General features: G+C 36.8%; 2 long non-coding RNA genes across 5 annotated transcripts; one reads left to right on the forward strand and one right to left on the reverse strand.

Moving 5' to 3' along the window:
* Nucleotides 1-4,965: 4,965 nt before the first annotated feature.
* On the reverse strand, nucleotides 4,966-11,401 carry LOC143679554 (uncharacterized). Its single transcript, XR_013173836.1, has 3 exons — nucleotides 11,246-11,401; nucleotides 6,793-6,875; nucleotides 4,966-5,543 (listed from the first exon to the last, which is right to left on the reverse strand). It is a non-coding gene; the product is annotated as an uncharacterized LOC143679554 (long non-coding RNA).
* A 109-nt stretch (nucleotides 11,402-11,510) lies between these two features.
* On the forward strand, nucleotides 11,511-37,074 carry LOC143679553 (uncharacterized). Of its 4 annotated transcripts, none has more exons than XR_013173834.1 (3): nucleotides 11,511-11,942; nucleotides 33,943-34,151; nucleotides 36,935-37,074. It is a non-coding gene; the product is annotated as an uncharacterized LOC143679553 (long non-coding RNA). The 4 variants fall into 4 exon arrangements; XR_013173832.1 differs by lacking the exon at nucleotides 11,511-11,942 and adding an exon at nucleotides 16,246-16,341; XR_013173833.1 differs by lacking the exon at nucleotides 11,511-11,942 and adding an exon at nucleotides 16,254-16,337.
* The last annotated feature ends 35,015 nt before the right edge of the window (nucleotides 37,075-72,089 follow it).

The following is a 72,089-nucleotide window of genomic DNA, read 5'->3' on the forward strand; positions in this document are numbered from 1 at the left end:
AAAATTCCACCTTGCATCTCTATCTTCTTTATTTTTCTCCATAGCAATTATCACCATCTCTCTATCTTATCTATCTATCTATCTATCTATCTATCTATCTATCTATCATTAGCATCTTAGGACCTCTATTTTTATGCTTCTTTCTCCTCTACCTAGAATGCCCTTATTCAATCTTTCTAACAAGCAAATGTTCTGCCTATCTTATGTCTCATCAAATGTTGACTTTTTAAAACATTTTTTGTAGTTTTATTAAACCTCTAGTGAAAAACCTGCAGTCACTGATCAAGTCACTGAAGAATCTTTACTCCTTCTTGCAAGTCTTCATCTCTATTTACGTAATCTAAGAAATAGTAAATCATGAGGAAGCCAGTTGTCTTGCCAATACCAAAATGTGTTCTGAATCCAAGTACACAGGTGGAGTAGTCAGTTGATCATGAACTTCCTGGTCTGGGTAGCTATCGAGCCATTTTTGCTGGTAGTCATCTTCAGCCCCGGAGGAAAAAACACATATTGCCTTTTGATAACACTCTAAATGAGTCTTATGTAGATTTTGGTTTTCCTTCATTTTGCTTCCAATAAATTTCACACATACCACCATAAAGACAAAAATCCTATTGTATTAGAGATTTCATAGAGGTTTGCTTCCCCAATACCTCTAAGGTCATTGAATGTAGGAGCTATGTGTCTTTGCGTCCTGGCTGCCAGTACAGCATGGACACACAGTGGCACTCAATAAATGTTTATTGAATACATGAATGAGTCTTGTTTTCTATATTATCTTGTAGTATGCATTTTGATGAAACTTTATATTACTTTAGAGCCATGGTTCTCAAACTGTGTTTTGAGGGGCACTGGGGGGAATATGCAGCCATACCCCACATCTGCTGCACATCTTGTAACTACCAGCTCAAGGTGTTCCATAGTTTCGACATTAGATCATGTTACATTTAATTTGATTACATCCTATCTTTGTTAAAATGGAATTTGGGCTAGTGCTGTGTCAAAAAGTAAGTATTACATGAACATAAATGTAGACAGGAAATGAGCGTGTTAGTGTTCAATGTGATGCCAAGATTTGAGAATGCGTGAAATGCCCAATAGATACACATAAGTCATTAGTAAGTAATTGTGATCGTGAAAGAACAAAATAAATATTATTTTTCATTTCAACATATGTGTTTTTTCAAATAACTACCAAGTTGTTAGGATATATAATGCTTACATCCTACTTATATTTGAACCTAACTGATTAATAAATATTAAGTATAGAAATTTTTAAGAAATAAATACTTTTGGCTTAGAAATACTGTGAAATATTACTGAGACTCTAAGTGTGCCACGAATGGAGAAAGTTTGGGAATCTCTTCCCAAGATGGAGAATTGCTGGTCAGCGTCCTTATTTGTAAACAATAGATCTTATTCCTTCTGATTTAAGCAAAATAATTGAATTTATTAGGAGCACATTGTACAGTTTACAGAGTCCCTGGAATGGTGGAAGACTGAGAGTATTCCTAAAAGTACACACTCCAGAGCTAAATAAGAGAGCAGTTGCACTGCTGCTTTTCTTTGCTGGAAACTCGGCTTTGCGTCTGCTGAGAAGCAGCGAAAGAGACACAGACAGAGATCTACCTTCCTGCTTCTCTCATCATGGGCAGTTGCATGTGATTGGCAGAGACTAACTCACATGCCCTGGCTTACCTGCAATGGATGGAGAAAAGGGAATTTCCTGCAATTTCAGCTTCTAGAGATGCATGTTCATATTAGAAATAAAGCAGGAAGGGAGTTTCAAATTATCCCATATGAAGGGAGAAAGGAGTTGGAGAACTTAAGATTCAAAACTATTTTGTTAGCTATCCTAAAATATTTAATGTGAAAAGGGGGTTGGGCCTATTTCCTGTGGCCACAATGGATACAAACAAAAGTAGAGAGAGAGACTCCAGTTCAGTGCAATGAAGAAATTTCTAGTGGTTGAAGCTGTTTGAAGGTCCCTTAAATGGCCATTTGTACTCTGTGTGCTCCTTTCGTTGATATTTAGCAAGCTCAAGTTGGATGATGATTTAGGGGATATGGTAGAGCAGAATTTCCAGTAGGTGGTAGTTGACTTAAAGTTATTTTGATCATGAAGATCAAAGAGCATAAACATTTTGAACACATAAACAATCATACAAAATAGCATGAATATTTATAATTAAATGACAGGAGAAGTTTTTAAAAAACCATTGCCAGCCAGCATTTACTGACAGGTTATCATTTGTTGACACACAAAGCATAATTTTTAATGAAGCATTCTTTTGCACTATGAAGTATCCTCTCATTAAAAGATTAGAAGTGGAAAGAGAAAACAAATCACCTACTAGTTGCACTGTCTGATACATGAAAGGTTAACTTCTTGGATTCATTCCTTCCAGGTTTTATTTGTGATTTTATTTCAGAGTTGTGGTTCTATTTTGCATCTTCTCTTTTTTATGTATCCTGCTTTAATTTATCACTACATCACCCTAGAGGAAGAATTACTGCATAAATTGGTATACATATATTTACGATAAATTTTTTTATTTTCTTTATAAAATAAATACCAGTGTATTTTAGAAACTGGGACCATTTTAAAATATATTAGCATCTTGAAATAAACTCAAAATGCCAAAACAGACATTTTAAGGATTTTCTACATACTACAAAAATACAGGGGGGGCCGCGGTGGCTCAGCGGGCAAAGTGCTTGCCTGCTATGCCGGAGGACCTCGGTTCGATTCCCGGCCCCAGCCCATGTAACAAAAACAAAGAAACAAAATACAATAAAAACAAGAAAATGTTTAAAGATGTTTCCCTTTCTTCCTTCCTTCCTTCCTTCTCTCTGTCTTTCCTTTAAAAAAAAAAAAAAAAAAATACACTACAATTATGTGTAAGATAAAAGAGGAAAAGAATTTGTTTTTTAATGCTATGACTGACATAAAGAGAACAATGAACAATGAAGTATAGTTGAAACAGCTGTAGATGATAAAAATGATGGAATTCTTAGAAGATGAAAAGACAAATTTTGAAAACCCAAAACTGTACTCCATTCCAGAGAGGATGAACCAGCTGGCTGCTGACATTCTTGATCATAGCTGGCGGTTAAAGAGAATGTTTTTTTTTAAATGTCCAGTGAATACAGGTATCATGCATGCAAGGACTCATTCCAATGTGTGCTGAACAAATTAACAAAACAAATAAGCATTGACTTCTAGTGAACTTGGAATAAAAATGTATTTTAAGGTAACAAATGACTATAGCATGCATCAGTGTAAATCAGATCCTCTGGGAGCAATTCAGTTGGAGTTAATTGAAAATTATGGAGAGATGTATAAAGATAGTTGAGTTAGGACTGCTAATAGGAAGGTTGTTTCCCTGTTATATGCTTAGAGACAACAGGAGATCTTGAGTTTAGTCAATGATAAATCATTCCTGATGAAAATCCACCACCTGCTATTAAAAGAGTGTGTGGTTTGTTGTAGTGATTGGAACAGAGGAGAATGAGTCTGAAAGCTGCTTTCTGTTGCTGTGGTCATCCTAATGTAAAAGCATTTAGCTTCTGGGCAAGTGTTTTAAGTTTTCTGCACTCTGACTTGGAAAATTTCAGTTTCAGGTCATGTCCAAACAACCATCCCAGTATGTTTGGCACCATTAAGTTTCACACCTCTCTTGTCAAAACCAGTCTCTACACAATGCGCTTACATGCTATGATAGGGAGAGTTCTGTATGCATGTGTAGGATAGCACTTCTGCCTTCTGTAAGGCCATGTTTAGTGATGATCTAGGTAGATAATTACTTAACAGACAGATGGCTATAGTTTGCTGGCTTCTCTGCTAGTGACTGTTTTGGTAGCTGCCTGAGCATCAGCGAAGTCCAGAGATACTAAGTATGCCTTGCCTTTAAAAAACATTTAAATTTTCTTTCAATGTAGATGTATTGTTCTGTCTATTCATCAACCACAAATCAGAATATGGTTCTGCCAACCCCATCATTGTTTCAGCCATTGTCAAAAACAACACTTGGCTAATTCAATGGCATAAAGATTGTCATCGCACTAGAAGACATTCTAAATTATTGCAATGACTGTACTGAAGTCATCCAGATTTGTCTGGTTTTTCCTTTTAGTGGAATAGACTCAACTAAACTAGTTCTTTAACATTGAGTAGACATATCTTTGCACAGGGCCAGTGGAAATATTACAAGGCTTCAAAACCTGAAGGCCCAAGTTTGAATTGATATTCAGATGCCTTCTGATTATGTGATCTTAAAGTATCTCTGAATTGCTTGTGCCTCACTTTTCTGTTTGGAAAAAAAATATTTCCTATGGTTGCTTTTATTAGGAATTGCAAAATCCTTAAAACTCTTGGCAAAATTTTTCTCTCAATTTTAAATCCTCAGTCTTGTTTAGTTGATGCAATTTTAATCTTCCTTTCATTAGACAATGTTTGTCCCTCATTCTGTGTTATTATTTTCAGCTTATTGAAAAATGTTTTTATGCTACATAGTCTTTTCCTAGTGCTTTTACTTTTAGTATTAGGTGAATTATAAATAACAAATAAACTAATATTTGTTTTATCTTCCAAATCAGATGTCTCAAAAAATATGCAACAATGCATGTGACACTGTTTTGGAACTGTAAAACACTAGGTAAAAACTAGCTGTGTATAGTGTGTGTATATATATATGCATCCATACACTTATAAAACACATACGTACATTTATATGCATGTGTGTGCATACAAATTTAGAAAAAGATAAGGAGATTGAGGTAGGGATCGCAAGAGAGAAAGAAAGAGGGAGAGATAGCCTATGAATGCACAGAAAGAGACTACAAAAAGAGCATCGTCATCTTTATTTTTGTTTTGATCTTGAGCACACATCCTCTCTGTCTAATTTATACATCTGAACAAACAAGAGGTGGCCATAAGAAAAAAGGCCGATTGGACTGTGTCAGAGGGAGCTGGGCATCATGCCCAAGGGTGCATGGGAAGGTCTCCTTACTTGGCAGATCACCAGGGTATCTCTTACCTCTGTATTCCACTAGTTCTTTAGTTTCATTAGATAACGTGATTAAATAAAGCTGTCCAGCGCCTCTGAAGTGCAGCACATCTACTTTAATTTTGAAAGTAGTTTTACTTATTACAAGTTAAATCTGTAAATTTAATTAAAGTGTAGGTTTTATTTGTGAGATGTACACTAACTGAACTTTTTGGGGGTGCTAGTGTCTTGCCCATTCGATTACTTTCATTGCCTGTAGTTTGGTATCTTGCTCTCAGGTGTTTTTTGGAAGATGTATCTCTTCCTATCTTTGGCCTTCATAGAGGAATTCTTTAAAAAGTGAGTAGACAGAAAAGCCCTTTGATGCAGCTCCAAAACGGTGGGAAGGAACCAGCCATCCCACAATACCCACACCAGGACACACACAAAGATGATGAATTCAGTTCCTCTTTCTCCCGCACTCACTTCATCCAAATGCAATTATGCTGAGCAGAGGTGCTTTAAAATAAAGCTCTTACCCAAAGTGGCACCAACCTGTTTTCCAAAACACAAAGGCAAAAAAAAAATAAAAACAAGAATAATAAATGAAGCTCTTGTTTATGACCTATTTCATAACTTTCATGCCATGTGAACTCGTACTGCACATAAAATTTCTAATCTAAATTTGAACACATTAACTTAAAGAAAAAATAAGGTATGTGCTCAAAAATTTATTTGTCCTCCTTTCTACATTGCATCTAATGCATATATTCTTCTTGCTTTATTGAATATTTACTGTTACAAGGGACTTTATTTTCTAAATATTATAAGACTAGACTCAGGAACCGGAAACAGCACATCCTCTCCCTAAGGAGTGTTTCTTTACAAGCAGGGAAGCAATAAAAATTCAAGCAGGAGGGTTTACAGGGAGAAAACACTAAAGTTACAAATTAATCATAAATAATATGATCAGTTCACAATGGTATCATTTATTTAAGCAATTTTGTGTCAGGACGTTTATACATTATAAAAACTCGTGTTTAAATAAAAACAACAACCCTTCCCATTCTTCTTTCACTGTGTTTGTTTTCCTAAAACTAATTTCTATACAGAGTTTATTCAATAGTTAATCTGATACCACAAATAATAAGAACTTTTCATTACAAATAGATTCAGAACTATGTCCATATAAAGCTTTAATTGACTAACGTCTTTGATTATATAATGGATGTGTCATTTTAAAAGAAATTTACTAGTTACTGAAAGGTAATATTAATGTAAAGAAAAAATGTTACAACTTTCAACATGATACAAAAAATAAAGAAAACAATGACAGCATTCACATCATTTTTTCATTTTTAATGCTATAACTATGAGACTCCACAGATCAGTTGTATCTTTTCCCCTTACAGTTTTCCTAGCAGTTTGTTGATCATTTGTCCACTTTCATACATTTTTTTTCTTTATTTTTAGACTGAAGTTTACCTTTCCTTTGGATTGCTTTTGTTTTTCTCATTTAGGCACCGTAAAATTGTTGAGAGCTTATCATTTTTATGTCCAAAGACCAATAATTGGCATTAACTCATTCATTAATTGAATAAATTCTTATTGAGCATCTTCCATGTGTGAGATTAAGAGTGTTAGACAAGTAAGTACTCCAAGCACTCTGGGTCACTTTGGGCTGTGCTTCTCTTTGACCAATCTTGGTCAAGTACTGAAAACACTATTTGCATCATTATTGGATCAAAGTGTTGTCTTAGAGCTGCCATTTTTTCCCCCTCAGAGTAATGCTTCTCTAAATTACCACTATTCCACTGAAGCCTTCAGGTGGAGTGCTTCCTGCAGAAGTTATGCACAGGACATAGTCCCTGGAATCAGACTTAGCCTCTGAAAAATATGAAAGATAACTGAGCTATAGGAGAGACAAATAAGACCAACACCCAAGGTCGGAAGCTATAAAACAACCCCCCACATTCAAGTCGAAGGCTTAATCAAAGGCATAAGAAATATAGTGAAGCTCAAGACTGAAGAACATGTGAGAAGAATAAAGCCTGATTCAAACTTAGTGAAAGAAGTGGCCCAGTGTCTATATCCAAAAGTGCTGGAAATCTGTCAGAGTTATCAAGAACAGTGAAGGGCCTGAGTTTTTACACAACTTAAAATCTATCATTAGACTGGTACAGTTTCATTGAAGTACCTCTACCAGAGATACAAGATTCCTGTACCAGAGACAAAAGACTTTATTTTCCACAGCACAGTAAGCAGCATGAGCATTTGCATATTTGCATTGGTTTCCTTTGTCCCAAGTCCCACAATGGCAAAACAGATGGACACATGAAGTAGGTTCCATTACAGAAAAGGAACCCCCATTTTTTATACCAGACAATAAGCCTACCTTTACTTTGCTCAGAGAGAGACATTACCTCTATCTTCTAAAGCCATTAGCAAACCTACCTTTTGCTCTAGATTGAGACACTAATACTATCTTCCAGTACAGTTTACCATGCAAGTATGCTTTAAGAGATACTCCAGGACAAAGAATTATCAGTGGCTTTGCTTGTAAGTTACACAGAAACATAAGAGACCAAAGGAGAATTGTCCCCCAGTAGGGACATTCATCATTCACTTTTTTTTTTTTTTTGTACGGGCAGGCACTGGGAATCAAACCTGGGTCTCCAATACGGCAGGCAAGAGCTCTGCCTGCTGAGCCACCGTGGCCTGCCCTCTTCATTCACTTTTTATCTTTTATGTAACATAAACTACATTTAAAAAATATTTAGTGAATATATGTGTGTACTGGTTTGAAACCGATATCTACCCCAGAAAACCCATGTTCTTCTCATCTGTTCTTATGGGTGTGGACCTATCATTGGGTGGGACCCTTTGATTAGGTTGTTTCCATGGAAATGTGATCCACCCAATTCAAGGTGTGTCTTAATCCTTTGTGGAGAGTTCATAACTCAGAGATGTTTGGAGATGGAGAAAGAAAGCACCCAGGGAGAAGAAGCTAAAAGAGAAAGAAAACACCCCAGAAGAAGCCAGAAGGACCCACAGGATCTGAGAGAGCCATTTGAACCAACCCAAGAGAGAAGGACCAGCAGACGTTATCATGTATCTTCCTAAGTGACAGAAGAACCCAGGACACCATTGGCTTTTCTTCAGTGAAGGTATCCTTTAGTTGATTCCTTGGTTGGGACATTTTTATGGCCTTAAAACTGTATAGTTGTAACCTAATACATCTCCTTTGAAAAAGCAGCCTGTTTCTGGTATATTGCATTTCAGCAGCTTTAGCAAACCAAAACAATGTGTCATTCCTCTTCCTTACAAATAAATTCTCCTGGTAATATTTCTACCATGAAAAAAGAGAAGGCAGTGAATGCTACCTCAGTAAAGAGGAAGATATGGCATATTGGAAGAGTACCAGTGGGGAAGGTAGAAGGAAGAAGCCAATCTCTTCTAGTTACCTATGTGTTGATGGAAGATGAAAGGAGTAAATATGGAAGAAAAGTAGGTTATAAGAAATATGTCTTCATGTCCCTGAAATCCTAGTGTTGGGAAGATAAGACAAAGAAAGTTGAAAGCAAAATGCCATTTTCTCTGCTTGCTAAGAGTTGTTGTAGCTTGTTGTAGCAGAAAATGTTGAGATGGAGTTTGGGATGCAAGGTATTATTTGGGGTAAACAACTGTGGAAAGGAGGGGGAAAAGCAGAATTGGACACAGTGAGGAGTCAAAATTAAGCCAACTTCTTGGTGAACTGAATATATATGGTATGCCAGAGGTTTCCCATATTCAGAAAAAATAGGCAGGCTTTTATTCCTCTGTCATGATTAGTCAGAATTCAGTTGCTTTCAGAAATGTGGGCTCTCGGATGTGGCAGCTCTGAAGCTTAAATAAACCTTGAAGGTGCTGAGAGCTCATGGTTGTCTGCTGACCACATTCCCACCAGTTGGGGCAGCAAGTGGTTCCTTGAAAGGGGATCTAGGAGGTGCACCTCTGTCTTTACACCAGTCCATCCAGTGTGTTGCTTGGGTCTACTCCATATGTTCAGTAAGCAGCTACTCCAGGATTCTGGTGAGTATCTTTTTTAGGGGGAAGGGTGGAAGCCTAGAAGAGGAAGTTTGGAAGGAATAACTTTAGCTCCGGCCACTGAGGCTAGTCTCAGGATTACAGCTCATAATTATTATTCCTATTGTACACTATCCAGTCTAGATTCTCCTTTGCTGGTTTCAGTATCCTATTTGTTGGCAGATAAGGAATGTCCCTTATCTCAGATCCTCATTCCTGAAAGCTTTAAATTTCTGGTCAGAATCCCTTCTCTAGCAAGGATGGTGTCACTTTTTCATTTGCTGCCAAAATTGGTCAAGAGAATAGGTGGAACTACACATATTCTTCCTTGCTCAATGTCAACAGCAGCTCTACCCATCTGAATGATCAGATGCGATTAGTCCTACCAAGATGGGAGTTCTTTTCCTGCCTGCAGGTGCCTGAGCAAAAGGAGTCCAAGGTTCCCTGGCAGCAAACATAGGTTCTAGTTCAATGGAACCCTTATTTCATTCTCTAACAAAAGAAAGTATCCTCTAGAGACTAGAACTTTAACTTTGCCCAGCCCAAGGTTAGGGTGATAGGAATTCCAGACCCTCTCAGTTGATCGTCCAGAATGATGGCAATTGGGACCACACCGTTTTTGTCCTTTGGTTCTCAGATGCACCTGTTCCTTCTATTAGAGGCATGGCATCATAAAAAAAAGTCCTTGATCAAATTTGTACAGTGCATCCTGGAAGATGGTGTTCTGTTATTTTGCGGAATTGCCTCCAAACTTGGACTTAACCATACCACAAACAAATTGTTCTATTTGCTTCTATTGGGCTGGCAGTTTCTTGGTGGAGCATTGTACAATATGGTCAGTGGATCCCATGGTCACAGTCCATTATTATACTGTCTTTCTTCTAATATGTGACTCCTAGTCTGATGTGATATTATATGGAATCCTGTGCTAGTAGATTCAACACTAGATCTGTTGGCTGAGACCCTGAGAGTTACATCCCTTAGTCCATGTTAATCTGGAGTGCAATTTACATTGCTGTAACTGTGGCTAATGTTTGGAGTTTGTGGTAGTCTACTGATACCCTCTAAAATCTGTCTGGTGTTTGGAGGAGCCACCATGGTGATTTCAAAGGTGTCTTAGTTTGCCATTAGATACACCACAAAATGGACTGGGCTTAAGCAACAAACTTTTATTAACTCATGGTTTCAGAAGCTAGAAGTCTAAAATCATATCACCAAGGCTTGCTTTCTCCACAGAAAGTGCAGAATTCTGTCGCTGGCTGCTGACATTCTCAGGTTTCCCTGACTTTCATATCTACCCTTGCCATAGGGTAATGTCCTTTTTTTTCCCTTCTGTGGCTTCTCAGTTCTCTTTATAAGTCCTCCTGTAGTCCAGATGAAGACCCACCCTCATTCAGTTGGACCACACCTTAACTAAAAACAGCAACTTCAAGAGTCTTGTTTACATTGAGTTCATGCTCCCCAGAATAAGAAATAAGAACTTATCAGTGTTGAAATACATATTTCAATCTACCACAAATGGAGCTATGATGTATCCTTAGAATGTCATTAGCTTCACTCATCCCCTCCCCCAAAGATCCAGCGTGTATTTTTTTTTTTTCCAAATGCTAAGTATATCAATACCAATTATACCTTCATGGACAGGGGAAGTGAATCCTGGGTTGGTCAGCCATAAGACACAATGAGAAGATTATGCTGCTAGGCACCCATATACTAATTTGTGGGGCTTCATTGTGGTTGTCAGAGAGAGAGAGAGAGAACTAGCACCCCCAAGAATGAAAAGGAAGGACTGGAAGTTTTTATACTCCTGAGGATGTTGAGAAAATTGAATTGACCTGAATAGCTTGTGCAGAGGTGTGATAAGCGTGCAACCTCAGGCTAGCAGATTTCCCAGCTTAGAGACCCCATGCAGATCACTGCTAGAACTCAAGAATCATAGAGTTAGCAAGTCGAGATGAGGGGAATTGACTAGTTTTAGCTTTCAGTAGAACACCCAGAAACTCAGGCCATGGTGGCTCAGCAGGCAGAGTTCTCACCTGCCATGCTGGAGACCTGGTTTCAATTCCCAGTGCCTGCCCATGTGAAAAAAAAAAAAAGGTATTACTGTAGAAACTAGTGGACACCAGAGATAGCACAAGGGGTAGTGAGCCTCCCTCTTACCAGACACAAATTACATAAGCCACCCAACTCACTCATTCTCATCATCGTCTGGGAATTTAACATGGGGGAAGAAGAGGAAGTCTGAAAGACTGAGCAATTACTCAGAAATGAAAAAAATTCAATTCTTCAGTAAATATTTACTGAACACCAAAGATGTACTAGGCACTGTTCTAAGTGCACTGAGTTACCAAAAAAGACTGTTCGAATTATGAAGTCATAATGGTTAGAACAGATTTCTTACAGAGAAAATAAAGAAGTGTTTGTTGATGTACGTAAATTTCAGTGTGGGGTGTTTGACTCTACATAGCTTTCATTCTATTGACTCTTGGTTCCTTCACTTACAAATATGAACTGTCTGTTTATCATGTCCACTGCATACTCAGTGTACAGTGGTGACCAAAACAGACATGGACCCCCACCTTCAGTCTAAAGGGGATGGGGTGGGAATCAGAAACTAACTAAATAAGTACAGAATTAGAAATGGCGAGAAGGTTGTATGAATAAAGGAAACAGTTCTCATGCTGAAAATAATGTTGGGAGTTGTGCCAGGCAGGGGGGTGCATCTCCAAAAAGGCCTGATGAGGAAGTAATACTGAGGCTGAGACTTCAAGGTGAGAAGGAGCCAGTTCTGTGAAGAGCCATGAGCACACATCATTCTAGGAAGAAGTTCCTAAAGGAGACAGGCATGACTTTTCGGAAAACTCTCACATGTTCGTATAGAAGATAAAGGTACAGACATTATTAGCATATCACAGCATAACTTTCCAGATCTCACACACATATGCACATACTTTATTTAATATTATACGGTGAATATCGTTTTGTGTTGTTCTTCAACCTCATGTTTAATGGCTACCTAGAAATACTTTTATGAGTACACTATAATCAATACAACGAAATCCCTGTTTTTGGATATTTAAATTGCCTCTAATTTTTGCTATTACTCGTTAAAGGACCCACCTTCTTTTTATCCTTCGCATAACTTTCCACACACGAATTTGCTGATTCAAAAGGAATCCAAATTTGCTTTGAAACATAGACTAAAACTGTAAGATTCTCCTAACTTGAACCTTGACACGTTTCATCGTGTTGTGGGCAATTTATATTGAGGTGAATATTTTAAAAGTAAATTCATGCACATAGCAAACAATTCCAGTAGTGCAAAAATTCAGATACTGTCTCATTCTTACCATCGTCGTGCTCCTAAGGCCCAGAGGCCATCGAAGTTACCTGTTTTAATGTATTTCTCCAGAAATTTATTATGTGTATACAGACATACCTGTGTGCAGGTGCATGTATTTTTTACACAAATGGAATCATATTTTAGATACTGATCCCTACTTTGGCAATTTCACATAATTACAAGTATTGATGATCTTCCTGTATCACCACATGTGTGGTTCTATCAAATTTTTAATGGTGATAGCTGTACCGTGATTTCTTTAGCCAATCTCTTACTACTGAGTATTTAAGATGCTCCTATTTTTGCCTTAAATATCTTTACTTAGTTACAATTTACATACAGATACTTACTCAGATCTTAGGTATTACAGATCACTGAGTTTTATAGATCTATATACCCATGTAATCCACACACCTATCAAGACACAGAGCATCTCCACTAGACCAGAAAGTTTCTACTCATTCTCCAACAATCACCCTACCCCGCAAAAGGCTCGCAGTCTGATATCTTTGAACACAGAAAGGTCTCGCCTCTTCTAGGTCTTCAAATAAATGTAAGCATGCAATATTCACTCTTTTGCATCTGGCATCTTTTATTCAACATCGTGGCTTTTTTCATAGATCCAACTATATTGTTGCTTATAGTAGTAGTTTACTTTCTTTAATGTTAACTAGCGTTCATGATAGAACACTAGTTATGAGTATACCATAGTTATGAGTATACCATATATGAGTATACCATAATTAGTTGTTTGTTCTCCCATTGGTGGGTATTTGTATTGTTTTCAGGTTAGGCTATTAGGCATAAAGCTTTTACAAACATTTTTGTAAAAGCATTTGTGGCTATATGTTTTATTTATTTTGGGAGTGGAATTCTTGGGTCATGTAATAGGTGCATGTTTAACTCTCTAAGTATCTACTAAACCATTTCCTTCAGTGGTTCTACATTTTTTGCTCTTACAAGCAATTCATGAAAATATCAATGAATCAACATCCTCACAAATATTTGGTGCTAAGAATCTTTTCAATTTTAGCTATTCTAATGATGTGAGGTGGCATCTCATTATTTTCCTAATAACTAATGAGGACACAGTACTCCAGGAAGAAGGAACGATATTTGTAGAGGCCTTAATGCAGAAAGGAGGTGTTATTTTGGAAAATTCTTACATGTTCTTACAGGAAATATTGATATAATGTAAGTAGCTTTGCAGGGTATAATCTTTCCAGAACTCTCTCTCTCTTATTGCCTGCATCTTTCACATGCACACACACACCCATACACACATCTTATTTAACTTAATATGGTGAATATCTTTTCACATTATTAAATATTCTTCTTTTACATAATTTTTAATGGCTATGTAAGGATACATCTATAGATTTACTATAATTGGTACAGCCAACTCTTCTCCTATATATCTTTTATATCTCCTGGTGGGTCAGCTTGATCCTTCCAAGGTTTGTTCGAAAATGTGTTATAGGCAAAACTAGGAAGCAGATCTACTAGCAAGACACAGTCTATCTTGGGTCTTAATTGAATGTCCTGGATATTCTCTGAGGTATTTTCTTTCTGAATGGCTAGAATTTCTGTCTTTCAGCATATTGTGATGCCTGGCATCTTGGATGCCTCGCAGCTTCCAGTCCCTGATGTATTCCAGGCCTCACAGAGTTCACCTACACATCCATAGCTTAGTATTTGGCCAAAGGCTGATGAGGACCCGCATTTTTTCTGAAGCTCTTTCACTGCAGTTTCCTGCTCTCCATTGCCCTGTCCTCCACATTCCAGCCATCTCAACATCTCTAACCTTGTTTTGTTGGGCTCTACTCTGCCTCACGGTGCAGGAGGCACCTCTAGGCTGAAAGCTAGGGCAACCGCAGGGTTATGATGCGTGTTTCCCTTCTGTTAGGAGAGAACCGTCCTAAACTTCTTGGTGTCCACTATCTAAAATGGCTGCTGCTTACATTTGTACAGTATTATAGTTATGCCAGATTATTCTGGACCCGGTTACTTCAACATGTCTTGTCCTTTTATCTGAAAAGTTGTTTTGCTATTAAAAACAGATTTTCAATGAACATATTTCTAGCTCTCTATATACATATATCCACAATCATTTCATTTGGAGTTAGTAAAAGTAATAGTACTGAATCAAGGGTACAGTTTTTAAAAATTTGTTCCCTAATTGTGATGCTCCTTTTAGCACACTCTGGCTTGTGTCAACAATATTTGACTTATTAATTAGTTTTGCAATAAAAAACACATTTAAACTGAACACTTTTTCATAGAGTTAAAGTAGAACTAAAATGAAATACAAATCTTTCTCCTGATCTGTATCACCATCTCTGCAAGAAACTAATATTAACAGTTTCTATTGTATTTCTCTAGAATTTTCTGGGTCACCAAATCCTAATATATGTGTATTTTTTTCTTTCCTTCTTTTTTACAATACAAGTGGGAATATATTTCTTGTACTTTTCTACAAATTTTTAAAAATTGAAGTATATCTTGAATAAATCTTTGTATTAGCACATTATACCTCATTTTTAAAAATGGCTGAAAATTCCACTTTCTAGATCCACCATAACCTAGCTATATCATAGTTCTAGATGTACTGTAGTTTATTTAATCAGTTTCCTGTTGACCGACATTTACAGTGTTCCCAGTTTTTCCCTAGCATTCCAAACAATGCTACCAGGAAAAATCCTTGTGCCGGCCTTTGTATACATGAAAAGACCGCTAAGGTACATTTTTCAAAGTGAAATAGTTAGGTCAAAGTACTTATGCATTTTGTCTTATTACGTTGCCGCAATATGATACAAAGAGATTCTATCAATTTACACTTCCCCCAACACTAGATGATACCAACTGTTTGCTCCCATCCTCTGCACACTGCAAATTCCAAGTTTTCAGTCTTTCCCTATCTGCTAGATTTTTAAAAATCTCATTTAAAACTGTGATTATTTCATTATGAATGAGGTTAAGATTATTTCCCTTCTTTAGATTGATATTTCTTTGAGTGCCCATTGTGTAGCAAACTAGAGGCATTTAGCAGGGCCAGGGAGCTCTTGCTAATTATCTTGAATCATATTGAATTAATCTAAGCGAGAAACTTATGAACTATGTGATTTATCCCAAAAAAATATTTCTGAAATTATATATTTTCCTGGCATTAAGGAGAGTTTTATTTTACTGAATTTTATCTTCAAAATTCTTACTGCACGTGGTTTCTTCTAATAGTATTACAATTTTATAAATGTTTCCACTTACTATTATTTTAAAAATGGGTCTAAGCCCTTTTTTAACGAATCTGGTAGGAAGAAAAGCAAAATCCTTATCTTATTTTTAAACATCTGGCCTTGATTTGACCACTGTCTCTATCATCAGTGTATGGCACTAATTTGATTTCCTTTCAATGCCTCTGAAATGTTGGGGAAGATGCTGGCAGTGTAAGGGTCAATAAAATGCCTGAATTATCAGATAAGGATATGAAGTCTTGTTCCTCATCATTATGAGCAAATGAGGGCACCTTAAGAGTAAATTTCATTTGTGTGGTTATTTAAGAGCTGAGTTTATGATCTTGTGAAATTTGAGTAAAATTAAGCAACCGGGACTTACCCACTACAGCTCTAGCTCCAGGTTTTTCCTGAAAATTGCATTATCAGGACCCTGGAATAGGTTGAAAATGTCACAGCAACTTGCATGAGAGACAATTTCAGCTGGAGTCTACAACTTCTCAACAAAATCTTGTGCTTTGGCAACCTTGTCATGTGCCAATATAATCACCCTCCATGTGCTGTCATAAGAAGAAACAAACACTATAAATGGTGCCCACATACACCGCCCACAGAGTCACCAAGTACTGCAAAATTACAGCGTGTGTAATGCTAGCATGATTTCTTGGCTTGCTTGAAGAAGGATTGAGGCAGAGAAGACAGAGCTGAACTGTAGGTGTGGCCACTTGCTAAATCTTTAAGACCTTGTCTCATTAATTTTGGGTAATCTAGTCATCAGACATCACCACCTCCTATGAATATACTTTTTTTGGTGAATTCTTAAATAGCCTTTTAGCCTCCATTGCAGCTTGATAATTGTGACCTAATAACAGTTACCATGGAAAGAATTCCTAGATTATAAATAATGACAATGTGAGTTTCCTAGTTACCGAGTATATTTATAAAATGAATTCCAAAGGTACATGACATTTAATTCTAGTCTATTTTTAGAAACTGAAAGATAATAAAGAAAAATACCTTTTTTTTCCAGAAGAGAAGGAATTGGACTATTTCCCAAGTCTGGTTGCTGAACAGTAAATATATGGATATTAGGGAAAATGCAAGATTTTAGTAATATACTGTTCTTGGGTTTTAAAGAAAACATTTACAATAACATCAACTTCAATGTTAAATCAAGTTGCCATGACTATCGATCAGAATTAGATTTATAAGAATGATCTTGAGAAAAAAAAAGGTGTAGTAACCTTTAATTATCCTTTTTGGATACATCAAACAGGAGATGGTTATGCCTTCTCTTTCATGAAATATTTTAATTTAAAAAAGCATTATTATTCATATAGAGCTCATAAAAGCAAAGCTTTAGCCTAATCAGAAGAGTTACGAGCCAAAAAAGGGGAGAGGATTCCTAAGGAATATGCGTAAAGCAGGAAAGTCACTAAATGGGCTTGAAATCACATTTTCATGCACTGAAGAAATGGAAGTTCAAAAGGAGACAAAGGTATTAAAACAATGGGAATGTAGCAATTTCTATATCTAATCTAATATTTTGTCTTTTCTGCACTCTAGTCCACAAGATGCTTCAAAGAAACTGATGCATAATGCTTCCTCAACCTTATTGCGATGTCTCATAATTGAGAAATTTTCTTCTTTCTGAATCATCTCTTATCTTTTGTCTCATACACTAAAACGTGACATTCAGGAAAGTAATAAATGAGACATCCAGCATTAATTTTTCCTTTCCCAATATATGTTAACGGATTGTATATTATATATTTGTAAGCTCTTTGGGTTTAATTTCAGCAGATATTTATTGAATGCTGTATTCGTTCTCTATGGCTCCTGTAACAAATCACCACCAACTTCTTGGGTTGAAACAATTCAACTTTATTAATTTATGGTTCAGAAGTCTGAACACGGGCTTTACTGGGCTAATACCAAGGTATCAGCCGGGGTGCATTCCTTACTGGAGGGTCTTGAGGAAAATCCATTTCCTTGTCATTTCTGGTTTTTGGAGGCTGCTCACATTCTTTAACCAGTGGTCGCATCCGTCTATGACTGACTTGAGTATTCATGTCACATCATTTTGACCTCTTCTGTAGCAACATCTCTTTTTTTCTCTTCCGCCTCACTTTCTCATTTTTAACTACGTTTGTGGTTACACTGGGTCCATGAGGATGGATCCAGGACAATATTCCTATCTCAAAATCCTCAATCACATCTGCAAAGTCTCCTTTTGCCATATTCACAGTTCTAAGGAATAAGACATCAACATCTTTGGCGGAGAGCATTATTCTATTCTGTTCACTGCAAGCACTTATTTTTTCAGCAAATCTTTCTCGAATACCTTCTAGGTTCTCAATACAGTGTTGAACAGAGGAATAGATGGATAATAGATTCCAATACCTAAATAACTAATCACTTTTTAAAAATCTCCATAATCAAAGTATAATTAATCAAATTATTTGAGGTCTCAAACTTTGTACGGTTTTATTTTTCAAAATTAAAATCCTGCAAATTTCTTCCCCTCTACATTTCAATATTGTTGCTTTCACTTGTTCTTACCTCTTTCCTTTTCTGCTTAAAGAGATTCCCACCCCATCCCACCCCTCATGATATCTTGACTCTCTTTCCTTTTCTAGTGCTTGTTCCACGACTTACTTGTATATCTTGTCTTTTCTAATCTCCTCTTCGCCAATGCTCATTTCTCTCAGTCTCATGCAGTGAGTGTGGATGTTGACACTTTGCCAAGTTTCAGTGGTGAATGTCAGTTGATGGTAGTTAAGCTCTTTGGATAAGGCTAAAAATGGGAAACCAAGAATTTGTGTTTGGGGTCTAATGTTTTTCCTTAATTTTTTTCTATGTGTTACCCATTTTACTCCTTTTCTCCCAAATCCATAGGAAATCAAAGTGTTGTAAAGTTAAAAGGTATTATTGACTGAATCTAATAATCACATTAATTACTATTGATCAAGGGCAAGCAGCTTGTTATCCAAATTACACTCAATATTAGTTTCATAGATTAATATGAATTTTATAACGGTGCTAGCTAGAAATAAGTTCTACTTACAGAAGTCCTTTCCTTCTTTCTGGAATCTTTGAATTTTGTGTAGGCCTCAGATGCTTAAGATAGAATTGGGACAGATCAAAAAGCTAAACTTTAGTGAAGAAAGAATCATCACTAAGTTCTGAAGATCTAAGGGAAATCAAGCCAATAATCAGACTTCTATAGATGTTTGGGTCACTAGACATAGGAGTGATCCTTACATATCAGGGTAGAGGCACCCTCAGTTCAGTAAAGGACCACAAAATCACATGAATTCCCACTAGGATTACCCCACTACACAGACTATAATGCAGAGGTTTTTACCTACAGCATAGATAGTTGAAAGAAATCACTGGAAATTTGGAGCATAAAATTTTGGATGCTAGGTAACAATAAGTAACTATGTGAACATGAACAAATGTCCTAATTTTGGTGCCAGTTTTACTAGGATCTTGAGCTACTACAGGTGCTCCCTAAAACTTTTTTTCATTAAAAAAATACATGACTATGCCTGCAATTCTCAAGCATTTTTGTCTCACCCCTATAGTGCACTATAGTTACGAATAATAACTCAAAAACAAAAACATTTACAGTTAAGAGTGGCATTGTTTGACATTTGTGAAACTCTCTTAAATATCTGGTTTAATAGAAGGTGGCTGGATTCTCATATCTGCTTGAGCATTCAATCTGTCATGCAATTCAATCTGTGGTTTGAAAACCTCCACCTGTACCCCTGTAAGAGAAGGAGAAGTAAAAAAAAAAAAGAGAGAGAGAAGGAGAAGTGAAAAGGCAAATAATGTCTTAGTATTGTTTTGAAAGTGTATCTGGGCTCTCAGATTCCCTAAAAGGGTCTTGCAGTTCCCCCAGCATTTCCCCATTAGGATTGACCAGTGCCTCTTCAAATAGTGAAAAAGTTATTTTAAGAACCTGTTGAAGAGGGAAATATTAAAATCGAACCCAACAGTCTAGACTTTTGAGTTATGTTTTTGATATGAAAGTCATGGCTGAATTCTCTAGTAAGTCCTTTGAGATCATACAGGACCCAGACTCTTGCCCTATTTTTTGCATTGCCTTCTTTGGCTTTTCTCATTCTTGGTTTTGCTCTGCAAGCTAGTAATATCCCTCATGGTTACCAGGTACCTGTCATGTTTCCAAGCATCACAGGCAGGAGAAGAATTGCCCTTTATTTCACTGAGTTTTTTTTTTTTTAAGGTAAAAAAATATTTGCCACCCCCCCACCACACACACACACACAAAATCTGTCCTTTTATATGTATATATGGGCTACAAGTACACCACATGCTCATGCCCAACTCAATTCTAAAAGGAGCTGGCCTCCAGGATTGGCTCAGGGTAAGCAAGACCCACCCCCAGGACTCCAAATGGACCCAGGCTGCTCTATGGCTACGTGCAAGTGAGCCCACTTTCTTAGGAAGAAGAAGGAGGCCATGGTCATGAGGAAGTCGACCAACAGTTTGTGCCACAAGGGATGTCAAGAAGTGTGTGGTCTGATATAGTCAAAAGAACTTACAACTGGAATAGTATTCTAAGGCCCTTTGGAATAATGTGAACCATCCTTTCATCACAACAACCTTTCTCTCCAGTCTGATTGGAATTTAAAACCCAACAGAATCTAATACTATTTAAAATTCCAGATACAATTCATTAGAAGAATCAGAAAAGTTGCAGGATCTTCTTTTAACAACTACCCAATGTATTACTTTCAACATCTACCCAGTGTATTACTTTTAGCTAGAAGCGAGAACTTAAAATAAAAAGGCCTCAGTTTGGGGCTAATTCATATATTTTTGTTTTCTGTTTATTTGTGTTTGAATTTATGCTGACTTTTCTAAATGTGTTTTAACACACTGTCATTCTTTATCATTTGTAATTCAAGTTTAAAATGCATACCCTTGCTTTTAGGTATTTGACGTAAACAAGGCAATTTCAGTCTGAAAAAGCAATGGCAAATAGTCTCTGAGGTTTATTAGAGCTTTATTGTGGGCATAATTTTTCTTTTGGATCTACACTGCAATTATCTATTCAGAGGAAGCACTTAGTCTCCACTTAAGACATAGGAAGACTTTCTATTACCATCAACTGGAAGATTGTGAGCAAAGCAATAGGAGACAATATAAGCATAATACAGATGCCTGGAGGCAAGACACGCAAAATTGCAAAACCCTCAAATAATTCCATGAGAAAATACTAGTTTTTTCTAAATGTGCTAGCACAAGAAATCATTTTTCAGCATTTAAAATATGTGTGGCAGAATACAAGTTCCTATTGCCAAGAAAAAAGAAGAAAAAAAAAAGAAAGTCAGTCAGTTTAGGCTAAATAGAGGAACTTACAAATCAAGGTACCTCCATGAATGTTTGCCTACAATGAATCATAATGGACCCCAAGGTTTTGTTTCCGACCTTTTCCTTTTGAAGTCGAGAAAACATAGAATATCTACTTTCTCAAATTATAGGCTGCTGTGATTAGCTGTCAAGAATAGAATCTGGGGCTATATATAGCAAGGACCAGGAAGTTCTTATATTCATGCTGAGATAATGGCTTTTTTTTTTTTCGTGAAAAGCAGGGGATCTGTCATAAATAAATGTTTTGTATGGGCATTGTTTATAATTATCAGGAAAGAGTAGTACAGGTTCTGCCTCACTTGATCCTGGAAAAATCCTCCCTAAAATCTTAAATTCTTTGAAATTACATTTTAATAACCTGTTATTTATTTATTTTTTGGTGAAAACAAAAAGCATCACCATCATCTGTGAAGCTCTGGCAAATCTTATTTTGGTCCCTGACTCTTGTATACCTGTTTCTCTGCATGTTTCACATGCAGGCCATGAAAAGGAGGTCCTGCCCAAGGAAACAGTGCATAGTTGCCATGAAAATGTGTCACTCAGATGTCCTGCTGCAGGGAGCATAATTGATGCCCCAGCTGTGGTCTTTCGGCATCCATCACGACAGTCGCTCTGAAGCCACGCTTCCCTCAGGATGTCCACAGCCACGACTGAACGTGATAGTTTCTTGCCATAAAGATGTGATTCCTCCACTGAGCAAATCTGTGGCCTGGCTGACCTGCTCTTGGAACTGCATTGTAGTCCAAGACTCTTCCTATCAATCCTTCTTCCTTTCCTTTTTCCTTTCACAGGTGTCACACCAATGTCATGGTGTGAAAACTTTCCCCATATTATCCTGCTCCCTCACCCAATAAATCTCTTGAGTAGCTTATCTTATATTGGAAGTTAGTTCTAGGTCAACCAGAACTAACTCACTTTTCTCATTAAAGTCCATTAAAAGCCATTAAAAGCCATCAGAATTGAACACAGTGCGAAGTCTCTGTTGAATGACACAGAGTAGAATATGTTGAAAACATGAATTATAACATTTTCAAGAAGGAAAATTTTGTCATAGTCTAATAAATATACAATATCTAGCAAAGTACTTATAGTACTTAACTATTGAAAACTTCTCAATATATATGTGCTTGTTTGGAAGGAAACTGGGTCAGAGTAGTATATGGATGCAACCTGAAAATGGATGGCTACTGAAACACAGTCCATAATCAGTTTTTGTAAATTAAAATAGCTCCTATGCAATTTTGATGGTAACTGAACAAATGCAGGGACCTGAGTCCCTGAGTAAGGAATGGTGACCAAACCCCTTCAGGATGAAGGTCCAAGCCACATCACAGGTAAGTTACATAAAACTACAGGGATGTTAACTGATATCCAAGGGACTCTAGAATGGGTAGAAAAGGGAAAAGATGGTATGCATCCGCTGAGGCCTCACAAAGAACCCTAGTGATGTGGTCTATACTTTGCCATCTAACCTTACTCTTGATAGATTCCTGAGAAAAAGAGACCAATAAAAAAATGGTGGAGTGAGAAACTTCAGTGCTCCATACTCCCCACAGAAACTTGGAAGGACTAGCAAAAACTGGCAGAAATGTCTTTCTTGAAGGTCCAGAAAACAGAGTGTGCAGTAATAGGGTGAACAATTAATCAAGAAAAAGGTAATTTAAAAGCATTAGGATCTTGTAAAACTCCAGTTGGCCCCTCTGAAATCCCCTCACCTGCTCACCATGAAGCTGGCCCATGTTCTCAGTCTGGGTCCCTGGTCCTAGGTCTGGAGGAAACAGAGTAATCTTCATGCACATACTGAGAGCATGAATGTATGTCCCAGTCTGTCTGGTCCTTGCCTAAAGTACGGAACTGGGACATTTGCCTTAAGCTTGCCATCCCAGATTTTGCCCTGTATGTAGATGGTAGCTGAGAGAGCTTCCTACAGACACTGTGAGAGACTGGTCAATTCATGGCTGCCCAGGGCAAGGGATTGCTTGCTGTGGGACATCCAGTGCAGTGCCAGGGACCATGAAGAAATTGTTTCAAGGAGAATAAGGGACATTTTGATGTGTATAAATGAGGGAATTCCTAAGGCTACTGTGCATGCTCAAGACAAGATCAGGCAGGCCCCGCAGGCATTGGTCTCCAGTTATGCTCTAACTTCACTGAGTGGATAAACCCTGAAGGAGAGTACTCAGACCCATCAATTTGCAAAGTATAGGAAAGAAGTTTTCTTTTCTTCCTCCTTTGTATGTATGTGTGTGTTAGCTCCTGGCATTCAAGGAAAGTTCTGTCATAACATTATCTGGATTCAAGCTTAAGGAAAAAATGCCTCAGAGTCTAAATTCCAGAAATAGCACATTAAAATAACAAAGTGATCAGGTTTCAAAAAAGATTACAAAACATACAGAAAAGAGGAAGTGATGGCCCAGGCAAAGGAAAATATCAAAGTATTGGAAATCATCAATGAGGAGGACCAGAACTGGAAAATACCATACAAAGACTTTTTTAAAAGATGGACCTACATATGCTTAAAAAGCTAAGGAAAACATGGATAAAAAAGCTAAAGGAAATTAAAAAAATGATAGATGAACACAAAGAAAATATCAATATAGAGATAGATATTTTGAAAAACAACCAAAGAGAGCTGAAGACAACAGTAACAGAAGTTAAAATTTCCTTAGAATGCTTCAACAGCAGAGCTAGGTAAAGAAAGAATCATTTACCTTGAAGATAGACAATTGAAACCATACAGTCTGAGGCACAAAAAGAAAGAATGAAGAACAGTAAACAGAGACTGAGGAACTAGTGGGACACCATCAAATATAGCAATATATGCATTGTGAGAGTCCCAGAAGGAGAAGAAAGAGAGGAAGAGACAGGAAGAATACTCAAAAAAACAATGAATGAAAGCTTTCCAAATGTAATGACAGACATTAATTTACACATCCAAGATGCTCAACAATCTTCAAACAGGATAAACTCAAGTATACCCACTCCATGACATATTATAATCAAAGGTAAAATGAAAGCCAGAAGAGAGAAGCAATGTGTCCCATACAAGAGAGGCTAAATAAGATTAAGTTCTGATTTATCCTCAGAAGCCAGGGAGGCAAGAAGGCAGTGGGTTGACATATTTTAAATGATGAAAGCAAAAAAAACAAATGAACAAACAAGAAAAAAAAAACTTACCAAACAAGAATTCTGTATCTGATTGTGATGGTTACATTCAGGTGTCAACTTGGCTAGATTATGGTGCCCAGGGTTTTGGTCAAGCTAGCACTAGATTGATAATTACTGTGAGGTGTTTTTTTTGTGTGTCTGTGGATTGAAGCCATTAGTCAGTAGATTGCATCTATGAACAATTATGTCTACAGTCAACAAAGGAGATTGCCTTCAGCAATGATAGAAGTCTCATTCAATCAGTTGAAGGTCATACGTGGAGAAATGATGATATCAGCAATCACAATTTCTCTCTCACCTATTGTGCTGGTTTGAAGGGAAGTATGCCCCCTAAGAAAAGCCATGTTTTAATATGGATCCCATTTCTTAAAGGTAGAATAGTCTCTATTCAATGCTGTGTATTTGGGACTGTGATGGGATCATCTCCCTGGTTGATGAGATTTAGTTAAGAACGGTTGTTAAACTGGATTAGGGGATGACATGTCTCCACCCATCTGAGTGGGTCTTGATTAGTTTCTGAAGTCCTATAAAAGAGGAAACATTTTGGAGAATGAGAGACTCAGAGAGACTCAGAGAGAGCAGAGAATGCTGCAGCACCACGAAGCAGAGAGTCCACCAGCCAGCGACCTTTGGAGATGAAGAAGGAAAACGCCTCCCGGGGAGCTTCATGAAACAGGAAGCCAGGAGACAAAGCTAGCAGATGATACCGTATTCGCCATGTGCCTGTCCAGCTGAGAGAGGAGCCCTGACTGCGTTCACCATGTGCCTTTCCAGATGAGAGAGAAACCCTGAACTTCATCGGCTTTCTTGAACCAAGGTATCTTTCCCCGGATGCCTTTGATTGGACATTTCTATAGACTTGTTTTAATTGGGACATTTTCTCGGCCTTAGATCTGTAAACTAGCAACTCATTAAATTCCCCTTGTTAAAAGCCATTCCGTTTCTGGTATATTGCATTCCAGCAGCTAGCAAACTAGAACACCTATCATCCAGTCAGCTTCTCCTGGGGAAACTTTCATCAGAATCCCCAACTTGTGGCCTACCGTATGGAATTTGGACTTGCCAATCTTCATGGTCACATGAGCCAATTCTTAGAATAAATTATAATATTTACATATGAATTCTGTTCAGTTCTGTTTTGGATATCTTTAGCTATCAAGATTATAACAGAGAAGATAGGATTTAACAAATGAGTATGACTGTTGAATCATTGCACTGATATTTCTTTTAGCTTCCAATGTTTTGAAGCAGCCAGAAGTAAAACCTGAAAATGTGGAATGGTAACCTGTATCATAGTTTGAAATCCATGTAATTGCCTGTTAGAATGTAGTTTGAAAATTATTACTTCTGTATATATATCTTATATTTCACAATAAGGAATGTTTTTTTAAAAAGCCACTGATGACTCTATTTCCAAAGATCAAGGTGATGCTGACAGTTCATTTGGGAAATAAAGATACACAATATCACCTTTGGATACTGTACTGGTTTCTGTCCCATAGAAAAGCCATGTTTTAATCTAAATCTCATTTCATAAAGGCAGAATAATCCCTATTCAATACTGTATGTTTTAAACTGTAATCAGAGCATCTCCCTGGAGCTGTGATTTAATCAAGAGTGGTTGTTAAACTGGATTAGGCGACTACATGTCTCCACCGATTTGGGTGGGTCTTGATAAATTTCTCGAGTCCTATAAAAGAGGAAACATTTTGGAGAATGAGAGAGATTCCAGAGCATAACTACATAGCCATGAGAGGCAGAGTCCACCAGCCAGCGACCTTTGGGGATGAAGAAGGAACATGCCTCCGGGGAGCTTCATGAAACAGGAAGCCAGGAGAAGAAGCTAGCAGATGATGCTGTGCTTGCCATGTGCCCTTCCAGATGAGAGAGGAACCCTGACTGTGTTCACCATGTGCCTTTCCACTTGGGAGAGAAACCCTGAACTTCAATGGCCTTCTTGAACCAAGGTATCTTTCCCTGGATGCCTTAGATTGGACATTTCTATAGACTTGTTTTAATTGGGACATTTTCTCAGCCTTAGGACTGTAAACTAGCAATTTATTAAATCCTACTTTTTAAAAGTCATTCTGTTTCTGGTATATTGCATTCTGGCAGCTAGCAAACTAGAACAGATACTGCTACTCAAATGCTTACAAGAGGCGAAGCTCCAGATGACAGGGTATTTGCTAACTTAACAGAGTTTTGTGGGATTAGAAAGGGTAATTATGTTGGCTGGTTGTATCTAGATATGTTGGTTATAGTTGTTTAAGAAAAAGGCTTAAGTTCAAGTCTTCAAATTCCCAAGCTCAAGTACCATATGAAGGACATGAATGTCTCTTTGTGTGCCCTGAAAGAATCTATTTCTTCTAGCCACAATTTTGAGATTTCTGAAAACTACACTGAATCTCACTGTATGACCAGCTGAATTATGACATAAATTGAATACCTACCTTACAGGGTACCTGATATTAAAGTAAAGGCATTGATTGGGAAAGACTGGGATCCTGAAAATTGAAATAAGGACATATGGGTGATAACAATGATGGCGCAGGCATTGAAAGCATAGATTCTGCTGAGCCAGATAAACCTGTAATGGTCTGCCCGAGGAATCATCCATCCCACACCCATCTGAAGACTCTAACTCTACTGTGCCTGATAAATCTATACCTCCCTCCCCTAAGGAAACAGTCATCATACCTTCATCTGAAAAAATTCACTGAGGCTTACCAGAAGAAATTATAATGGAATTCCCTGAGCTAATGTGTTTCAAGATACTCCTATTCCTTTCATGACCCACACCCACCACACATCCTTTCTCCCAGATCTACAACTAGACTGTGCATAAAAGTATAGCCAGGTGTAATAATCATGGGACATTCTGGTTCAAAACAATGAGAATTATATGTGAGTATGTTAAAGACTATGCTTAAGGCCTGGGGAGGAGATGTAAGGAGAAGCCAGCTTAATACCTTTTTAGATTTTCTTCAAGAAACTTGCTATTGGTTTCCCAAGGAAGGAACAGTCAATCCGGAGACCTGGGTCAAGATGGGAAAACAGCTAAGAGACCACTACACAGCAGAGGGTCCAGATAAAGTATCCATTTAGACCTTTTCAATGTGATCTTTAATTCAGGAATGTATTGATCCTGGCCTACATAGTGGCCAGCTCTGAAAAACTGAGATAGCAGAGTCAAGTTGTGAGGAAACTCTAAAAGAAACCATAAGGGGATATGACAGCCTTAAATTATCCTCAAAGAGCTCTGCTTCTGAAGAACTTACCATCCCCCTTAGTTCTGAGAAACCAACCCTTCATAAATGATCAGGTGGGGGTAATGAAAAAATTACAGGAGAGAGCAAGAATAGAAATACATAATTCTGACCCTGAAGGGGAGGAGAACTGTCTAAACTCATTTTTGCAAGACATTCATTTGAGTACTATGGAGGCTCAACAAGCTCCCAAATGCTTGTGGTACCCATGAAAAGGAGCAAAAAAGTTCCAAGAGAACTGCATGGTTTTTGCAATTTGTACATACAGAAATCCAGAGAATATGTGTGGAACTGGAGAATAAGGGTATAGGATAATGGTGAATGGAACATAAAGTAAGATCAAGCAGAGTTTTTTTGATATTGGCCGATTAGGCTTTGGCATGGTCAGGTTCATGTATCAGCTTGGTCAAATGGTGGTACCTGTTTGTCTGGTTGGGCAAGTGCTGGTCTGTCTGTTGCGATGAAGATATTTCATAGAATTAAATCATGATCCGTTTGTAATCAGCTAAGGGGAGTGTCTTCTGCAATGAGTGATGCTTAATCTAATCACTGGAAGCCTTTTAAGGAGGATTCAGAAGAGACCGCTCTCTTCCTGTTTCAGTCAGCGAGCCTCTCTTGTGGAGTTCGTCCAGACCCTCCATCAGAATCGTTGGCTTCACAGCCTGCCCTGTGGATTTTGGATTCTGGGTTCCCACGGTTATGTGAGCCACTTTTATAAATTTTATATTTGTGAGTGTTTCCTGTTGATTCTGTTTCTCTAGAGAACCCCAACTAATACAGGCTTATTGTGGTTTTGTGCTGTCATGCTAAAGATTAAAAAGTGGCTTATATTGCCTAAAGTTGAAATGCCAGAACTTCTCCAGTATGATGTACATGAGGGGATCCAAAGGGTTAGAGAGGTTGGAATATTAGAGTGAATTTATCATATAAGACCTGTTTACCCATACCAGGAATGTCCAGAAGGCACAACTTTCACCAAAACTATGAGGAATAAATTAGTGAGAGCAGCTCCATCATTCCTGAAGAGCTCTGTGGTCCCTCTTCTCTGAAGGGGAGATATTATAGTGGGAACTACTGCCACTGATCTTGAATCCTTACACCTCATAGGGATGATTTGATCTCAGGTTGGCAAGAGCCAAGCGGGAGTACTTAATTGTGAATGACAAGGTAGACATCACTACCAAAATGGACAGCAGAGTCAAAGCAGTAGTATGCCTTGTAGAAACCTATGATGTTGGCTAGTTGATCATGAGACACCTAGAAGTGAAATAGATGGGCAATCTACTAAATTTTTAATTGGTTTTTATAATCAGAAGAGTTCTAGGTCAAGGGAACGAAAATCTAACTTGAATCACAAAGAGAGAGTCATACCCCCTTTATTAGTTTGCTAAAGCCACCAGAATGCAATATACAAGATATGGAATGCCTTTTAAAAAAGAAATTTATTATGTTACAAGTTCACAGTTTTAAGGTCAGAAAAATGTTCAGATTAAGGCATCCATGGAAAAGCATCTCATGGGAAAGCACATGACAATGTCTGCTGGCCTCCGAGCATCCCTGTCTAGACATCTGCTCTCTCTGTTGGCACTCCAAGTATCTCTAAGCACGTATGTTCCTGTTAGCTTCTGCTGGCTTCTCAGCTTCTGGCATCTCCTGGGACTTCTGCTTTTCCAAACCTCTGCATCTCTATAGGCTCTAAATCAACTGTTCTCAAAGTGTCTGCTTCCGAAGATTCCACAAAACGTTTCTCCTTTTAAAGAACCCCAGTAAAGTAATCAAAACCTCCATGAAATGGACAGAGTCACATTTCCATCTAATCAAAAGGTCACACCCACAATTGAGTGGGTCAATCTTCATGAAAACAAACTAACCAAAGGTTTCCACCCTACAATATACCACCAGGGTGACTGTGCATAAGGAAAAGAAAATGATGAAACATTTTGGGAACTATTTAAGACTGGCTCTGAATTGACATTAGTTCCAGGAGACCCAAAGTGTCATCGTGATTCACCAGTCAGAGTAGGGGCTTATGGAGATCAGGTGATCAATTGAGTTTTAGCCCAGGTTCATCTCTCATGGGTACAGTGGGTTTCTGAATACATTCTGTGGTTCTATCTCCAGTTCTGGAACGCATAATTGGAATAGACATCTGTTTCAGATGTGGTATCCTTGTTTGAGCAAATCAACACATTCCTGGCGCCTGCTATGTAGCTATTGATCTGGTAAATGCTTTCTTCTCAACTGCTGTTAGAAAAGACCACCAGAAACAGTTTGCTTTCAACTTATAAGGTCAATAAAAGACCTTCACTGTCCTAACTTAGGAGTCTATCAACCTCCTCAGCCCATTACTAGTCTGCAGGGACCCTAAACACCTTTCCCTTCCACAAGACATCATGCTGGTCCATTATATTGATGATATTTTGATGATTGATCCTAGTGATCAAGAAGTGGCAATTACTTTAGACTTATGAGTAAGGCATTTGTTTTTCAGAAGGTAAGAGACAAATCCAACAAAAATGTAGCAGTCTTCCACCTTAGCGAAATCTCTAGGCATCCAGTGGTGTGGAGCATGTTGAGATGCTCCTTTTAAGTTGAAGGATAAGCTTGTTGCCTCTAGTTCCTCTTACAATTGAAAAAAGGCACAAGGCCCAGTAGACCTCTTTGGATTTTGGAGGCACTGTATTCCTAATCTGAGTGTGCTACTCCAGCCCATTTAGAAAGTGACCCAAAATGCTGCTAGTCTTGAGTGGGAATAATGTGTAGTCTAGCTGGGCAACAGGTCCAGGCTGCTATGCAAACCGCTCTTCCATTGGTGCTGAAAGTTCCTCTAGCAAATAGAAATGCTTCTTGGAGCCTTTGGCAAGCCTCTATATGAGAATTACAATACAGACCATTAAAATTTTGGAGCAAAGCTCTTCCATCCCCTTAGGATAACTACTCTCTTTTTGAGAAACAGCTTTCAGCTGGCTATTAGGACTTAACAAAGACAGATTATATAATGATGGTCCCCCAAGTTCCCATGAGAACTGAGTTTCCCATTATTAACTGGGTATTGTCTGATCATCAAGCCATCCAATTGGGTGTGCACAGTAGCACTCCACCATCAAATGAACATGGTAGAAACAAACAAGATCAGGGTCAAACAGGCCCTGAAGGCACAAATATTTTACCTGAAAAAGTGGCCCAAATTCCCATGGCCCTAACTCCTGCATATTACCTTCTCTTTTCCAGTCCACAGCTATGATTTTGTAGGGAGTTCTCTATGATCAGTTGACTAAGGAAGATAAAACTTGAGCCTAGTATACAGATGGTTCCTCATGATATATACGTACCACCTGAAAGTGGGCAGCTTCAGTACTATACTCCCTTTCTGGGTCATCCCTGAAGGACAGTAGTGAAAGGAAATCCTCCCACTTGGCAAAGAGCACCTGGTTGTTCATTTTGCTTTGAGAGAGAAATGGCTATAAATGTGTTTGTATACTTATTCATGGGCTGAGGTCAATGATTTGGCTGATGCCCAGGTACCTAGAAGGAACATTATTGGAAATTAGGTGACAAGGAGTTTTCAGAGAGAGGCATGTGGCTAGACCTTTCTGAATGGGTGAAAAACATGAAGATTTTATGCCCTGTGAGCATCTTCACCAGATGGTGGCATTGGTAGAGAAAGATATTAATCAACTGTGTAGGATGACCTGTTCTGTGGATACCAGTTGGCCTCTTTCCCCAATCACTCCTCTTATTGTCCAATGTGCCATGGTGGTAGAGGTGGAGATTATGCATGGACTCAGCAGCATGGACCTCCACTCACCAAGGCTGATTTGGCTACAGTCACTGCTGAGTGCCCGAGCTGCCAGCTGCAGAGACCAACATTCATTCGCCAATATGACACCATTCTCCAAGGTAATTAGCCTGCTACCTGGTGGCAAGTTGATTATACTAGACCATTTTTGTCACTGAAGGGGCAGTGTTTTGTTCTTACTGGAATAGACACATACTCTGAATATGTATTTGTCTTACCTGCATGCAATGATTCTGCTAAAACTACCATCTGTGGAACTTATTAGGCTAATAATAAGCAGATCCAAGGGTTTGGAAGGTGTGGACTTTAGTGGTTGATGTGGTGCACCTCTAAGGTACACTTTTCAGGACAGAGAGACACTGATTTCTCTAGCTGTCAAAAGTGATAGCTTATTACTTTTGTTCCCAGTCAAGTTTCTCTCTGGAAACAGTCTTGGCTGAAGGGGAGGTAGGAACAGGCCTGTTTTCAGACTGATCAATTTTAGAAAGGATCATAGAAAGAACATGAGGATCTTGAAAACAATTTTCTTAAAATTACACATGCCCACATACCACATGAAAAGCTGTTGAGTACCTTAAGTTACCTAAGGGTTCCTGTACTTCAAGATCACTGTTCATGATCATATGTTCTCACCCAGAATATCATGACATTATCCTTACTAGAATCTTGGCATCTACTTTTCTTGAATTCCTGTTCAGTTTGTTCATTACTATTTTATAGAAACACTACTGATTATTATGTGTTGGTCTTGTACCCTGCCACTTTGCTGAATTCTTCTGTTATTTCCAGAAGCGTTATTATGGATTTTTCAGGATTTTCTGTGTAGGGTCATGTCATCTGTGAATAGGGAAAGTTTCATTTCTTCCTCTCCAGTTGAGATGCCTTTTATTTCCTTCTCATGCTTAATTGCTCTGGCTGATACTTCCGTTGCAATATTGAAAACATAGGCGACAGTAGGCATGCTTAACTTATTTCTGATCTTAGAGATTCATTCACCATTGAGTACGATGCATTGGTGGTTTTTCATATATGCCCTCTATCACATTGAGGAGCTTCCCCTCTATTCCTAGTTTTCTAGTTTTTTTTTTTTTTTTTTAACACTTAAAACTAACCAGTGAAAACACAGATATTGGCATAATGGATAAAAAAGCATAACCCAATTAAATGCTGTTTATAAGAGATTCACCTTAAATTTGAAGACACAAGTAGGTTCAAAGGGAAATGTTAGAAAAAATATATTCCATACAAATAGTAATCAAAAGAGAACTGGGGTAGCTAACTTAATATCAGACAAAATATACATATTGTCAAAAGCTCTTACAAAGGACAAACAAGGTCACTGTATATACTGATAAAAGGATCATCTATAGAAAGCAAAACAATTATAAATATATATACACCTAATGACTGAGCTCTCAAATATATGATGCAAATATTGACAGATTATAAGGGAGAAATAGATTATTCTAAATTAATTCCTTTCAATAATGGATAGAACATCTAGACAGATAATCAATAGGGAAATAGAAGACTTGAATGATACAGTAAAACAACAGACAATATACATATACAGAACACTTAACCCAACAGGAGTACATTTTTCAGTGCAGAGAAGTAAATTTTTCTCTAGTGCACATGGACGTTTCTCCAGGATAGACCATATGTTAGGTCACAAAACAAGTCTCAATAAATTCAAATACAGTAAAATCGTACAATGTATCTTCTCTGACCACAATGGAATGAAGTTAGAAATCAATAACAGAGGGAAATGAAAAAATTCACAAATATGTGGAAATTGAACAATGCACATTTAAACAACCTATGGATCAAAGAAGAAATCACAACAGAACTTAGAAAATACCTTGAAGTAAGTGAAAATGAAAACTCAATTACCAGCATACCAAAACCAAATAAATATAGGCAAGAAAAGAAAATTACAGACAAATAACCTGAATTAATAGAGGTGCAAATATCCTCAAGAAAATATTAGCAAACTGAATTTAACAGCAAATTAAAAGAATTAAAACAACAAGTAGGATTTACCCCAGATACACAAGGGTGACTAAACTTAAGAAAATCAATTAATGTAATTCACCAATTAATAGAATGAAGAAGAAAACATGATTATCTCAAGTGATGTAGAAAAAGCATTGTTTAAAATTCCATTGTAAAAAAATAGAGTTACATGCCAAAAGTTACAATACAATTGTGCTGGCATTGATAATTACCCATGTGGTTACCCAGAGTTTCTTTTGACATATAATATGTAGTATGGATTTAAATAATTGTTCGATACAAAATGAATTTTTCAAAATACCTAATTAAGCATAAACATTAATCTAATTCTAATTTATAACTATTATAGAACTTCTAAGTTGATGAGATGTTGTGCATGTATAACAACATCATGAGGAGAATAGAAGTGGGTTTGGGGTAGGTTTTCCTTATACACAATATAATCCTCATCCATAATGAGTAATCTGATCAACACAGCTATTGGTAAATAAAGTTGCAGTCTGGTGAGGTGAAGGAGGAGGAAAGTGAGAAGGGAAATTCTACACACTAAAACGTATGCTTGCCTTTCCATCTTCACTGCAGATCAAAGTCAAAGATGACAATATTAGTTTGACATTTTTAAGTAATGTCTTTTCGTCTGTTGTTTTCTTTATATTTACAGAAACCTTCCCTGCCTCTAGCACGCACAGCTAGTGTGGAAATGCATGCATTCTGCAGAAGCTGATGGTATAGGGGCCACAGCCGGGAGTTATGGAAATGCACAAGGCTGGCTCAAGAGAGAAGCAAGCCTCATTAGCAACAGCTGATCTGACTGAATCAGAATGGCTGCTAAGAGCTGTCTGTTAAGCTGTACATTAAAAACAGATGCAGGTGAGGGTGAAGACGTTTATAGGTGAAACTCCATGAACTCTCACTACATGTGCAGCACATTCAAGTCTTTGCAGAAAAACCACTATCTTTTAGGCCGAGCTGTACTTTAAACAAGCTTGAGCTTTCTGATAAAGACATTGATGTACCATAAGTTTTCAAGGAACGCATTCCCACAGCCCGCTTGCAATCATTTGTTTCCACAGCCCCATTGTAAACCTCATTCAAATGCTTATTCTTATAGCACTGAATGACTCTCAGTACATTTCTTTTCATTTGTTTGAACTCAAGATTCAGTCACTCTTTTGTTTTATTGCTTTCATGTTTGAGGGAAGAGATGGCGAATGTGGCCATGACTTTTTCAGCAGGTAATAGAGATAGGAAAGCTCCATTAGCCACCTATATCTATTGCATTTCTAAATTCCGTTTTTAGCTATTGTAGTAAAATTAGCTTTTATGCATACGCATACTACCATCCTCTAAAAAAGATTATTGTACTGCTTTCTCGGTTCAGCTAACCTTGTCCTTTAAATGAGTCAGTGACTTCATTCAGCTAGTGTCACAAGATGCCAGACTTGAAAATGAAAACAGAAACTCTAAAAAAAATATATATGTATGTCAGATTTTGTTTGCTTCCTTTCTTGCTTTTTTAGATTTAAGGACAACAATTTTGAATAATTATTGTATTGTAACCAGAGTATCAAGCTCAGGCAACAATGTCATCTTGCATTTAAAAAAAAATTCCCCAAATCTTCTTTACCCATTGTGAAATGAATATCATTCACTGACCAGATCTCTAACGAGGTGCTGGCGTTACAACACTGAACAAAACAGAAATTTCTGCCCCTTTGTCTTACTTTAGGAGACTCAGCAGATGGAGCCCTGCCATATATCCATCCAAAGTCCTGGTTCAGGATCCCAGGGTATCTTGGCATGTCACTTAGTTATTCTTCCTCCTAGCCTTTTTAGGGAGAACTTTAATAGTGTATAAACTTGCAACAGGGTGAAAAGGTATCATGAGACCAAGACTGTTCCCAGAGAATGTTGAAGTTTATAGGACCCAGTCAAGCTGAGTGACACTCTGGCTGATGCTCACAGCATCACAGTGTCCTCTGTATTTTTACAAGAGGGAGAACATGTTTATTGTTGGATCTTCAAGTCCCAGTTTGGGTTTCAGGCAATTTTATCACCTTTGATAATTGAATAACTATGTCAAGTCAAAGGTTGCTATGTCCTAGCTTCAAGTGTTTTAGAGATCAACTAATTTGTACTTAGAAAGAAAATATGAAACCTAATATTGAGCATTTGCTCTACGCCAAAACTGTGCTAGTCCCATATAGTTATTACAGTCATCATTGAGAATAGTTTTTTCAGTAGTTGAAGAAACTTTGTCCGAGTACCATGCAGCTAGCTTCATTATAGAGTCCCAGAAGGGCAAGGCTAGGCAAGAAGAGAACAACTTGCCTTTGGGGAGTCACTGTGGGAAGTGGCAGCCTCTCCTCCCTCCTTGGACCCAGCCGATGGGTGTAAATCTCCAGCACACAAATACAAGGTAGCAGGTCAAACAAATACAATTTCAGTCTTAGTTTATCAAAACAGGACAGGAAAGAAGCCAAGACGGATGGTGGCCTTATTAGATTCACCACATTATGTCCATGTAACTCTCTAACATGAGGTGCGCACATTCTGAGAAAGGTCTAAGTCCTTGGCAACAAATCTGGCAAGAATGAGGTGATGGGAGACAACAAATTATTGCCTGAGTCTAAGAACAGCTCCCCATGGCTCTAGAGAAACAGACAGACAGAAGCCTCAGAGAGCTTGCACCGGGAAAAGTGAAGGGCTTTCTGATGGAGCTCTGCATGGCAGCCCCCGGATGAAGGAAGAACGTTTCCAAATCCCACTTTCCAGTAAGGTGAAAACTAATATCCCCACGTTGATTCTGAACCTGAAGAGGGTAGCCCGAAGCTTACTCAATGGTCATTGGTGATGGACGGAATTTCACTGGGACTGGGAAGAAACTGGCAGAGCTGAAATTCAGACTTAGAACTCTCTAAATCTGATTCTCTACGAACAAACAGGAGATATAATTCATAGCTTCTATCTATCCAAAGTCAAGGGAGACCTGGTAACTAGTAAGCCTGGATTGGCAGACTATGTGCTATGCTAGAACTGGCCCGGTTCACCAAGTGAACTCCAGAACTGTGGTGAGTCTGCCCTTGTATTTGAAGTCACAAGGAAGGAATACTGAAATAATTTAGAGGGGTACTAGAAGTTGGTCATATTTTATAAGCTTTCTTGTCACAGCAGATGGCACATTTCTGAGGTCAGAGGAAATGACTGAAGGGATAAGACTGGAGGAAATGTCAGGAGAACCATCCAGGTTGAGATTCTCAAGCCTTCTGCAGTGGCATTATTCTCTCATTGTTTGATTTTACAACATTCCTCCTTCCCCGCAATACACCTTTTCCACCATGGCTGAGTGGACTTTTAAAAAATAAAAGTGCATTAAAATGCATTTTAGTGATAATAGATTGAGACGTTTACAATAAATATAATTAGAAATACACTGTGCTGTTGCAAAACCAATAATGGAAATCATTAGTGCGCCCATTTAATGCGAAGGTGAATAAATAGAAACATTTAATCCGGTAGGCTGAAAGATTCCTATCCATATTAGGAAAACTTTTAAAAAGTACATCTAAACACCCATCAATAATTTTGTGCATTATCAGCCCAGAAAAGTGTTATCTTGACTGAAGTTTATCTTTCTTTGTTTATCTTTCCAGAAGACAAACAACACTGGAGCTGGAAGCTTTCTTCCTGAGCTTAACACACAAAGAAACTCCCACCCATGAAAAAGGAAGAGCTCTTATTTGTTGAATATTCATCCATGGCAGCTTTATGAAGGTGTTTCATAATTTCTATGTTCCACTATTTGTCTCTCTGCTGATCTCTATATATATATATTTATTTTCTGAGTTGCAAGTAGTCATAAGGGTATTTCAGATTGAGATGTTGAGGAATGATGCTCTTTAATTATCTCCTAGGTCTCATCACTCTAAAGCTTAGGTTATAAAAGTACCCATAGCTGGTAAGTATTTGTTCGGATGCATTTCATCTGGCTTTGTTCAATTCTAATGCAGTAACTAATTCTATCTGAAGAATAGAACACAGCAAGATGAAGATGGCAAAATCACTGTAATATTTGGGGTAGAGAAATGTTGGTACATTGGTAACATCTCTTGGGAATCCATTGCTATGTTGAAAAAATAGTTTTGTAAGAAATTCTGGCATTAGAGTACTTGCCCGTGTTGAGCAATAAATGTGAAGGTCAGGAAAAGGGGATGGGGGCGTGACATATTTGATGGAAATCTCTGCTGTTTACATAAATTTTCGTGTGTCATAACTTCAACTACACAACCCAGAGATCAAAGCTAAGAAGAATACTGAGCTAATTGCTGCCAGTGTCATTTTAAGAAATTGAAAAAGAATAAACAAATGGGACATGTTAGTTATTAAATAGTATTATTGCTTTTCCCAAAAACACAAAATAAAATATTCTTTTGGTAAACAGAGTAGGATCTGAGAAATCCAGATGCAATGCTGTGTTCACTGATTGCCTCGGCACACTGTCTTTCTAATAGAATCAACACCTACTTGTTTAGTATCAAAAGTGATCATTTGAATGGGCCATAGTGCTAATCTGTGAAAGCACACATTCCTTCCTTTCTCAGATTTTGCCTACGTGATCAGGTTCTCTCTGGAAATATTGTCTTTGAACTTTTGGCACCAGGGTTTATATAACACACCACAGATATTCTCCCTGAAGTGCATTTGTTTATCTCAATGCTTGTTTTTGCATTCATTAATTCAATGAATGTTTATTATACCAAGCATTGTGTTATGTGTGGAAAAAACTTCAGTGAGCAAAAACAAATTCTGTCTGTTGTAAATATGCAAGTCAAGTGAAACTAATAAAAAAAAACAAAAAAATAAGTCAAGTGAACTCATTCAGAAAACAGGAATGGATTTGTTTTGTTTTTTGTGAACTGGAAAAGCCAACTTTCTCTGTGGTCTGAGCCCAGCATTGCCTCTGAATTGCTGTTCATTACAATTTTCTACTCTTTTCTTTGCCTGTTTCATGGCTTTGAGTCACAGAATCCTTCAATTTCTTGTCTATATAAATTGGAAAAATAACCCATACACTCTTAGGCATTAACTAATTAGAGAGTTCAAAGAGTTTGAAAAATCTCTTTCATGACTAGTAGTCTTATTAGTATGTTTTATTTATTGTAGTTTTGTAAATTACACGCAATAAATTATTTGCCCTCTGTTACATTCACCACTACTGATCTTTACTCTTCATCAAATTTACTGTTAAATGACTCCCTTGTCACTCTTGGGGTTTTACTTCTTTTCCCAAAGAATTCCTCAGCCTAGGGAAGGTGGTTTCTTCATATGTCCACCTCCAATGCATAGTATTTTTGTGTTCTTGAGGTTATCTAAGTATTAGACATCATTTCAATACAGAGGAGGGCAAATCTATTTCTTTGAGAGAGGGAGAGAGAAGAGGAAGAAAGAGAGAAGAGGTAAGAGAAGAAGAAAATGGAGAAGAGGAGTAGATGAAGAACAGGAAGAAAAAGTAGTAGTGAAGGAGGAAGAAAAAGGAAAGCAGGTAGAGAAGGAGTTAAGAAAAATGAACAGAGGAATGAAGGAAGTATTCAAATGCTTCTCACAGAAAATAAGGCAATTATTGTTGGGAGTATATTAGTTGGTCTTCTAACCACACATGACTTGGATATGTAAAAATTATTCAGTTTATATGTATGTGGTGAAAATTACAAAAGAGAATTGATGAATAAAATATTCCAATAAAATTAATGAAGTCAAAACATATCTACTGTCTGTATAAAGGAGCACATAAGTGCAATGAAAATAGTTCTCAAACTGTAGTTAAGTAATGAATTATACAATTGAGCTATTTCAAATTAGTGCTTTGTTTATAATAATGTCTATTATAATCTCTAGCTTCTAATTAATGAAAAATAAATCACACTTCTTTCATATTCTATCATTACCAAATTACCTGCGCCTCTTAACCAAATCTTTCTCTATTGCATTTTTAAGTCATAAGTATATGCAAATCTCTCACTGACAATAGTTTTCTAAGTTAACTAATTGCACATACCTTCCCATATTTACTATAAGACCAAGATTTATTTATTTATTTATTTATTTTATTTTGCAAAGGCAGACACTGGGAATCGAACCCAGGTCTCCAGCATGCCAGGTAAGAACTCTGCTGCTGAGCCACCATGGCCCACCCAAAGATTTATTTATTTTTATCAACTATACCAAAATTTTATATCTTTATTATCCCAGGAAAAGGGTATTTCCCCCTTTTTAGAGCAAAGCACAGCCTAATTTTGTTCAATAATTTCAGAACTCTTCCATCTAATTCAAAAAGGCATTCATTTTATTTTTATATAGAGTTTCCTGGGGATAATTCCCAGGAATTAGGAAGCTCCATGCCTACTCTTTTATTTTTAAGGCAACTTTATTTCCTTTTAAAATCTTCCAGAGGGCACAAATGACAGCCTGGCCCTTTGCTACTGCCATTGTTTCTGTGCATACTGATGAGCACCTCATAAAATATTAATTGAGTTTGTGTCTAGGGTAAAATATGGCATCATGATGTGACAGCGATCTGTGTACTCAAATGGAGGTTTCTACTTTACGCTTCTGAAGGTATGAGAAGTGTAATTTTCTTGGCTTTTCTTTACAGGGCTAATGGGGCAATAATGGTTGGTAGTGTCAACTCTGAAATGCAGCATTCTGGAATCATCTGTATATTACAGCCTCCCTTACCTTTTTGATGGCCCCCTACTTTTATTTTTTTCATGTAGCAAAGAGAAAGAGAACACTCCATAAAAATCGGCCTTACTACAAGATACGATAAGGTTCTTGAAGGAAAGACATAGTGCTATGATAGAGAATAATAGCAGGATCTAACTGAAATAGGAAGGCAATTTAAGCTGAGTCATGAAGAATAAAAAGACCATAACCTTGTGGAATGCAAAGGACAATGTTTCCAGGTGAAGAAAAAAAGCAAGTGTAGAGTCGTCAAATGAAATAAAACATGCAATATTCAAGAGGAAAAAATGATGATCTATATAGACTCTACATTGAGTATTAGCATAAACACAGACTTAACATTGATTTCTCTATGTCTATCAATAGCTAAGAGAAAAAAATAGAGCCACACAGGACCAGAAAAGTGAAATTAATGAATGTAAATGATATTTCTCTGGAGGATCAATAGGAAGGGTGAAGTGTATACAAATTTTACCATCTCAGTTATGCTGTATATTAGGACAGGCCATCAGAAATCCTGTATATAACGGATATACAAACAGAAAAGATAAGGGTGCCCTGGGCTTGGAAAGGAAAGCCCTGGATAGCCCTAGAACTTCAAAAGAAACAGACACTTGAAATGCCCGGGGGGCATATTTAGGGACAATAGTTTGTGTTCAACCCAAAAGCTACTAAGGACAAAATAATTGAGAACAATGTCACACAATAAACTCCAGATCTAGTCTTGAGAATTTGTCACAAGTTGTCCTCAACAGGCTTAAACACATAAAGAAAGCAAGGTGCATTTGGGGAGCCAAACAAAAAATACTTGCTTGTCTTAATAAACATTTCAAAGTTTGGCTAAGAGGATTATTTTGTGAAATTTGATTATGACATGCCTTCTTATTTTCTCCATGTTCTATTTGTCCCTGGGATCAGTTGAGTTTTTCAAATCAGTGAGTTTGTAGTCTTCACCAAATTTGGAAAGTTTTTGGATATAATTTTTTCAAATATCATTTCTGTCCCTCCTCCCTTCTCTCCTCCTATGAGGCTACTTGAAATCTCACTGATACTCTGTTCATTTGCTGTCAGTCTTGTGTTTCATTTTGAATCATTTTTCTTTACTATGCTTTCAAGTTCACTAATCTTTTCTTCTGCAATGTCTATTCTGCTATTCATCCATCTAGCATATTTTTTCTTTTCAGACATCATAGTTTTCACCATAAGAAGTTTGATTTGAGTCATTTTTATATCTTTTGGGTCTCTACTTTTAACATGCTAATTTTTTCCTATAGTTCCTTGAACATATGGATTGGAGTTATAATAGCTGCTTTAATATCACTGTCTACTCATTCCATCATCTATGTAATTTTGGAGTCTGTTTTGGGTCAGTTTTCTTTTTATGCTTGTTTGCATACCTGACCATTTTTATTGTATGGCAGAAATTATGGATTTTACCTTCTTAATTATTGTATATTTTTATATTCTTATAAATATCCTTGGACTTTTTTCTGGGACACCATTAAATTACTTGTAAATAGTTTTTTTTTTTAAAACAATTTAAGTCTTTAAGTTTTAACTTTTAGATCTTTCTTTTAAACTTTGTTAGGTAGGTCCAGAGCAGCCTTTAGTCTAGGGCTAAGTTTGCCCTTCTACTGAAGCAATAGCCTCCCCCAGTAAGCTTTCGGATATTCCATGGATTACAAGCTTTTTCCTCTCTGGCTGGTGGAAACAAGCACTGTTTCTGGCCTTGTGTGAGCTCCTGGGATTATTTTCCCCACTCATTTTGGGAGTAAACTCTTATTATAGTTTAGGGCACTTTCCTCGTGTGTACACGTTGATCTTTAGCTGAACACTCAAGAGGGATCCTCTGCAGACCTTCAGCACTTTCTCTTCTCTCCACACATATCTCTCTTCTCTGGTACTTACTATGGGAACTCCACCAACCTTGGCTTCTCTGGATTCTCACTTTCATTTCTTCAGCTCAGAGAAACACCCAGACTCTTCCTGGGATTCCCCTTTCTGTGCTGCAGCCTGGAAACTCTCTCCAGGAAGTAGACTGATGTAGTTATTGGGCTTATTATTTTATTGCAATGGCTGATATCCAATGTCTGAAAAATCCTTTTGATTTTTTACTGGTTTTTCAGTTGTTTCAGACAGGAAGATAAATCCAATCCTTGTAACGGCATATTGGTCAGAAGCAGAAATGCAAAGAATCAAGATGTGTTTTCTAAATTTATGAAAGACCAGGAGAAGAAAGGAGTATTGCAAGGAGAAGCTAGATGTGACCGCAGAATTAATTAAAAATTGCATCAAATAATGACTACAATGAAGCAAAATATAGCAAACTTTTAAGGGAGATTATTTTAAAACTCCCATATAAAATCCCCATTTTATAATTGAGGAAAATAAGACAGGGATATTAGGTAATGTTTTCCAAGAAACCATAATTTATTAGAGTTGGGAGTTGAACCAGATCATCTAACTCTGGACCCTGGACCCTGATAATGCAGAAAAACTTCAAAAGCTACTCAGAACCAACCCAAGCAACTGGAAACTTAAGGAAGAAAGAGAATACAGAATTATGAGGGCTTGGTTAGATATCCAATGTTACACAATTGTTAGTCACACTCTTGTTTTTCCTCAAGGTCAGTGCAGTCTGGAGAAACACAGGTATGTATTGTAATGAAATGAGACACTACTTCATTGCCCTCCACACTTTTCTCTATGTCTCTGATGACTACAATTCAGATAACCTCATTGTTGGTTCTAAAGACTTCTAATGTTTTAGCCCAAAATAAAGTTTCCTTCTTTTTCTTGTATTTTATGAGTTGTTTATGCTCCGTACACCTGTCAAAATCAAAGTACTCCACTATATATAGACAGATAAACATCATCTGTCTATGAATTTTATCTAATAGTTCAGTTAGAAATGTTTTTCAAATTATCACATTTTGCCCAGACCATCATTTGCAGCCCATGTCTAGAATTATCAGATCTGACATTTGAATGTGCAATACCAGTGTAATGACATTGATGGATCTCATTTACCTATTCCTTATCTTTTTTTTAAACTTTTTTATTGTATAATACAACATATATACAAAGCAAAGAAAGAAAAAAACAATAATTTTCATGCAAATCTTCAACAAGTAGTTGCAGGACAGATCCCCTATTCTTTATCTTTTTAAAGCATTGATATAAATTCGTACAAGCCATAGTAGGGGATAGGATGTAAACTTGTGGGATGTAGAAGGATAAATTGTTGAAGAATTTTGTATTTAAGAGTCCCCCACAGGCCCTACAGTGGACCACTTAATCCTCCTGGTACTCTGAACTGCAGCTGAACCAGCATCCCCTCCAGAGAGGTAAGTCCCTTTTCAACCTCTTACCCTCCACACAGTAGGTGCAGCCATTTCTCCAAGCCATCTCAGTCACTCTCTTCTGCTCATGTATCTTTTATCATCACAGTTGTCTTCCCTGGATCAGGAGCCCTTTCTTTAAAAGCCATTGTGGAACTTGTAACAAAAATATATCAGAATATTCCTTGAGAAGAAGAAAAAGAATTAAGATCTTGTAATTTGATGAGCAAAAGAGAGTGAAATATAGTAGCTCCAAATTCAATGGTGTGGAGACATTTTAGGAAAGAGAGATTAAAATATGTATTAATTCAATGAGAGGGAGGGGTTAGGGGTATGTGATGTAAGAGCTTTTTCTTCTTTCTTTTCATTTCTTTTTTTGGAGTGATGCCAATGTTCTAAAAAATATCATTCTGATGAATATACGACTATGTGATGATATTGTGACCCATTGATTGTACACCATATATGACTGGATGTGTGTGAAAATCTCTCAATAAAAATATTTTTTAAAAAACTATAAAAAATGTGTCTCAATCAGGATAAGTCTAAGCTACACTGTTTGCTAATATATACTCCCCAAATTCCAGGAGTTTACCACAGTACAGGTTTATTTCTCACTTACATTACACATCTATCTTTGGCTTTGCTCCATCCATTATCTTCAATCCAATCTAATCTGCTAGAGCCATTATCTAGAACATTGCCAGTTTTGTCACAGAGGCAAAGAGAGACAAGGGGAATCATGAGCTGAGTCTTAAAGCTTTTGCTCAAGGATGATGCATGTCATTTCTTATCACTTCACATTGGCCAAGCAAGTCACATGGTCTCAACCAGGTAGACGCTGGGTTTATATAATGCTCCTATCTTTCCCGTAGGAAGGGATATCAGGCTAAATTTGATGTCAGTGGGGCAGAGAAGTATAATCTTCCCCAGGGAGGAACAATGAATATTTTGAACAATTATAAAATCTATTACAGAGCATAAAGGCTTTCCCCATTGCAATAGAATTCATACCTGACTTTAAGAACTCAGTCTCAGGGTCACCCAATGAAGCAGAGCTGCTAATGACAAGATTTTGCACAAACAAGGAAAATGTTACTAGAATATGTTAGATTGCAAAAATTGACATCAGGGTAAATAAATCATTGTTGGCCCTATCAGATGTAGGTTGGTGGAAAAGACACCAAAGATCATATAAACAACACACTGAGACCCTCAGTTCCTATGTTGGCAACTAACACATGGATTTACATTACTCAGATTACCATTCACCAATTAATGGTGCAACTCCAAGCCTGTTTTATCGAAATAATCTAGGTGTGAAAAATTTGGAACATAGATGTCAGTCAATAAAAAGAATAAGATCTGTGCTCTTATCAGACTTGAACAAAGATATTCTCTCAGCTTAAAGGCCTTACAGCCCTGGGGAAGCTAGTAAAATGGAGTTTAATTGTCTCATTTAAGAAGCTGAGATTATTTTATTCGCATAAAAATGTCTTAGATAAAAATTATAATTGCTGAGACCATAGACAACACCCAAGAGAGGAGCTCACTGAATCAGTAGCAAGCTTTAAAGGTTTCATTTCCCTCTTCCAAATGTGATGCTGAAGATCAATTTAGCTATAGAATTAGGAAGAACAAGCTGCATAGAAAATTATTTAGTGGAACCTACAGGGAAAGGCTGACTTGGGGAAGAATTCTGGGTGGTGTGAATAATTTTGAAAACACTGCAGGCAGCATGCAAATGTTTTAATTGTCCTCTGTGGTCACTGCAGACAACCATGTCGATACATTAAATTCCCTACACAGAGTGGATCAGATTATCAGGGGCAAAGCTTCAGTCTGGGTAACCACCAATTTTAGAAACTATCATTTCCTTGAAAGTTTTTTCCTGACTGGAAATTGGACTCTATACTAAGGGCTCACAAAACTGTTGTTTTAATTTCTTTCTTATTATAAAAAATCACAAATAGAATATTTTCACAGAACATTATGCTGTAACAGTGTTTTAATACTACTATTGTATGTTATGTTGACATATAATATTGTAATATATTATATGTTATATATTATCTTAAAATATATATATAACTACATAGCCACATGCAATGTGTCAAGCAATTGTATACGTTATGAGCAGAAAGCTATGCGAAATAAGTGGCAACTATAACATGATCGAAATGAAGCATCACAAACACAAGAAAAAGGTCCCACCTAGTTTGTATTTGATCCTACTACTTTCACTGGTAGCTGTATTGAGAAAAAGAGAGCACCTCCGGCTATACCTGAAAAGTGGTTACATTGATGGGATGGGCAGAAGAGGAGACCAAAGGAAATGAGAAATACAAAGCAGGGAAACCAAGGAAAGGTAGAATCAACAATAGGGAGCAAACCAAATATCAAATGAAATAATGTGGGGATTGAAAATAGGCTACTATATTTGGTAGGGAAGGCTTAAGTGGCTTTTTAAAAAGTAATTTAAGGAAAGTTGTAGGAGAAGTTAAATTGAGTGTTTGGACATTTCCATAACTCAGCTGTTCAAAGTCATATGTGGGTAATGGTGCCAGATAAGTAAGCCAGATACAGTCATTCCCTCATGGAATTTATTGTCTAACTTGATAGATTTCATAGTTTAGACCATGACTTCTGATAAGAGATTCATTTTACAGTGTAAAACTATGAGTATGCACACACACACACACACACACACACACACACTATGGAAACAAAAGTTCCATTAAGTAATACCCGTCTTTACCAAATGCAATATACACCAACTTTTTTCCTGTTCTTCTCCATTTAATTAAAAATAATAATTGCAACCAACTGAAATGCTTTCACAATCACCTATCATGTTGGAACCAGTGCTTGAAAAGCACTGACTAGCAGATGTAGGTGCCTGAAGAAAGGAAAGAAGGACATGAAAATGCAGACATCATTCTCAATGTGTATTTTGCTAAAATTTGAAAGGAAGTGTAAAAAGGGAATGAGGAGATAGAGGAGTCAGAAAGTATGGTCCTTAGGAATCAGGAAAAGTGGGAGGGGGAAGGCACAGGGAGACTGGAACCTCAATTCCAGGCATCTGGGGGTCACAGTAAAGAGACGAAAAGAAGATGTAAAAGGAAGTAGGGCGCCTGCTCAGTAGGAGGACCTGGGGCTTCTCTATGAGACTCCAGTTCCCTCTTTTGCAGGTGAGCACTAAATGACGAATAGGGACTTCACATCCCATGAACTTCTTCCTTAAAAGGGCCTCAGCTTTAATCTATAGTTACTAAGTGAAGCAGAGGAACTGGACCTTCTTTCAAATGCATAATTACCAAAGGATAAAATTATTCCAATGAGTGGGTAGATAGAGAATGCAGGAGCACTGAGCACCTGGAGATTTTGAAGAACATGAAGGAACAGGCAGGACAGAGAGGGACATAGCGACCAATTCAGGCTTGCTTTCTCTCCTTTCCGGCTCTCTGTCCTGTTTACTCTGCTCTCACTAACACACTACTGATTTTGTTACTCTGCCTTTTTCCTCAATGCCTCTGGCAAAAGTTGGGAATGGGGAAGCCTTTTCTATGATTCCCCAGGAAGGATAAAATCACTATTCTCCTTTCAGGACTTGGCCCAGAGGCAGGCAAAGCTGACACTGCAAAGGCAATGACACTGCGGAACTTCTTCACCTACTTTTCAGGGTTAGGAGGATGTCTCTTTCCTGCCTACCCCTATCATCCAAGCCCGGGTCTATCCAGGGAAAAGGCATGCAATGTATGCACTGGGCCTGGCATTTAGTGGGTGCATAATAAGTATTAAAGAAGGTCTTACTCTTTATGCTATATGCCCAGGGTCACATTTCATTCTTTTCCCATGTGACTATTCTGTTACTGCAGCATCATTTGTTGCATTTTTGTTTGTTTGTTTTTTCTTTCTTTGTTTGCTTGTTTGTTTGTTTGTTTTGGGGAAGTGCATGGGCCGGGACTCAAACCTGGGTCTCCCACATGGCAGGTGAGAATTCTACCACTGAACCACCCTTGCACCACCTGGAAGCTTTCCTTCTAATCTCCCTCAGGTTACAACTTGCGTTACCCGAATTCAAGAGAACTAATGTACAAGGAGCTAATGTACAGCATCCTGGGAGATAGCTCATAGCCCGTATGGTCTCCTGACGACATCCTATAGAAGGGAAGTCACTTTCCTCTCCTCTCATCAGGGCACGCACATGCACAAGTGTACACGCGGGCATTCACGGGCACTCATCCACCTCAGAGCTGTCTATATTTTGGAGATCCACACTTTCCAGCTTCATTGTCCGCATCAATTCTTTTTTTTTTTTTTTCTCCCTGCTGACCTGGCAGTGAACCCAAGGTTGAATTCTTTGGCCATTTTCTGTTTAGTATTCCATCCTGGTCTGTCCTTGATTACTTTCCCTCTTAGTGGGAAAGTTTCCACTGCAAAAGGAACACAGTGATAAAGGGTGGACTGGGAAAGGAGGTTGACAAACAAACATAGAACAAATCATCTTATAGTCTTACTTAGAACCAAACCATTCTCCATCTGAATCTGTGCAAATAAAAGCTATCAGTAGAGATGCTTTTTTTTGTTTATGCCAATATAGTTTTATCAGACCACAATGACAAGTAGCATAATCAATTCACCCACCTCTACCAGTCAGGAATAAGGCCCAGGAATTTTTATTTTCTAAATTTTATTCAAAATGGATCATCCAAAGAAAATATTTTTATAAAATTAAAGACTTACTCTTGAATAGAGGTCAGACATGCTTAAAAATGCCATCCCCTTACACAAATACAAGTTTAGAAGTTCCAGAAAGTGAAATATTCCATGTATTATTAATTTTATATAAACATTTATTTTGTGGATAATATTCATGGTGCTAAACACAGAATTTCACATAATAGATGATATTTATTGAGCATTTATGTCATACTGTGAGAGAAATGCTATTCACTCCATCTTATAAAGGAAGAAATGGAGAAACAAATAGGCTACCTTGTCCAGAAACAAATCTAGCAAGTGGTAGATGCAAGAATTGAGCCCAACTAGTCTTACCAGTATTCATACTTAACCATAAAAATATGTCCTCTAGGCAATTAACATCTAACTCTAAGGAAAGGCCTAATGTTTATATCTGTCAAGTGATTGTTGTATTCCAGGCATACACCTAGATGCTCTAAAGAGGTTTACTTCTCACAATAACCTATAAGAAAGGGCAGCATATATGTCTTCCAGGGATTTCGAATTTGAACACACAATTTCTAGTTAACTGTCAGCTGCTTTACCTGGCAGCAGGCATCCAGGCCGAACCAGAGAGCAATGCTTCCCCATGTGTGGCACTGAGGAAGTGACAGGAGGTCTGACCAAAGAATAAGGAGCAGGGCCCCTCAGCTCCAGGAGGCAGAGATGAGGCCCCAAAGAGGAATTGAGAAGGTCAGTTTGGTTTCTACAATTCAGTTCCCAATCAAGCAGTCCGGGAGTATTTATTTTGTCCCTTTTTTAGGGTGCGTTGTGCTTAACCTCGTTTGAATAGAACACTTCTTCTTACAAGAAGACTAATAGAGCTTTTATTAACTTTACAGAAGGGGAGATGGTGATTTAGAGAGAACAAGTAGTTTTTCCAAGATCACAAAGTGCTGCAGGCCAGATAACAAACAAGTCTTTCCCCCCCCCCCCCCACTTCTAGGGGATCAATCCTTATTGTCCCAAGATCTACCAACGTATTATCTGTTGTTCTTTTTTACGGTAGTAAATTGGGATTCTATAATGAACTTTTTTATCGGAAGATGAGAAGTCCAAAACAACTATTCAGATGCTCTATAAATTGTTTGTAAGCATGAATCAATGGAGTGAAGACCGCTGTATAAAAAACCAACTAGATATCTTTCAGGAAGGGAATTGAAAACAAGAACTTGAACAGATAGTAGCACATGGATGTTCATAGCGGCATTACTCACAATTGCCAAAAGATGAAAACATCCCAAGTGTGCATCAACAGATGAATGGTTAAATAAAATGTGGTATTTATGTGCGATAGAATATTATTCACCTATGAAGAGGAATCAAGGTGACAACACAGATGAGCTTTGAAGACATCATATTGACTGAAATAAGCTAGACACGAAAGAACAAATATTGGATGCACTCACTGATATGAAGCAATTAGCATAAGCAAATTCAGAGTCAGAAGCTGGAAGAAAGATTGCCAGCAACTGGGTGGAAGTAAGGAATGGGGAGATTATTCTTAATTGGTATTGAGTTTCTGTTTTAGGTTTTGGAAAAGTTTTGATAATGTGTAGTGGTGATGGTAACACAACGTTGTGAGTTTAATTAACACCATTCAATTATACATCTGAATATGATTAAACGGGACATTTCAGATGGCATATATGTTGCTAGAACAACAACTTAAAAAGCCAGGACTGTACTACACAGTGAACCTTAATGTAAATTATGGACTATAGGTAATAGTACAATAATAATAATACTCTCTCTTTAATTGTAACAAAGGTATCACACTAATGCAAAATAACAGCACTACACTGTATTAGTTATCCTATCCTGATTGTAAGTCTTAAAATTGTTTAGAATCCAATAATAATGGTCAATAAGAGGGTGGAGTAAGGGGTATGGGATGTTTGGGGTTTTCTTTTTCCTTTTTATTTCTTTTTCTGAAGTGATGTAAGTGATCTAAAAATGACCATGGTGATGAATGCACAACTATGCGATGATATTGTGAGCCATCGACTGCATACTTTGGAAGGACTGTATGATGTATGAATATATCTCAATAAATTACATTTTAAAAAATGAGGATCTATATAAAGGAATTCTGTATTGCCTGCATGATTTCTCTGTAAGCTTACAACTTCTCTAATGAAAAGTAATTAACTGATTAAAATTTAAAAAACCGAAATAGGAAACAAAAAGAATGAAAAGGAAAGGAAGACAATAAATAAAACAAACAACCAGATATTACCTTTCAGGGAGAGAACATATCAAAATACAAAGACAATAATCTGAATTAATTTCCCAAGCCAAAGGATAAAACTAGCTTCAATGAAAGGCTTAGAAAAAAAATTCCTTTATTCATTAACATATTTAGGGGAAATGAAAGAAATTGGCTGTGCCACCTTTTTTGAGAAAACATTTCACTTGACAGAACATTTGTTGCACAATTCCTACGCAATGATTCCCACTGGAGGTCATAAACCGCATCAGTTTATCATCACCTCTGTCAATGAATGGGTTTGTTGGATGGAAAAAGAAACTCATCTGATTTTTTATTTGTTGGCAAGTATAAGGGATTAAGTGGCAGATAAGCTGTAGATAATTTATTTGTGGACAGACAGAAAACAATCTAGTCTCTCTTTGTTATCCCTCAGCTTTATCTTTTCTTTTACCTGGAAACACTGATGTCAGAAATATTATCAATTTCCAAACAGTTCTGATGATCAAGCCACATATATTTGAGGAATTCAGCTTATATAAGAAATAGACATGCAGCCTCTTTTCTAAAGGGAAAAATAGCCACTGATTTAACTGGGGTTAGACAGTCAGCATATACCATAGCTGCTCAGAAGCTTTTTCAAACATAAATGCAATATAAACTTGTTTCAAACAAAGCCATCAAGTGTTGCTAAATAAAGATATGTTCCCAGTGGCCATATCCCTGGCTAATTGTTATGTATCCTTTAATACCTGCTCTCAAAGACAATCTTTTGTTTTATATCATTGATACAAGCTAGAACCATGCAGAGATTTTACTTTTGCTGTTTGTCTTAAAGGTACTCCAAACCACTTCGCTTTCTAATTCATAATTCGAGTTTAAAGCATCAAAGTTTGATTCAAGGCTCTTCCATAAAATCTTCCTATTTATCAATGCTGTCAGGAAATCTTCTGTCTGAACTTTCAGCCATTTTACATTTTCCTTTGCATTTTAATGTGAGTTGATCTGTCAAAAGCCATGAATTGTGGAAGTAAAAAGGCACTCATCTAATGTCCCCTACTCGCAAGTGACAGTGTGTTCATAATTGGTTTCATTTTCCCTGAAAATAGCAATGTTTGGTTTCAGCTTTTTGCTTCAAGGGTAAGCATCTTTGAGTGTTTATCTTTATTTTTATACCTGTTCGAATACTGAACAAGAACCAGAAAACCATTTATCTGAATGTGATCCTAGGTTTCTGAAATTGCCCAAACCTGTATGTTACTCTTTATCTTCTGACTCAATTTAGCATTCCATCAGGGACTGTATCGGGTTAGTGTGGCTTAGATCCAAGACCTAGCACAATTCAGTGCTCATTGTATATTTGCTGAATAAATACAAGGATGAGTGTAAGTTATATGTGATAGTAGCCTCCCTCTTACATTACAAATGTATTTTTCTCTTTTATTGTAAAATAAAACTTACAGAAAAATACCTACAGCAATGTATTGCTTAGTGAACAGTTAAAAAATCAACACCCACTATGCAGGTAAGAAATAGAACTTAGACTCCTTAGAAGCCCCTCCACGGACCCTTTTCAAAGACCCTTTTCTCCATCCTGACTTCTAAAGAAATTACTCCTTTGCATTTCTTTACGGTATAATCATCCAATTGTGCTTCCTTAAATGGTGTTGTTCAGTCTTGCCCACTAAGGGGAAAAAAAAACTAGATTTGTCTTTTAAGTGTCATTTAATTGACATTACCTCCCCCCTCCATCTTTATTTGTCTTATAATTTATAATCCACAGTCTGGATTTTGCCTCTTGCATTTTCTTGGTCAGTTCAACATGTCCCTCTCTCCTTTGAGTTTCTTGGATCAAAAGTCTTGGCAACCTCTGAGTGACAAGCTAGACCCAGAGTCTTGGAACATATCAGCTAAGAGCCCTTTGGCAAGAGTATAGGTGGTGTCATCTTGTTTTAACAAGAGACACAGAATATTTGAAATTTCATTAATTTTTTTTGCTGGCAGCTCACTTCACGCTGATAGCCTATATTCCTTGTTTCACTAAAGTTTACAAAATGGTGATAACCTAATTCTATCGTTTTTAAATTTTAAAAACTGATACTTTCATCTCTTATTTGGTTATCCAATGCTACATTATGTATAAATAAGCAGTGAAAATTCTTAACTCTTTTCTTGCATTTACCCAGTTTTCAAGACAATGATTTTTTTCTCTGCCAACCTAGTTAGTGGGTTTCAGTTTATTGCAATTCTTATCCTTTTGAAGCTCAAATTGCCCTACCTTTGGCCAGCAACAAGAGCATTTTAAAATTAGTCCTTAGTCTTTCGATCTGACTTTTCTAACCTTTGATACCCTCCTTGCTCTCTGACATGTTAAGATGTTATGAGCTGACATTGTAGATTTCCCACCTAAAACCTGAGATCAGCCATTCCTCCAAGAAGAGCTGGAGAAAAAAAATGGATAGATCGGTAGGTAGGTAGACAATGTGCTGGTTTGAAAGGATGTATGAATCCTAGAAAAGCCGTGTTTTAATCAAATCCCATTTCGTAATGGCAGAATAATCCCTATTCAATACTGTATGTTTGAATCTGTAATTAGATCATCTCCCTGGAGATGTATCCCAATCAGGAGTGGTTGCTAAGATGAATTAGGAAAGATGTGTCTCCACCTATTTGAGCGGGTATTGATTGGTTTACTGGAGTCCTATAAAAGAGGAAACATTTTGGAGAATGAGAGATTCAGAGAGAGCAGAGAATGCTGCAGCACCATGAAGCAGAGTCCACCAGCCAGCAACCTTTGGAGATGAAGAAGGAAAACACCTCCCGGGGAGCTTCATGAAACAGGAAGCCAGGAGAGAAAGCTAGCAGATGATGTCGTGTTCACCATGTGCCCTTCCAGCTGAGAAGCCCTGACTGTGTTTGCCATGTGCCTTCTCAGCCTTAGAACTGTAAACTAGCAACTTATTAAATTCCCCCTTTTAAAAGCTATTCCGTTTCTGGTATATTGCATTCCAGCAGCTAACAAACTAGAACAGAGAGATAGATAAGATATTAAGTAACCTATTTAAAGATTAAATATTTTTGAGTATGTACTGATGCTTGTAATTTAAATTCCAGTCTAAAGAGTTTATATTTAACCTCTTCCATGTTACATCTCTGACTCCTTTTTCTCACCAAAAAGAATCCTGGCTCTTGACACAAAGGATGATAAATTTACAATATTCCATAATTACTAATTTTGTTTTCCCACATTTCCCAAATAACAGTCTCAGAATAATAATACTAAGCTATCACTACTGAGCTTGATAATTAAGAATAGTTAAAATTTATATTTGTATCCACATTTTGTGAATTTTTAGGTTGTACTTTCTCTTCCTTGCCATATCATATAACCATTTTATAAGTTATCTTTCTTTTTTTATTCCTCCTTTAGTCTTAGATCTAAAAATAACCATACACTTATTTCTCACGAGTAGTTCTTATGTCAGTGTTTCTGTAAACATTTTGATTGTCCGAAGTTTGTTCTCTGGTTGATTCCTTAGGAAAATCTCAAAGAAGAAAATTCCCTAGGTTTTTAAATATATGTAACAGTTTGTCTGTGTTGTGTATATCTATTTTGCTAGATATTAAGTCTTTGGCTCACATTTTCTTTCTGTCAATATTTTACACATGTTGTTCCATTTTATTTTGTCATAAAACATTGCTGTTTGAAAAAACATCTGATGATAATCTAATTTTATCTCCTGTATAAACTACTATTATTTTTCTTTTTCTCTAAAACCAATAAACTTACTAGACTATCTTGGTTTAGTTATTCCAGTTGATAGTCTCAAGTTCATTGTATGCTATTTCAATTTATAGATTTAAATCTATTTCTTTATTGCAAGAAAGATTTTTAATTGCAATTTTAAGTATTGTTACTATTTCTTGCTTTTATTTCTTACCTCAAAGACTCCTATTATAAATATATTGGATCTTTTTTCTCTCTCTTCTATGTTTCTCACTTTTAATATCTTTATTTCTTTTTTTATCATTTTCCCCCATAGCTTTCTGTTTCTTTTAAAGCATTATTGATTGTTTTAGTTCAATCTTGTGCTGTTTTTGTTTCTGAAATTTTGATTTCATTTTTCTAATTTTTTTTTTCGGTTATTTTACCTCATTCCTGAATTTTTTAAATTCTGATTTATGTTGGTCTTTTATGTCTTGCATCATTTTCTTAAAGCTTTTATCTTATTTTGAAATTGTATATTATAGCTTCGATTTTTTTGAGACAGTCTTTTATTGCCTACAGTGATGCTAATCGATGCCTTAATCTTTATTTTCTTGCAGTAACTGTATGGAAATTAGCTTCTCTGCTTTCCTGCACTCTTCGTATGTGAATTCAACCTTTCTGAATTTTTAAGAAGAGGCTTGCTTTAGATAGCTTTTCTAACTTATAAAATATGGAGTTCATAAAGTTCAGATTCAGTCTCTTTATTGTCTTACCACAGACGACGTGCACTGATGCCCAGTTTTAGTTGGTCTTCCCAAACTCACACCTCATGTGCCTCTATCAATTGGCTCTTTGCGGTCGGCTCTTCTGTTCTTACATGCGTCAGAATTCCTGTTGCTTTCCACACAGATGCCAGCAACATTCAGGCTTTATGGGTGTTATTGGTTTGTCCCCATAAATTTGCATTTTGGGGGTTGTGGGAGAACCTTCTTATTTCATTTTTAATGTAAATGCTGTCCATGGTTTTGTTTTTCCATCTAATTATTGCTTTTATGTAGGCTTCCAGAGTGTCCAAAACTATGCCGGCATCACCACCCTCACCACCACCTTCCCAGAATCTCCATACTGATTCTTTCAAGATCTTCTAATCTTCTCATATATTTATCTGATTTCCTCAGCCACACTCTTGATTCTGTTAGTGGTAGGGAATTTAGCACAAAATGTTTTTGCTGCATATACTAGCATAAACCCAGTGTATGCGTGTGTATCTATCTACCTATCTGTCTACCTGTGAGATTCATGTGAATTGTATTAAATATGTTATGAGGTCAGTGGACTTTTAGACCATAAGGAATTTTAGAGGTTAAATAGATAGACCTTTTCCATTTGTAACACTAGAATTTGTGTTGTAAATATTTTTTCTGAATAGGTCATTTCCCTATATTTTTTGCATGTTTTTATTAATGAAGGGCTTTACAAAGTATTATGTAATCAAACTTGTCAGTCTTTTCTTTTGAGTTTTCTGAGATTTTGGCATTCTTAGAAAAGCTATCTTCTAAGTCACCAAAAATAATTCATGCGAACCTGTATTATTTAAGTGTTCACAGGGCTTATTTTTGTTGATATTTTCTTATTTTTAAGAGTTTCGTCCAGCTGAAACTTATTTTGGTGTTGGCAAAGAGGAAGAAAACCTCACGTCATTATTTTTTTCCTGCAGACAGCTATTCAATTGTTCCAGCACCATTATTAAATAATCAAACCATCTTTTCCTGACTGCTTGTAAATTCCACTTTTATCACTTATTGCTTTTCTAATTGGATCATATTAGAAATATTCTTTCTTCTTCATGGAATTTTATTATCACGTATTAAATTCTGGTGTATATTAAATCTATTCTTGAATTGATTTGTTTTTTGCCATTTTTCTCTAAATTTACATCTCTTATTCTTCTCTCTTATTATATCAGGGCAGCTACTTTCTCTAAAACAATGCTATAAAATGGTGTTATAATAAATATCATTGCCTGTGGCTGATTTTAATAGGAATGATCCTTGTGTTTATATGTTAAGCATGATGTCATGTTTGTTTTCAGCTTCATATACAGAAATATTTGCATCTCATTACTATCTACTTATTATTATATGAGTTTTCATTAAATCAAGAATAGGTGCTTTACTTTTGGAGATAAACTTGTAATATTTTCCCTTTTATTAATTTCACATAAAAACTATATTACTGATTTTCTAATATTGATTTTCTAATTGGATCATATTAGAAATATTCTTTCTTCTCAATGGGATTTTATTTTCATTCACTCCAAGTTGGATTTTATAGGCTAATATTTTATTATTATTCATCATTATTCATAGTGAGATTGATATGTAGTCTCTATTATTTTCCTTTGTACTATCCATGCTAACATCACAAAAAGAATTTGGAATTTTTTTGTGTGTGCTCTGGAGCACTTTAAATAACACTGTAGTTAGATGATTATTGATGGATTCCTGGAATTCTTCTCTGAATCTCTTTGAGCCTGCTGCATTTGGAGAAGTAGGTTTTTGCCAAACTTTGGTATTTCTTTCTTTGGGAATTCATCTGTTTTGTTCATTCTTTTCATTGGGGATCAATTTTATTAGAGTTCTGGAAATCATCCACTTCACTCTGATTCTAAAATTTATGTGCATAGATTTGATCAAAGAAGCCACTTATGATTGATACAACTTTTTTTGTTCTGTTTATTCTCCATTAATCATTTCAAAATTTGTGCATTTGTGCTTCAGCTCTTTTATCCATTTGATCATCTCTCACTATAACCGCATTCCCCAAAGTTCTTATTTTTAACTATTATTTCTACTATTTTCCCTGATTCAATATATTTATATTTATTAATACTATATGTCTGCTCTTCATGGGTGGATTTTATTGATTTTTTCCTAATTTATTGGGTTGCATGTTTATCCATGTTTATTTTTCTGTTTTCACTCCTCTTGTTTAGTAACATAAATATTTAAGTCTGTGAATCACCTGTGAGTACTGCTTTAGCTGTGTGGCACAGATTCTGATAGGTAGTTTTTATTATCATTATTTTATAGATATGTAGTTTTAGTTTTGATTTTATCCTGAATAAAAATAATAGTTCTTTTTTTGAATAAAGATGGCAGTGTTTTTATTGGATTGCTTTCTAGTTTTAAAATTAACTTCTAGTTTTATTCCCTAATGACCAGAACAATAAAAATCTCCCATAATAGTTATGGAAAAATTAACAGACAAATAGGAATGCCTTTCCTTAGCTAAATACTTCCTTCCTCTGATTCTCTCCTCCCCATTTCTTATGAGTAAACATTTAGAAGATTTTAAATTTCAGACAAATAGCACATTAAATATTAAAGTAACTCCTTTTGGAGGTGTTTGCACAAAATATAGAAAATAATTGATTATTATTTGCTAAATACTAACTTCTTTAAAATCTGATAGATTTACAAAATTTTGTTGCAAAATTTTAACTCATTTCTGTTACCTGGGTCTTAAACTTACACTTGTGTCCTGTGTATAAAAGTAATGAACAAAAGATTTTTGTGATGATAGAATCTGCTTTATTTCACTTGAAGATAGTGATTGCTACTAAATAATCTTTTTGATATTCAATAATATATATCACATATGAATTGAAAATAGTGGCACTCTAATTGCAGCTTTCTTTTTTTAAAATACAGTACTTAGAACACATAAAGTGTTGTAATACCTATCTCCCTGCTTATAGAATAGAGAAATGTTGCTAGGTTACGATAAACTCCTTTGTTGATATGAAATGTTATACATGGTGGCACTGATTTAGATCAAGTGTGATCCAGGGGTGGATCTCAGGACTTTAGGAATGAATGAATGGCCCCATATACTGGACTTTTCTGAATGTGTCATTTGAAACTAGGCACATATTTCATTATTGGAAAGCTTAGAGAGCTTCTCTTGAATAAACATGCTTACACACAAAAATGATCTGAATTAACAGAACTCTAAATAGTTTGGGTGAAGTGACTGAGTTATAAGATCGATATTGGCTTCATAATCTCTTTTTTTTCTTTTTTTTTTATTAGCGGAAAGAAAAAAAAAAGAAATTAACACAACATTTAGAAATCATACCATTCTACATATGCACTCAGTAATTCTTAACATCATCACATAGATGCATGATCATCGTTTCTTAGTACATTTGCATCGGTTTAGAGGAACTAGCAACACAACAGAAAAAGATATAAAATGTTAATATAGAGAAAAGAAATAAAAGTAGTAATAATAGTAAAAAAAAAAAAAAAAAAACCCTATAGCTCAGATGCAGCTTCATTGATGTGAACGGACATTCGAGAATAAACTTGGAATATGTCATTGGTAACAGAGTTCAGCAGGAGTTAGAAACAGGGTAAGACAATGGGTAATTGGAGCTGAAGGGATACAGACTGTGCAACAGGACTAGATACAAAAACTCAAAAATGGACAGCACAATAATACCTAATTGTAAAGTAATCATGTTAAAACACTGAATGAAGCTGCATAATCTCTTTATCCACTGAAATGGTGGTTCGTTGTCATTACCATCCTATAGATATCAGTTATTGAGCATATTCTAAGCATTTTACGTATGTTTCATTGAATTCTCACAACCACCCAATCAGGAAGATATTTGTATTATCCTTTTTTTAATAGATGAAGAAATGATAGTGACTATTTTATTGTACTAAACACTTTATACATATTAACTCATTTATTTCTTATAAGAACTTTGAGAGGCAGGTAATTTTATTATTCACATTTCACAGATGAGGAATTTGAAGCATACAGAGGTAAAGGCACTTACCCAGTTAGGTCTAAATGCCTCTAGAATATGAATTCTGATGCAGCCTTCAAAAGGTTCTGCACTGGCTAATCCTTCTATTTGTTAACAGCAAAATTGTAAGAATGCTGATAATGGGTGACTAAGGAATATCCGAGACTGTCTTTCAGGCTGTTCTTTTAAATCTGGAGAAATAGTCTCCATTAAAATGATACAAAAGTTAGACATGGACCTAATCTATCAATTTTTAAACATCAGGCTCAGATTCTTTTTACTACAGAATATCTCAATTTCAGAATAACTTATTGTTCTGCAATGTTTTCTTGCATTGCTGTTGGAAATTTCTGATTAATCTTGTCAAATTTTCTAACTGCTGATCATTCCTGGAGAACATCTCATGGCATGAATTTTCAGTAGTTATATGGAGGCAGAAAAACGAACATAAAGTTCTACTGCATTGTTATGGGCAGATCTATCGGCTTGAGGTGCTGAGAATCTCTGGATGAAAGCATCAATTCTTGTATTTAGCAAGAAATGGTGAAAAATACCCACAATCATACAATCAGAGGACAGAACACGTAAAAGAAGTTGACGAAACTCCAATAATTACAGCTGGTAATTTTATAATCAATTCTTTCATTCTTGTTTCTGTACACTTGCAAAGTGTCTTGGCTGGAACATTAAAAGTAATTTTAATTAAAATAAGAAAGATCACTACCTAAGGTTCAAGAAATCTCAGAGATATGTGTCTATACATGATCAGGTTGTTCATTCATAGAGACATTGCCACATAGTGAGCGATGCCTTGGAAAGTTGGTAAAGGCTGGACTCAGACCCCAGCAGGGCCATCAGTTATTTATGTGACCTTGAATCTAATGTCTCTGCACCTTCCTTTCCTGATCTGTAAAATAAGGAGATTGGCCCAGCTGCTGTCAGGGCATCTCTTCCAGTTCTTTAATTGTATAGAATTTAGTACTAAAAATCACCAGATGACTGACATTTTATCAAATGTTTCCCCCATAGCATGTGTAGCCATATTAAATAAATTTTCCCTTTTCTTTTGCAGTCCAGAAGCCCTGTAAAATTGTTGCTCACTTGAACATATGGCTGCTACTAAATTGCCCTTTTGACAAAGTGATAAATGCAAACAGAGAAGAGCCATCTCTCTCCCAATTCCAAAGGTGCGGCAAGAGTAGGCATGGGTATAAGGTATTTAGACTCTAAATATTAAATAAAACTTCCCACTATTTCCCTTCAGCTCTTCCCTATCCAACTGAGGAGGTCAATTACAAAATAAGACTAAGGCAATCCCCAGTCTGTCCCCCTCATCAGACGTGGGGTTCTCAGGCAGGTAGGACTGATTTTTTTACCTACAACTATCATGGCCTTTCCTTCATCTCTCAGAAATTGTGCATTTCCATCAACTTGGAAATTTCTCCTCTTCTGACGGTGTCATCAGTAGCATAATGTGCATGCATCATATTTGCCAAGGATTGCTTAGCAACAGAACCCTGTGTTCTGCCAACTTTCTTTCCATGCTGACAATCTAGATTTCACAGAAGTTGTGCTTTCTAGAAGGTATTACATATTGGAAAGGGTAACAAAAGGTGTCTTATCCCAAATGCAGGCAGAAACTCACACTGGCTCTTCCTGTTTAGGATTTCGGCGGATATTTTACGTGTCATTATAATGGCAAGCTATTCAAAATCAATTTATTTTTTAATCACTGGCTATTAATCAGCAATGATTGACATCAGTTAGCCCATAAAGCTGATGACATAAAGTGCTGCAGTTGTGAAGAAATATCAACTACTTTTTAGCTACAAATACTAAAAGCCAGCATAAAACTAATGTATTGCTGATAGGGTATTCGAAGTGCATTAGCCATGCTTGCTCACCTTGTAAAAAATGAAGGCACATATTTTATTGGAGAAATAGTCATTTTCAGAACCTAGTTTTGTCCTGTGGAGAGAAGGATAAAGTATAATATCAGATGGGTTATTTTTTTCTAGTGTTTCAGCGTATCTTCACTCTTGCTGAATGGAGGTAGGAGGCAAATATTGCAGAACATATTTCAAAATAGAATATTGTTAGCAATGTTTGAAGGTAATAAATACTCCTTATTTTAGGGATAGCACTTTATAAATGACCTCATACATGACGTATTCTGAAAGATTATCTAATCATGGCAATGACAAAATGCACAGTGAATGGTATAAATGTAAGAAAGTCAGTGCTTCTCATTTATTATTCTAACTAGAAACCTTGCAGATATTTTATATATTTAATTAATTTTATTGTATTTCCTCATGAGACCATTGTGAGATGATAAGAAAGACTATGATACTATTATTTTTTTCACACAGACCACAGCTAAATGTGGATTTGAATTAATCATAGAAGAATTTGTATAAAATTATCCACCAATTTTTCATAACTATGCACATCAGCCATTACAATAGATGAACTGCCTCTCCCACAGGTAAGTTTCCAGGTCAATTGAATTTTTTTCCATGCTTCTCTTTTGAGATACATAGGACTCAATTATTAGATTACTTATTTTATATTCAAACTGTCTAAGGCTTAGAGAAATTAATTGGCTTATGGCAGCTTGATGGGCAATCTAGACTGAATACAGTCCTCATGCGTATGCTGTAAATTGGAATAGTTCTCAAATGTTTTCTAACACATGCTTGTTCCTGATAATCATGATTTCAACAAATATTTATGGGGCATCAACTTTGCATCAACCTTTAAGAGTAAAGGAAAGCAAAGAGTCAAGATTTCCTGAGTTCACATTCAAGTTGGCCATGGGGGAAAGGACATTGCCACACCAAAGAATAAATGAGTGAGTGAATAAACAAGTTAGGTTCATAGAGTGTTAAGGATGAGGGAGAAAATGAAACAGCACTGTATTAGTGTTGCTACTTTCTCATTGCCAGGAGTACCGAATGTTTGTATTACTTATAAGTTCACAAAGTCCTTCATTAAAGTGGCTCTTTCCTTCCTTCAACATTGTCCTTATAGATTTCTTGGGGCATTTGGTAGCCTTTGTATGTTCTCTCTTTACTACCATTTGAACTTCCTAAATTGCCTTCGGTTCAATATACAAACATAAAGTGCCCCACTCTATAAGTTGATTTTGTGAGCACAATAGTTTCGCTTTTTCTTTCTTTTCAAAAAGATACAAGACAAAGTTTTCTTTCTACACATTTTATAAAGAACACATTGTGAAAGGTTACATAAACTGCCTGGGCACAGTTGGTTACAATTATATCTGCAGTATTGCAAAGAAAAGTCTCAATCTTACTGCTTCTATTTTAATAATTAAGACTTTCTGAGTATTTATTTCAGGCTACAGCACTAAGGTAAAGAGAGCTTGACAGGAAACAGGCAGATGTTCAAAACAAGACATACTCAAACGAAATCCACATAACACTGATTTATTAAATAACGCAGTGTCTGGAAACATGGATAAGCATTCAATGAAGCTGCATCACAGTGAGTTTGGAAAATGAAATGGGGTGGTCAGTGACAAGTCTTGCTTGGATTATTCAGGACCTCCTATCTAAGGAAAAACAAAGTTGGATAACTTGATTTGATATATTTTTAAATAAATGAAGATGCAAAGTGAAAGAATAGAAGCTAGAGGGAATTGGAGAAATACCTTTTATTCTTTCTCTCTCTCCATTTCTCATACACACACACAAACATCAGCACACTTCAGGTCATTAAACAAAGTGAAATGGTTTGAATAGATGCTGCATGGAAATATTCCTAATTTTTCAGACTGGAAGTTGGTGGACAAGGTGGTATTAACCTGTGGAATGGAACATCTCCAGAAAGGAAATTGCTTTAATTTCTCTAGACAAGGAAGAGAGTTGTTAGTGGTTCAAGGGGTAAGCAGACTTTGGAATCAGGTAGACCAGAGTTTGAAATCCAACTCTGACACTTACTCGCTGTGTTACTATGGTCAATTTACCTAACTCCTTTAAGCTTCACTGTTCTCAAATATAAATCTCTAGGGATAATGATTTCTACCTCATAGGGCTTTTTATGAGGACTTAGGAAATAATGTACCCATCACCCTTTACCAAAGACCTGGGACAGATAAATCATAGCTTCATTTATGTCTCTGTATGTTTAATTCTCAGTCACAACTTCCTGATTCTCCAGGATGGATATAAGAGTTATTATAAATTTATCTCTGCTGTCTCATTTAAAATCAATTAATTTTTTTTTTTTTTTTTTGCATGGGCAGGCACCGGGAATCAAACTTGGGTCTCTGGCATGGCATGTGAGAACTCTACCACTGAGCCACCATAGCTTGTCCCCAAATCAATTTAACTTTGGAAAGCAATTATATACATAAAAGAAAGCAATAATAGGGAATGTGGGAATCAGAGAGAGAAAGCAGATTGATTCATGTAAGATATAGGAAACTCAAACCATAAACTCTGTCAAAGATTGTAAAAATCTGGCAATGTCCATAACAAAGTTGAAAGAGCTTGTTTTCATAAAAATTACTACCAGGAAATTTTGTGCACACTCAATTTTCCTTGTTATCCATGAATCTTAGTTCAATGGTGAAGGAAGCAAATTGGAACAGTGAGAAAAGAAGAAATGTCAGCAAAGATTAGCCTGGTTTCAGTAGAATACTTCCTCCCAAAAGGCAAAGGACACAAAAGTTTTTGTCCAGCATTCTTCAAATATTAATTAAATACCTGTAATGTTTGCAGTTATTGAGGAAGTGCTATGAGAGATAATAGAGAAGGAAAAGTTAAAATCTCCACCCTTACTGAGTTTATAAACTGGATTTCACTTTATATACTCTATAGTCTACATATTATATTTAATTTTAGGAGGCTTGGGGCTTCTGCACTTCCCTGAAATGTGGTTCCAAGACTTGGTGAGTCTGGTGTAGCTGGTTCTGTGAGGTTGGGATAGCACCAACCATGGCGGCTGCTTCCTCAGGCAACATCAGCCCCTCTACTTATCCTGATCAAGCAGTGCAGTGGGCACACTCACATGGGGATTCTGGAGAGTAAAGTGTGGATCTTCTCAGGCCCAAAGTATCAGTGCTTTTTACCTCCGTTCAATATACGGTACTTGGAGAGGATGGAGGAGAATGCCCACCTGGGAACCTGCTACTGTTTTTAGGAAACACTGATGAAGATGAGGTTTCCAGTTTGGAGGCCTCAATAGATGACGGTTCCAGGGTTCAGAGAGGATTTGACAGGACTGAGCAATGGCCAACTCTAACAAGATAAAATTGAACTCTTCATGTGGTTCCAAAAAGTCTGATTGCATGGACTCAAGATAAGGAATGGAAATGCCAGGCTTAGCATCAGCTTTCATAAAGTGAGATTTAGGGAGTTAAGTCAACAATAAGCTGAGGCCATTTCACAGTGACTGTTGCCCGAGTTGTGTGAACTGATGAGAATCTGGTATTGGTTGAACAGCAACGGGAAGCACAGCCCTGCTTGGCTGTGCAGGGAGGCTGTTCCTGGAGTTTGAGGGAAGAATGTAAAGCCACACCAGGTGAGTCCCATTTGGAAGACTGCTAATGGTTCTCTCTACAGAATAGAAGACTTGGGGAACATGAATTAATTTGGAATATTTGAACGATTGTCTCATGAAAATGGAATGAATAGATTTCTTCTAGATGAAAGCTAAAGAAAGGATTACTTTTCGCTAAACTGGAGAACTATTAAACTTGGAACTTACCAGAGTAGACTATCTGCAGAGCTAATACACTGTCCATCACTGCAGGGATCCAACAGAGTCTGGATGATCCACAGACAAGGGTACGGTAAGGAGAACTCAAGCAGTGGAGAGGGGTTTGATAACATGACCTTTTGATCTCCTTTCAGCCCTGAGATTCCATGCCTTATTGATTTGGATATAACTCACTAAAAGTCCCATTTAAGCAGAATTTCTTTCACTGCTCCATCATTAAGTGACAGGACAGGTTCAGTTCAATGAGCATTGAATGAAACTTACTGTGTACTAGTCCTGGTGCAAGCACAGGCACAGTTGCTTATCTTGAAGCCCTCCCTGCTCAGTGGGGAAATCTTTGCAAACAAATGAAAGAAGTGATTTGATGAAATCTTACATGGAGGATGTAGGGAGAGGGAAGCAAGAAAAAGTTACCTAAGAAGAACTGTTGAGTTAAGTTTTATATTATGAATGAGGCCAAATGACAAGGAAATCAGCTATTATCAGGTACAGGAGGTTGAATTTCTGGGAATATAGACATTCAGCAGCTGGATCTGGTCTGTGACCACTAGGGCTTACAATGATGACAATGAGATCCAGCAAAAATCCTCAGACACTACAGTCACAATTTAGACCTCCCAAGACAGAGCAGCAGGCTCTCAGTCATTAGAAAACAATAAAACTTTCTGTTATCCTTAAAAAGGCATTAGGTACAGTTTGTTCCAATGTTATCTAAGCATTATGGTAGAAAAGCAGGTGGAAACTGTAACTTTTTTTTCCTCTGGGAGAAAGCTGTCTTTATCTCATTTAAAGGGCTAGAAGTCCAGTTCGACCTGGATTTACATTTATTGAATGTCTCAGATTTAAACTTCAGACATTTTCTCTCAATGGAATCATACATGGAGTAAGTTGTAGATTTTGGCATGTATGTTAAAATTTTGCTAAATATAAAACCTTTAAATATATCACTTTATTCTTACCTTTAACACTTAGCATTTTCAATAATCTGGAAAATTGCAAAAATGGTCCTAGACTCTCTGAACTATTTCCTATTAAGGAAAGCTGAGTAGTAGAACACGATTGAAATTATAAACCAGGGAAATGATTTTACTCTTGGGTGGAAGAGTTTAATTCAATTTGATTCCACTTGGTATAGTGTGATGACCCACTGCTAGGTGCGGGCATTAGATGTTGGGAATATGGCAGCAAGCAAGACGGTCTTGGTCCTGCCCTCATGGAGCCTTTAATTACAGTGATTCCAGACATTATAGTAACGATTATACATTAGATCTGCTGTGAAACCAGAAGAACAAAGTATAATGGGTTGGGTCAGAAGGGGATTTAATCTAGTCAGAAGGATATAGAAAATGTTTCCTATGCAGGTGACTTTAAACTGAGATGTGACGGCTTAAGAGAAATTATTAATGTGAAAGAGGATTGGGTCTAAGTTAGACAGAGCAAAAAGGAGTTGCAAAGTTCTCTATTTAGAGAACGTGAAACTCTAGCAGTGCACTTAAAAGTCAGTAAAACTCTCTGTCACTTGGGAAAATGAAGAAAATGCTATTTAACTCCTTTGTTACTATTTTTTGCTTATTCTCCTACAATGTGCATTTGGATTTGAGTGCCCACATTGCTACAGAAAGAATTGCCCCAAGCAGATCCCAAAGGGTAGGAAAGAAAGAGAGCGGGTGCAGTTAACAAGGAAATGACTCTGATCGACTCACATGGTACTTGTGAGGATTAATAAGACAGCTATAAATTGGAATATGATAATATTGTGAATAATTTACAATGACTAAAAGAGCAAATAATAATCATTCAATATTCTTCGTTTAAATTTCTAAAATAACCTGTTGGTGCTTTCCTAATGAAAGTGTGTCAAATAGTCATCTGAAATATAAGAGAAAAATCAGGGTGTATTCCCCATGCCTCACACTGCATTTCTGCAGGATTTTCTACAGAAGTTGTGGTAGATTGTGTCATGTACCCCAATTAAGATGTTCTGAATCTTAATCCGCATCTCTGTTGAATATGAATCCATCATAAGTAGGACCTCTTAAAGATTTTGTTTAGTTAAGGTGTGGTCCAACAAAACAAGCATGGATCTTCATCCAGATTAATGCAGGGCCTTTAAAAAGTAAGCCATGGGTTAGAGCTGGCTGCAAGGAGTCCCTGGGAATCCAGAAGAAAAAGGAAAGGACATTGCCATGTGACTGGAAAAGCCAAGCAACCCAAGTATTGCCTGCAGCCACCGTCAGAATCCTACAGCTTTGAGGAGAAGGCAAGCCTTGCCCATATCTCTATTTTGTACTTCTCGCCTCAAAAAGGAGAGCCAATAAATTCCCATTGTTTAAGCCAACCCACTGTGTGATATATATGACAGCAGCTCAGGCAAACTGAGACAGAAGCATTGAAGAAGGCAGTTGTTTAGTGCTTATCCACTCGGTTGAAGCAGGGCATGTGGCAAGCCACAGATGTGGAAAGATGTTCCTGAACATTCTCTGTGATGTCAAGTCAGTGTTTCCCTAAAGCAACATTGTATCAGGGTAGGGGTGGAGTGGAGATGGGTGGAATGACAGCCCTGACACAGGCAGCATCTGTCAGGTAATAGTCCATCCTTACAGGCAAACAGCCACCATGAGAGGGATCTTGTGAGAGAGTTGCTTGAAGAGAAAACTTGCAGGCATAGTGGACTGGATTTTCCCAGATTATACTCAGAAAATGCCTGAAAGAGAAGGATTAGCCTGGACTTGCTGTGTCAGGGAAAAGTCAAAGCCTTCGTTTGTAGAGAAAGAAACTTTATAAATCTGTCAAGGTTAAAGGAATGTGCATCTCTTCCTCACTGGAGGCAACACATATCACTAGATAGAAGCAAACTAGTATATATATATATATGTGTATATATATATATATATATACACATATATATATGTATATATATATATCAATATATGAAGGAGTCCACAAAATAATATAATGAATTACGTTCCTCTTTAATTTATTTATCATTTTAGTTTCACTGTTTCTTAAAAAGAGCTCGTAAATTAAATAATTTTTTAATTTGGATAAAACCACTACTGGGGAAATAACGTTTAAAAACATATTCTCGTAGATGTGAAAGTGGCATGACACCTTATGTCACCAGACTGAGGTTTTAGTGATCTTTGATATCAAATGTGGCCCCTGTCTTTAAAAATATACATTGAAACTTAATTTGTTTTGAAAAGACTCTAGCTTGGGAGCCCCAAGCATTTTCCATATAAACCTTGGATTAAAAGCCATATGAGATACATGCAAGTGAAAATGAGATACCAATTTTTATCTATCAAAATGATAAAGTGAAAAAAATATGACCTATATTGACAACAGTGCACCTTGAAACAGCTGTGAACTATGAGGGGCTTTGTGGAAGGGGATTTTGGCACTCAGTTATTAAAGCATTAAATATGTACACATTGTATCCAGAAATTATGCTCATCTTTATGGGATTTTTCCTAAGGAAATAAACAGGGATGTGCACAAAGACTTGTTTATTATGATAATTATCATGATAATAATACCAAAAAAATTGGAAACAAATGTCCAAGAATTAGATTATATCCATATGCTGTCATTAAAGGTCATGCTGCGCTTAATAAGGGAAAAAGTCTATACTATTTTTAGGAGAAAAAATTTAAGTTATAAAATAATATGATACTTGTAGTATAAAGATACCTATATATATAGAGAATATATTTAAGAATAGAAAAACACAAGAAAATATATACTAAACTTTAAGAAAACACATCATCACAATATAATTATCACATTCTAAAAAATAAACAGCAATACTTTAATTTCATATTAAATTGTCATTTCTTTATTTCATTCATTAGTTAGTTAGTTACAATAGTTGCCTTTCTTAAATCAGAATCCAAATACATGCACACTGCAATGTTTGATTATGTGTTCAAAGGCTCTTTGAACTTTTAGATTATTTCCCTCATTTTTGTTGTTGTTGGTTTGTACAATATATTTGAGAAAAAATGGTATTATTCAACATGTTTTTCTGCCCCCTATATTTGGGTAATGATTTGCTTTTTACAGTATGTTGGCTCCGCAGAATTGAATTCCATATGAGTTTTATGTAATAGGCTCACCATCAGTGTAGCCAGGTTTCCACTGTTACATTCTTGGAGTGATGACTGACTCTCTCTCTTAAGGATGGACTCAGATAAGTAATTTAGTTGCTATTTACATTGTTTCCCAATGCACCAAGGTGGAGAAGCTAATATTGGCCGCCATCTACCTAAATAGAATTTCAGGGGCAGAAAACCTTGCTTCAAAATGGCAACATTATGACCATGTTCTAATTTTTTCCTGAGTCATATTCAAATCAGTCAGAATCTGTTGGTCATATCCACGTGTTCAGTAGAGTGAAAATACAAGTCTAGCATGAAAGAACTGCTACAACAAAGAAGCACAGATCTGGGATAAATATTTTGATCAAGGAAAGGCTTTCCTTCCCTTTCCTTGGCAATACCCAGTATTTTTCAGGGAGTTTGGCTTTCATTACTGGTTCTCAACTATTGGTAATTGTTTTCTAACTTTCTAAACTGATTACAGTGGAACTGGCTGAAATCCGCCTTTACCTAAGTAAGAAAAGGGCTCAAGACAGTAACTGAAGAAACGTTAAAAGAGGTACAGAATGTCCAGAGGCGGAAGAAATGTGACCTCACTCACATTCCTGAATTCTTGCCTGACCTCTCTACATTCCAGAAAACAAACCTGGTACCAGTTCATGCCAGAATATTACTTGAGAACTTTATTAGTTTATTAGTGTAAATACTTTAGAGGTAACTCAGTAGGCATGTATTTCTATTATAATGCCTTCCTCCTTAATGAAAGAGTTGTTTAGGCAACGTTGGTCGAAACCAAGCCTTTCCATCTTCTGTTTTCAAAGTGATGTGTGGACTCATTCCATCTATTTCCTGGACTTGGACTGTGTCAAGCTTTGCTGCCTTTGGGTAAAGATGTTTACTTTCCGTCACTACACAAACACCCATTAATAGTCACCACAGTCCGGAACAACTTTTTGAACCACTCACTCTGGCTTCCTTTAATCTTCCATTCTTTTCATACAATAGATATCAATGATTAGTTCCTTTCCAAATGAATACCTGTAATGGATCTCCTAGCACCTTGTAAAATTTTGAGGGAGAAAATAGTATAATAGCATTGAAAAAAAAATGCGAATGAATGAAAAAAATAAGAATGAGAAAAAATTTTCATTCTTATTTTTATTTAGTAAACAAATGTTCTTGGAAAGCTCCTTACAATATAATTTATATATTACATACACATACATTTTTGCGGAATTTTACTCAGATTTTCCTGCCTAATTTTTAATGCCTTAAAATGCTTGCATTTGCATTTAGTCTTCTCAAGGTTAATAAGGTGTAAAAATAATCAAATTATAAGTAATTTATATAAGGAATTTTGAACATGCATGTTCATTTTTTTTACATTGTTATTTTTCTCAGCCATAGTTTTGCCTGAAGTCTCAAGGATTTGGGAAAAGTAAAAAATATAGGATGACAGAATGGTTTGCATCTTAGATTTTATCTCTTCCTTCCTTGTCCTTTTAAGAGTATAGACTCAATTCTGTGGCTCCTGGTTTACAGATACGCTCGAGCTTTCTCACAAAGGGCAACAGGGGAAAGAATGACAGTCTTGAGGTGGACCCCCTGCAGAAAAGAGGAAAAAATGTCACTGACCAGCAGTAAACTCTCCAATTCTGAAAGATGGGATGTCTTAGTTTGGCAAGACTGCTGTAATGGAGTACCACAGACTATTTGGCTTCAACAGGAATTTCTTATCTCATATTTTGGAGGCTAAAAGTTTGAATTCAAGATGTCAGCAGGCCCATGCTTCCTCTGAAATCTGTAGGATTCTGGTGATAGTTTTCCAGCAATCCATGGTATAACTGAATCTCTGCCTTTGAAACATGGCTTGTCTCTCTTTCTCTCTGTCTGAGCATCAGATGTCTGTTTCTCTGCAAAAATTTCCTTCTCTTATAGGGATTAGATTAGGGTCCACCCTAATCCAGTTTGATCTCATTTTACTAAATAATATCTTCAGAGATGTTATAGACACTTGCAGCACAGCTGCTTCAGAGAACAAAGACACGGATATTTGGAGATGTTTGGAGCCCAGGAGACATCATCATGAGATGTTCAAAGTCAGAACCTGGAAAGAGCCAAAGGAAGTCAAAAGATGAAAGCCAGCCCCAGAGAAGCAAGTGAGACCAATTTGCTCCATTCACAGGAGCAGAGGCTGAAAGCCCAGGAGCAAGGGACCAGCAGATGTCAAACATCTGACTTCTCAGCTGACAGAGGTCTTCCAAATCCATTGGCCTTTCTGAAATTAAGGTATCTTTCCCTGGATGCCTTAGTTTGGACATTTGCAGAGGTTTAGAAATGTAATCTTGTAACTTATTAAATTCCCTTTATAAAAGTCACTTCATTTCTGATATATTGCATTCTGGCAGCATTTAACAAACTAATGCAAATTTTCATACCAGAGAAATGTGGTGTTGTGGTTTGCAAATACCGAACATATTGGAATAGCTTTTTAAATGGATGAGGAGAAGATTCTGGAGGAGTTGTAAGGCTCTTGATAGAGAAAGCCTAGAACGATCTGCAGAGACTGCTCATAGAAATGTGAACTCTGTAGAAACCCCCAATGAGGCTTTAGACAGAAATAATGAATGTGTCTTTGCAAACTAAAAGGAAGGCATTCTTTGTAGGTGGAAGGCAGAATTTGAGAATAATGAACTTAGATACTTAACAGAAGAAATTTCTGAACTAAATATGGAAAAATGCAGCTTATAATAAAATGTGAGAGGAAAGAGATAAGTTGAGAACTTAACTCTTAGGTACAATGAAAACAGAAATTGATGGTCTGGAAAATTCTGGGCTTCCAGAAAATAAGACCCTAGTGAATAGGGCCATACATGAGGATTTATCCAAACATGGGAGCAGCTAGCCATTTCAGGAAAAGCCAGGGTTGAAGATGGAGTTTACAGGAAGGATTTGTGGAAAGTCCTATTGTCTTTTGGTTATGATCCATGCATACTACATAGACCACTGATGAGAGTGTTGCAGCTTCTTTATAAACCAAACCACAGCCAGTCTAGACTAAAAGGGAAAGAAAAGGTGCAAATTGAGGGAAAAAATGGCTTCAGAGGCAGAACCATGGAAGCTAAGGTCTGGAGCCAAGAAATCTCACGCCAGGAGAGTAGACCCACCCATACATGTGTAAAAGATGAGTTTGCCCCAGAAGCAGAAGACCAGTCGTCTGCCTTGATTCTCAGGAAGAGTTTGCCACACTAGGCCTTGGAGATGTTGGAACACATAAACTGGGAGTTAGGGGTAGTCTGGCTGCCACCTCATTGTTCTGGAAGAGTTGAGCATATGTCCCAGAGATGGCAGAGATCTCAGGTGCTGCCCTGAAGCATGAAGAGGGTGGAGCCAAGAAA

This window comes from Tamandua tetradactyla, chromosome 4 (assembly GCF_023851605.1).
Source record: "Tamandua tetradactyla isolate mTamTet1 chromosome 4, mTamTet1.pri, whole genome shotgun sequence".
Classification (NCBI taxonomy): domain Eukaryota; kingdom Metazoa; phylum Chordata; class Mammalia; order Pilosa; family Myrmecophagidae; genus Tamandua; species Tamandua tetradactyla.